Genomic DNA, 71854 nt, shown 5'->3' on the forward strand with positions numbered 1-71854 from the left:
GGGTGAAGTCGAGGACAAGGTGTTTGATGCAACTTTTTGAATTGCGAAATAAATATTGAAGTGACTGAATTGAAGGGTAAACTCAGTGACATGAAAAACATACTAACAAGCCATGAGAAGCAAATGTCAGATGAGATGACAAGCCTTCGTAAGTTAATCAGTGACGGCATGTTTGCAGGGGCAAACGTGAATGGAGAAAGCTCTAATCGAGTCTCTGAGCCAAGAGTTTATGCCGGTTCCATAAATGCTAGAGAAATTGAGAATTTATTGTATGACGTTGAGGCATACTTTGAGGCGAATGGAACTGGGGAAGGGCAAAAGGTAACTCTCACATGCAATTACCTTGGTGGTGATGCAAAGGTTTGGTGGAGAACTCTGCTGCAAGAAGATAAAGCTGCTGGTCATGCCAATCATATGTCATGGAATGACATGAAAGATGGACTGAGATGTCAGTTCTTTCCGAGCAATGGTTCTTGATACGCAAGACAGAGTTTTCGTAGGCTAAAGATGACGGGTACACCACAGGCCTATGTTGAAAACTTCCTTGCATTAGTGCAAGAAGTGCGTGGCATGAGTGAAGAAGATCATATGTTCCAATTTCTGGCTGGCGCGAGTTCGGGAGTCATTGCTGAACTCAAGAAGCGCAAAATCCATAGTATACATATGGCCATACAGGTGGTAAGAGAGCTTTCCAGTTGCACAACAACAGAAGATGTGCAAAGCTATGAAGGAAAGGCCAAAGGAAAGGAAAAATCTGTTGGCAGTAAGTGTAAGCATGAACCAAAGGAAGATGATTTATTCCCTTCAACCCGAAAGTATAGGGGATGTTTCATTTGCAAGGGTTTGCAATTCGCTAGAAGCTTTCCACTCAAGGTGCAACTCAATGCATCAGTTTGAGATGACAATGAAAGTCATTCCAGCAAGACTCATGAGGGCCGAAGTGAAGGTTCAAGGAATAGACATCGCAGCGAAATTATCGCTCACTTCGACAAGAGAAACTAAGCTAAGAACAAGACGTAGTGTTGTTGTCTCCATTGGCAACACTGAAAAAGCATGGGGTCTAACAACCACACCCAATATTTCGTTCGGCAATCTGAATGGACTAACTCCAATATACTTTCCAGAGAATCAACTAGACAGTCAGACTCAATCTTTAGAAAAGTATATCAAAGAGTAATCATCAAATCAAACAGATAGAAATCCGCGAGCCTGATTATTATAAGAAACAACTTGGACAGTATCACAAACCAATATCCAAGTGTCAATCAATTCAATCAACAACCCAAAGGACGGATCCAGGAACTGATTGAACTTAACGCACAACCTGTGATATTTCAGTTATATAAACAAATATAATACGGAAAAGAAATAGCACAAACACCTGAAATTTTGTTAACGAGGAAACCGCAAATGGAGAAAAACCCTGGGACCTAGTCCATCTTTGAATACCACACTATATTATGCCGCTACATACACTAGACTACTGCCAATGAACTTCAGAATGGAATGTATTTTGAGCCCTAACCAATCTAACACTAATCAAGGTACAGCTGCGCTCCTTATGTCACTGAACCCCAGCAGGATTCTACGCACTTGATTCCCATAGCTGATCCCGCCCACAACTAATAGTTTCTACGAACCAAAATCGAAGACTTGTTTGTCTCACACAGAAAAGTCTATTGATATAGATAAATCTGTCCCCCACAGAAATACCTATGAGTTTTGTTCTGACTTATGATAAATCAAGGTGCATGGGAACCAATTGATAAACCGGACTTATATTCCCGAAGAACAGCCTAGTATTATCAATCACCTCGTAATAATCTTAATCGTATGTGATATGTATGATCTCTATACCTTGGTAGCTATTACTATAAAGGCGGAATTCAGAATAATAATAGACGAGAAACTTAGAAAACAGAGCACAAGTAATGATTCGAATAAATATATCTTCTCTAGATTATGAACAAGAAAACGTTTTACAATTCTTTCTTTGTTACGCTCACAATCTCTCTAACAATAGTTAACCCTTAACTGTTTGCTAAGATTGCTTTTACAATAATCAATTGTCTCACAAACTTCTCTAGGTTTCTGTGTACACCTTTCTTCTCTAGGTGCGTATGTATCAAGAACACACTCACTCGATGTGTTTAGTTATGAGCTAAACATCCCTATTTACAGTCTTGGTTTGGTTTCCCAAACCTCTTAGGAATTTATTTCCTTTTGTAGGACTAATTCCTTTTCTAGGTATATTACCTAAACTAAGAATACTTCTCAAAACAATACTCATTCCTAAACTAGGAAGTTATCCTAAACAAGGAATCCTTCCTAATATAGTATTATATCCTCAATTCGTCTTGAGGATCACTAGTTCCCAGGGAAAGGAAGATACACATGTATCATGCGCCCCCCCCCCCCCCCCTCAAGAACTTGAACTCCTGTGGAAGTTATATTTGCAGGTTAGGGAACTCGTGAGTTCCTTTCACCCTGCTGAACCATTTCTCTTTGCTGGGAAAATTAGAAAAGTGTCCTTATCTTCTTGTCTTGTCTTAGTCACTCTTCGCTCCGTAATGCAATACTCCTCGAGTGGCTCTTCTCTATCAAACCACAAGTCTTCCACATGTGGCAAGATCATCTTGTCATCTCCATCATCATCTAGTAATGGTGGTTCAAACATACTTAAACTTCTTAGGTCTTCTTCTTGTTGTTTGGTAATGTATTCCAAACTAACTCTACTCGGTTTCTCGTCAAGATAACGGATCACAAGGAGAATGAATTTTGTACTACCATTCACCAACCGCTTAACCCGAGTAGCTGCAATCAAGCTTGCTCCCTCAAGAGGAGAGTTAATAGCTCGTATTAAAAAAGCTTTCCCATATTTGGTAAAGGTATAATTTTTCTCCCTTCTATGTAAAACCGCATATCGATCCCACAAGTAAGGACTATTAAGTACAACTTGACAAACATCCAATAGAACCACGTCGCATGTAACCTCGTCAATGTATGACTCATCAAAAGCAAACTTGAATGTGCACTGCTCTGCAACCTGTAGACCACCTTTCTTTTGAATCCACCCTAAAGGATAGGATTTCGGATTTTTGAAAGTTTTCAAACCCAACTTCTGTACCAAAGAATGTGAAAGCAAATTCTTCTGACTTCTCGGGTCAATAACAACATCTATAAGTGTTGACTTAACCTGCATCTTAACCTTGAAGAGTCGTTCCCTAGGATCGTCTTTTGTAAGTTCTTCTGCGCCACCTGCCATTAGAGAAAGATTTTGATTAGGTTCTGTTAGTCATTGGACTTCTTTTATAACTTGTGTGACTAGTGTTTCCCATCATGGCTTTTTTCTTCTATAACCCTTTTGGTTTTAGATTAGGATACTTCATCCAACACTTATCAACAACATGCTCTGTTTGTTTGCAATGATTACAAACTAAACCTTCTCGGTCGTTAGACTTCCCTTTCTGTTTTCTCCTTTCATCTCCTTTAGCGACGAAACTTCCAGACTTTCCCTTGACGTTTTCCTCAACATCAGTTTTCTTAAGCCTGCCTTCAATGGCATTAGCTTTTATACTTGCTTTGGATAGTATCCACCGAGAACATCTTAAACTTCTTCCGTATATATTCATGGAACCCGAAAATATATTTCATATAGATAACATAATCTCCCAAGTCTAAATCCAAAATCATAGCTTGATTCTGAAATTCCGAAGTATACTCTTGCACGGTTTGGTTGTAGGTCTTCTTCAAGTTGTACCACTTGAACCATCTCTCCTCAAGGTAGCCAACCGGATAAAATTGTTTCCTCACAACTGCCTTGAATATTTTCTACGACAATGCTCCCTTACCTAGGTTTTGTCTTTGATAAGCTTTCCACCAGGTTAGAGCATGCTTTTGTAGCATCAATGCCGTGAAAGAAATATTTTCTTTTGAACCATATTCAAAGAAAGAAAAATACGTCTCTAGACGTTCAATCCAATCATCCAATTTTTCTACATTGACACTTCCATCTTAAAGTGGAATATCAACACGAAAATCAATTTTTCAGATTCTTACCATGAGGTTTAATTGAAGTAGGACTTTTAAGAAACTCATTTTTCTTCTTTTGGTCATCCTCATCTTCTTCCTCTTCTTCTTCTTCTTTTGAATCGTCTTCTTCGGAATCATCTTTTTCTGAAGCTTCAGGTGAAGGTGTAATATTTTTCTTCATCTTCGTCTTGTGTGTATGAGAACGAATACATTCACTCAGCTCCTGAAGGGAAACTTGAATTGACTTCATGTCTGTTTGCAGCGTAGCCACCTTTTCTTCCATAGTTTGTGGTTCGCCTTCCTTAGGATCATCATCTGACTTTGTCATCCTTGATCCCCTTTTCATCTTAACGTCTTCTAGCTTCTCGAGTACCTCACCAAGATTTATGAAGAGAGATCTAGTGAAAACCATAAACCACAGGGATTTACCCTAAAAACTAACCTTGCTCGTGATGCCAACTTGATACGTATGATCTTTATACCTTGGTATCTATTACTATAAAGGAGGAATTCAGAATAATAATAGACGAGAAACTTAGAAAACAGAACACAAGTAATGATTTGAAGAAATATATCTTTTATAGATTATGAACAAGAAAACGTTTTACAATTCTCTCTTTGTTACGCTCACAATCTCTCTAAACAGTAGTTAACCCTAAACTGTTTGCTAAGCTTGCATTTACAATAATCAATTGTCTCATAAACTTCTCTAGGTTTCTGTGTAAACCTTTCTTCTCTAGGTGTGTCTGTATCAAGAACACACTCACTAGATGTGTTTAGTTATGAGCTAAACATCCCTATTTATAGGCTTGGTTTGGTTTCCCAAACCTCTTAGGAATTTATTTCCTTTTGTATTACTAATTCCTTTTCTAGGTAGAATACCTAACCTAAGAATACTGCTCAAAACAATACTCCTTCCTAATATAGGATTATATCCTCAATTCGTCTTGAGGATCACTAGTTCCCAGGGAAAGGAAGATACACATGTATCAGTATGGAAGCGAAACAGGATATTGTGGAATCACAAACGATGAGGCAAAGATATTTGTGACTATTTTTAATCTTACCTATCGGAGATAAATCTCAAGAAAATCTTAGAAAAGATAATACTCAATCACGATAGTAAAAGTAAGATAAGAACATGCAACTAAAAAGAAAATAGTTGGGTCTGGCTTCACAATCCCAAAGAAGTTTTGTCGTTAACCTACAGGGTTTTGGAATAAACCTAAGGTTAAAGGAGAATCAACTCTAGGCGCAACTGGTATCGCACAGGAGGTCTGTGGATCAGGTTTCCCAGTTGCTAGAGTTCTCTTTTATATAGTCTTCAAATCATGGTTTGCAATCAATGCTACATTGTAACAAAGCATTCAATATTCACCGTTAGATGAAAACCTGATTAGACTCAAGCTAATATCTTTCAAGCGTTAGATCGAACTTAGCTTGTTACACACAAATGAAATGTATCTTCATTTAGATATGGGTAACCGTACCTAAACGTGTACACTAGGTTGGCTCAACAATAGTTAACTGAAGTTAGCCACATGAACACTTTCATATCAACCTTATTCATCTTAATCACAACTAGTTCAAATGACTCAAATGAAACTAGTTATAGAGTTGTTCAATTGTTATATTCTCATAGAAATATACAAGAACACAATTGAAACAAAAAATCGGTTTGATTCACTCGAATCAATTCACGAACACTATAGCCACAGTTTGCAAAAGATTGCATTCCTTATTATATAAATATATTGGTTCATAACACAACCGATTCTTGAACATAACCCACTCAACTATGCAAACGGGTACGCATACTTAAGTATGTCGGACTTGGACTGTATTCGACAGTGTGCAAACGGGTACGCATACTATCACACATCCAAAACATCAGTTGAATTAGTATGCATACGGGTACGCATACATTAGTTCTCGGACTTCAACTGAGTTCGCTAGTACGCGTACGGGTACGCGCAAGGCTCCCGGACTTCACCTGACTTCGCCAGTACGCATACGGGTATGCATACTGAACCGGTCTTGGATCAACATATATGCAAGTACACATACTATGTCTACAATCCAATTATGGTTAAGTGTCCTAAACTCTATTTCAATCATTACAACATTCTTAGAGGATGATAATGGTTGTTTTAACAAAGTATTAGCATCAAAGCTATTTTCAAGTGATTTACATAATCAATACGAAACATTCCGACTCTACATCAAATGAGATGTTACAAGCAAATTTCCATATGATCATCTTTTGAATTTCGTCAAGAACATAAGATGAAATTTGTTAAAGCGAAAGCTTACCAACACATGTTTCGAGAAATATGTAAGCGAGTTAAACTCAGCTCAAAATATCAAATATGTATAGTCGAATACTATATAGCTATACGACTTTTGTCTCGATATAGGAGATAGAGTATAAATAGACTTTCCGAGTGATAGATGAGTTTCAGTCTCCATATACCTTTTATTGATGAAGTTCCACAAACTCTCCTTAGTAGTTCTCCGTCTTCAATTGATGAACGCCGTGAAGTCTAAATCTCAACTACACAATCTATCCTAGTCCGAGACATAGATATAAGTAGATTAGAAATCAAGAGTTATAGTTTTGATCACTAAACTTGACAAACAATCTTAAGATAGCAACGCTTTCGAGTTTGGCCGAGAAGTGCTCTAACAATCTCCCCCTTTGAAGAAGAAAACAAGAGTGTTTTCTGGCCTTGTTTTATGTAGCTTTAATTGTTGGTTGTTGCAAACTCTGTGTGTAGAGTTTGGTTGTAAAGACTTTTATTTTGAGTCTTCAAGTTTATATATACTTTGCTTTGGTGTAATCAAGTGACTTTGTTAATAAAGTTTTAGCTTTCCAAAATGATCAGCGGATCAATCATGTAATGGTACATGGTCTTGTTATGTAAGAGCAGTAATGAATGAAGGTGTTTTCGTTTATAAAGTCTTTCCTCTTTATTTACGATGTAAAACTAGTTCATGGGGAGATGTTGCAGTAGCATACTTAGCCTAACGTATGCAATGGCAATACGAGGTGAAAGCTAATGAGCAAAGCATAGAGGTCCTAGTTGATGCGAAAATGATATTGCCGTTTGGGAATTGCAATATGGCATGATGGCAGATGGGAAGCGATGGTGCAAGCAATGCAGCAAAATAGAAATCTTTTCATCAGCAAGCATGAGTTAGGTAGAACTCATGGCTAAGTGAAAGACACACACTTTCCAGGCGAGCAAGCAATGCAGTTCAAAGGAATAGTTGGAGACATATTGGTTTTGAAGGCATGACGTACGGACAACTAAAAGGTTAGTTATGTTATGTCTAAAAGATAGTTAGTCGTAGTTGCGTAGATGGGTTGTGTAACTCAATAATTTTGCTTTAGTGAGTTAGGAAAAGAAAACTTGCAATTTTGGTTCGAGTATGCAAATTGGCATAAGTATAAAGAGTTTATACTTGGTGGACACATTCAGAGAAATGAGTTCCTAAATTATGCTTGCATAACCAGAATTTGGTGAGGCATGAAGTGTTGAATTCGGGTGTTCTATGCAAAGGAAACCCCGTTACACTTTATGACATGCTTAACAGAGGGGATGGAGGACAACAGTCCAAGGCATGTGCCAATAAAATTGATTGAAGACGAGGCCAGGTCGTTTATAAGTCCTTGTCATGTTGAATTAGATGAAAAATGCAAAGTCGGGAGGAGAAAGGCTATGGAAATGATCGTAATGATCAGTTAGAGAAGAATCATTATGTGCGTACACTTAGGCGTAAATGATTCAAGGAGAAATTCAGCTATAAAGAAAATTGGATAAAAAGAATTTCAGGTTTGTATTTGGGTATTGATGCATGATTTGAGTAGCAGTTAAAGCATAGTGCACGACGCCGAGAAGTGGCTCAAGTAGATGAGATCAATGGCAAAGCAGTAAAGCTAAGTGATGCTGATGCTGATGCTATAGCATAGAAGTTGGCTAAAGTAGTTTTGCAAAGGCCAGCAATGGTTGCTGAATTTCAGAAAAAGTTATGAAAATGCATGCATCGAAGTTAAGAAAAGTATAGTGTTTATAACGGGTCGCGTTCAACGAGAGCTTTGAACGGATTAGGTGGGGGAAGTCTATGACTTTCCAGGAAAGTGGCGCACAATGATTGTGCGTTACAGAGTTTCAAGCCAAGTCAGTGTGCAGCCAGGATGGTACGACACTGCGAAGACTTTCAAGTGCTGAGATAGCAAAGACCCTACAAGAACAGTGACGCGCAAATTTAGTGCTACAATATAAAGACATTTTTCTAAGTAATGAAGCTTATTGGCCGACACAATGGTGTTTCATTGAGGGATTGTCAAGACATGGCCAAAGTTGTCAGATGCAACATGCGATGTTGATATTTTGGCGTATCCGTAGAATTGAGTTGGCCCAAACTCAAGCATGATGCAAGAAGGTATTATAGGACAATAGTGGGTCTATGTATTAGTTCAAGGCAGGGCCAAAACTTGAAGAGCGCAAACAAGCTAGTAATGCAAGAGTGGCATTGCTATTGTCAAGAAAATTGGTTAAATGAAGCATATGATGCATGAATAACTAGAATGAGCTTAAGGGGTTAGATTTGATGATTGAAGTACAAGGATTGTATGTGCATTATCTTAGAGAAATAAGCATGCAGTGCCAAGATGGATGAGTATTGGATCAAGGCAGAATTCAGTAAAGCACAACAGTTGTGCAATACGGCTCAATTGACGGTTAGGAGTTGGTTACGAGCTTCACAAGCATGCCAATGACGCGAGAAAAAATAGAACGGTTATTAAGGGAGTTTATAAGCCTGTGAGAAGGTTCTTAACTGCTAGAGAACAGGTGTTGGGCGATGGCGTCCGTTTAGAGAGAAACTGGCCAGTTAGCACAGTTAGTGGCGGTTACAGAACTGCTTCATGGGACAGATGGTTGTCCCTTGCGTGTGCAACGGTTGTGCACGGTTTTGGCCAAGAAAAGTTGTTGTATAAATGGTCCTAAGGCATGGGAAATTCGGCAGGCTTACATAGGAGAGTGTGAGACTCAAAAAAGAAGAGTTTTTGTAAGGCTAAGGCTTGGGTCAAGAGGAACAAGTCTGTGTAAGTCCCTAAGTGGGCAAGTTTTGTATTTCTTCCCTTTGATACAATAAAAAAGGTTGATTGTTTCATGTTATAAGTGTTCTTGGTTGGCTGATTGTTGTTAATAATGTATGGCAACGTTTGAATGCATTATGGGGTGTATTTGAGAAGGTAAGTGAAGAGAAAGAAGGCTAAAGACTTCCGCTGCATAACTCAGTGGAGTTGACTGTTTGCATTGGTGCAAACTTATAAGGCTGAAGTGCAGGTGGGTGAAGCTTGATTCACAGAACCATTGTGTTGCCGGGTTACACTTTCGCGGAAATTTGTCTGGGGCTTTTGAAGGTGTGACAATTACCATCATATAGTATACAAGGTTGTGCTTATACTTAAAATTTGGTTTTCGCTCAATGGGGTTTTAATAGAAGCCTAAGAACTCATTGTGGGAAATATTTGATTCATGTAAAGTGCTACTATTGTGATGTCTACCTTTACATGTGTTTCATTAGTCCCCTTCTATTACGGCAATTTGATGTGGAATTCCCCATTGTGCCTCAAACAAGGCACTTTCACCATCCAGAGTGCATTCATGGAAACATTTTTTTGGTTAATGGTAAAGTAAAAAAGAAAAAAAAAAGTTACAAAGAGAGTGGTCAAGTCAAGCATACTTGATTACATGAAAGATTAACTAAATCAGGTCACTAGACTTCCTAGTGAACCCTCAATGCATATCAGAAGTATCTCTGATATATTAGCACGATTGCTAAAGAGGGGGACCGGAATTAGCAGGGGTACCTTTTGAGTGATCCGACACCCCCCCCCCCCACCCCCCCGGTGCACTTTATGACATGTTTAACAGAGGGGATGGAGGACAACAGTCCAAGGCATGTGCCAATAAAATTGATTGAAGACGAGGCCAGGTCGTTTATAAGTCCTTGTCATGTCGAATTAGATGAAAAATGCAAAGTCGGGAGGCGAAAGTCTATGGAAATGATCGTAATGATCAGTTAGAGAAGAATCATTACGTGCGTACACTTAGGCGTAAATGATTGAAGGAGAAATTCAGCTATAAAGAAAATTGGCTAAGAAGAATTTCAGGTTTGCATTTAGGTATTGATGCATGATTTGAGTAGCAGTTAAAGCGTAGTGCACGACGCCGAGAAGTGGCTCAAGTAGATGAGATCAGTGTCAAAGCAGTAAAGCTAAGTGATGTTGATGCTATAGCATAGAAGTTGGCTAAAGTAGTTTTGCAAAGGCCAGCAATGGTTGCTGAATTTCGGAAAAGGTTCTGAAAATGCATGCGTCGAAGTTAAGAAAAGTATAGTGTTTATAATGGGTCGCGTTCAACGAGAGCGTTGAACGGATTAGGTGGGGGAAGTCTATGACTTTCCAGGAAAGTGGCGCACAATGATTGTGCGTTACAAAGTTTCAAGCTAAGTCAGTGTGCAGCCAGGATGGTGCGACACTGCGAAGACTTTCAAGTGCTGAGATAGCGAAGACCCTGCAAGAACAGTGACGCGTAAATTTAGTGATACAATGTAAATACATTTGGCTAAGTAATGAAGTTTATTGGCCGACACGATAGTGCTTCATTGAGGGATTGGCAAGACATGGCCAAAGTTGTCAGATGCAACATGCGATGTTGATATTTAGGTATATCCGTAGAATTGAGTTGGACCAAACTCAAGCATGATGAAAGAAGGTATAATAGGCCAAGAGTGGGTCTATGCATTAGTTCAAGGCAGGGACAAAGCTTGAAGAGCGCAAACAAGCTAGTAATGCAAGAGTGGCATTGCTATTGTCAAGCAAATTGGTTAAATGAAGCATATGACGCATGAATAACTAGAATGAGCTTAAGGGGTTAGATTTGATGATTGAAGTACAAGGATTGTCTGTGCATTATCTTAGAGCAATAAGCATGCAGTGCGAAGATGGATGAGTATTGGATCAAGGCAGAATTCAGTAAAGCACAACAGTTGTGCAATACGGCTCAATTGACGGTTAGGAGTTGGTTACGAGCTTCACAAGCATGCCAATAACGCGAGAAAAAATAGAACGGTTATTAAGGGAGTTTATAAGCCTGTGAGAAGGTTCTTAACTGCTAGAGAACAGGTGTTGGGCGATGGCGTCCGTTTAGAGAGAAACTGGCCAGTTAGCACAGTTAGTGGCGGTTACAGAACTGCTTCATCGGACAGATGGCTGTCCCTTGCGTGTGCAACGGTTGTGCACGGTTTTGGCCAAGAAAAGTTGTTGTATAAATGGTCCTAAGGCATGGGAAATTCGGCAGGCTTACATAGGAGAGTGTGAGACTCAAAAAAGAAGAGTTTTTGTAATGCTAAGGCTTGGTTCAAGAGGAACAAGTCTGTGTAAGTCCTTAGTGGGCAAGTTTTGTATTTCTTCCCTTTGATACAATAAAAAGGGTTGATTGTTTCATGTTATAAGTGTTCTTGGTTGGCTGATTGTTGTTAATAATGTATGGCAACGTTTGAATGCATTATGGGGTGCATTTGAGAAGGTAAGTGAAGAGAAAGAAGGCTAAAGACTTCCGCTGCATAACTCAGTGGAGTTGACTGTTTTCATTGGTGCAAACTTATAAGGCTGAAGTGCATGTGGGTGAATCTTGATTCACAGAACCATTGTGCTGCCGGGTTACACTTTCGCGGAAATTTGTCTGGGGCTTTCGAAGGTGTGACAATTACCATCTAGTATACAAGGTTGTGCTTATACTTAAAATTTGATTTTCGCTCAATGGGGTTTTAATAGAAGCCTAAGAACTAATTGTGGGAAATATTTGATTCATGTAAAGTGCTACTATTGTGATGTCTACCTTTACATGTGCTTCAGTCCCCTTCTATTACGGCAATTTGATGTGGAATTACCCATTGTGCCTCAAACAAGGCACTTTCACCATCCAGAGTGCATTCATGGAAACTTGTTTTCTATTAATAGTAAAATAAAAAAGAAAAAAAAAGTTACAAAGAGAGTGGTCAAGTCAAGCATACTTGATTACATGAAAGATTAACTAAATCAAGTCACTAGACTTCCTAGTGAACCCTCAATGCATATCAGAAGTATCTTTGATATATTAGCACGATTGCTAAAGAGGGGGACCGGAATTAGCAAGGGTACCTTTTGAGTGATCCGACACCCCCCCCCCCACCCCCCCACCCCCGGTACACTTTATAACATGCTTAACAGAGGGGATGGAGGACAATAGTCCAAGGCATGTGCCAATAAAATTGATTGAAGACGAGGCCAGGTCGTTTATTAGTCCTTGTCATGTAGAATTAGATGAAAAATGCAAAGTTGGGAGGCGAAAGGCTATGGAAATGATCGTAATGATCAGTTAGAGAAGAATCATTATGTGCGTACACTTAGGCGTAAATGATTGAAGGAGAAATTCAGCTATATAGAAAATTGGCTAAGAAGAATTTCAGGTTTGCATTTGGGTATTGATGCATGATTTGAGTAGAAGTTAAAGCGTAGTGCACGACGCCGAGAAGTGGCTCAAGTAGATGAGATCAATGGAAAAGCAGTAAAGCTAAGTGATGCTGATGCTGATGTTATAGCATAGAAGTTGGCTAAAGTATTTTTGCAAATGCCAGCAATGGTTGCTGAATTTCAGAAAAGGTTTTAAAATGCATGCGTCGAAGTTAAGAAAAGTATAGTGTTTATAATGGGTCGCGTTCAACGAGAGCGTTGAACGGATTAGGTGTGGGAAGTCTATGACTTTCTAGGAAAGTGGCGCACAATGATTGTGCGTTACAGAGTTTCAAGCCAAGTCAGTGTGCAGCCAGGATGGCGCGACACTGCGAAGACTTTCAAGTGCTGAAATAGCAAAGACCCTGCAAGAACAGTGACGCGCAAATTTAGTGCTACAATGTAAAGGAATTTGGCTAAGTAATGAAGCTTATTGGCCGACACAATGGTGCTTCATTGAGGGATTGGCAAGATATGGCCAAAGTTGTCAGATGCAACATGCGATGTTGATATTTAGGCATATCCGTAGAATTGAGTTGGCCCAAACTCAAGCATGATGCAAGAAGGTATAATAGGCCAAGAGTGGGTCTATGCATTAGTTCAAGGCAGGGCCAAAGCTTGAAGAGCGCAAACAAGCTAGTAATGCAAGAGTGGCATTGCTATTGTCAAGCAAATTGGTTAAATGAAGCATATGACGCATGAATAACTAGAATGAGCTTAAGGGGTTAGATTTGATGATTGAAGTACAATGATTGTCTGTGCATTATCTTATAGCAATAAGCATGTAGTGCCAAGATGGATGAGTATTGGATCAAGGCAGAATTCAGTAAAGCACAACAGTTGTGCAATACGGCTCAATTGACGGTTAGGAGTTGGTTACGAGCTTCACAAGCATGCCAATCACGCGAGAAAAAGTAGAACGGTTATAAAGGGAGTTTACAAGCGTGTGAGAAGGTTCTTAACTGCTTGAGAAGAGGTGTTGGGCGATGGCGTCCGTTTAGAGAGAAACTGGCCAGTTAGCACAGTTAGTGGCGGTTACAGAACTGCTTCATGGGACAGATGGTTGTCCCTTGCGTGTGCAATGGTTGTGCACGGTTTTGGCCAAGAAAAGTTGTTGTATAAATGGTCCTAAGGCATAGGAAATTCGGCAGGCTTACATAGGAGAGTGTGAGACTCAAAAAAGAAGAGTTTTTATAAGGCTAAGGCTTGGTTCAAGAGGAACAAGTCTGTGTAAGTCCCTAAGTGGGCAAGTTTTGTATTTCTTCCCTTTGATACAATAAAAAGGTTTGATTGTTTTATGTTCTAAGTGTTCTTGGTTGGCTGATTGTTGTTAATAATGTATGGCAACGTTTGAATGCATTATGGGGTGCATTTGAGAAGGTAAGTGAAGAGAAAGAAGGCTAAAGACTTCCGCTGCATAACTCAGTGGAGTTGACTGTTTGCATTGGTGCAAACTTATAAGGCTGAAGTGTAGGTGGGTGAAGCTTGATTCACGGAACCATTGTGCTGCCGGGTTACACTTTCGCGGAAATTTATCTGGGGCTTTTGAAGGTGTGACAATTACCATCATATAGTATACAAGGTTGTGCTTATACTTAAAATTTGGTTTTCGCTCAATGGGGTTTAATAGAAGCCTAAGAACTCATTGTGGGAAATATTTGATTCATGTAAAGTGCTACTATTGTGATGTCTACCTTTACATGTGCTTCATTAGTCCCCTTCTATTACGGCAATTTGATGTGGAATTCCCCATTGTGCCTCAAACAAGGCACTTTCACCATCCAGAGTGCATTCATGGAAACTTGTTTTTGGTTAATGGTAAAAGAAAAAAGAAAAAAAAAGTTACAAAGAGAGTGGTCAAGTCAAGCATACTTGATTACATGAAAGATTAACTAAATCAGCTCACTAGACTTCCTAGTGAACCCTCAATGCATATCAGAAGTATCTCTGATATATTAGCACGATTGCTAAAGATATATGCCCATAGTATCCCACCTAAGCCTAAAGAGAAAGATCTTATGTACACCTGAATTCACAAGAAAGCAAATTATCTGTTGAAACGGCCATAGAATTTCTTCAGTCTAATTGCTTGTTCGGACAGGGTACCGTTCTGTAGAAAAATTCTTACTCCAATTACAATACATCCTAGATATTGTGTACTTGAACAAGAACTAAAACAAGATAAATGTGCATTACCAGTATTAGCCGGCTGGTAAGGGCCATTTCTTTGGACAATTGACCATCCTGCAATACTAGAGAAACGGCAATCCTGCTAGGAAAATACCCAAACAATTCCAGCAGCAGAAACCACAAAAGGTCTCTTCTCCCGGATTTTATTTAGTGTAGTTAGTTCGTTTTCAATGTTAAAGCCTGCTCTGACATATTCACAAAGTATAAAGGTAGATACTAGAATTTGGGTCCTAGACTGATGATGCATTGCACCCAACACTAATGACTAATCCCACTAAAAATTAGCAATTACACATCTCCCTAATCTAATTCACATACAGGATACTTAACTGCAAAACTCTATTCTAATACAGTAAGGAAAAAAAGTACTGTCATAAAGAAAAGGACAATTCGTACCATGACAGAACATAACATTCTGATTTTGTTGTAAACAGGTTCTAGCATTATGTTGTAATTCACGGTATTTAACATATTGTGGCAGTCGTTATAGTTCATCGCTTACGCACGTTCTTTAAACTAACATGGGTGGGCAATCAAAATAACGAACCGTCCGTACATGAATTGCAAATAATGGGGTCAATCATGAGCAACTTACTTGAATTGTAGATTGTTTTCTTTTCTTTTTCCTTGACAATTCCACTACCTTGTGCACTTGGCATTCGCACCAGAAGCTGATACAAACGAATGCAGCGTGCAAATCATCACGTCAGGTATGCACTGTGGCATTGCCCAGTTAACAACAGTTATAATTGAACATGGCTTGTGCAAACAAAAGGGTAGGAGTAGGAATGGTAGTTACCCATCTATATGCCTAATGAGAAAGATTTCTTGTATGTCTGACAGATTATGAAATAGAAAAAGAAAAATAAGTTGTGTACGCCTAAACTCACAAGAAAGCAAGTTATCTGAAGATAACAGCCATTGAATTTCTTCAGTCTAGTTGCTTGATACTTTATACTTAAACGACAACTAAAAGAAGATAAATGTGCACTATCGGATAAGGGCCAATATTTCTTTAGAAAATTGAACATTCTGATCCTGCAAGAGAAACGCAATTCCTGCTAGGGAATTACCCAAGCAACTTCCAGCAGCAGAAACTACAAGTGGTCTCTTCTCCTAGACTGATGCCACCCACTTACCCAACAGTAACCCATTTCTTTGCCCACCAATTCTGCACTTAAGGGTTGTTTAAACCATGGAAAATTCAAAAGCTGATACTCTGATGTTCAATTTATAGGGTACATCAAAACCATTCAACTTGAACTACAAATGACTTTAAAGTTGACTTGCCTGATTTATTATTACAGCAAATTATGATGTCAGGAATAATATGAATGACAAGAAAGTGAGACAAAGTACTTAATAACACTTGATTAAAAGGAAATAAGGAAATATCATAGTACCAAAAGCAGTAAAAAATCAACTACTAGACTAAAATTTGGTTCTTCCAGATGCACATGGTTGAGCTCTTAATAATTATGCTTACAAGAAGAGAAAAGAAAAACAAGTGAATAGACAAACTAATACTATATCTTAAGTTTGGGTCTTCAAGAATCTGCCTGTTGTTGTTGTTGCTGCTGCTGTTGCGCAGGTGATTGTGGCCACATTGAGGAGGCATGTATGGATGAGGTTGTTGCCCATACAAAGTTGGATCTATTACTGGTTTACCCATCATCATCCCCGGGGATTCAACCTGTGATGGTAAGAAAGATCTTCAGAAGGCACATACAATTTCTAAAACAAGTAGATATGTAACAGTTCATACAGATTCACGGATTGCTAGAATTCATATATCAGGGTTAAATTTAAAAAGGAAAACTACCATACTAAAATTTGGCTCTTCAAGAAGCACAACTGTTATTTAAGTTTGAAGAACGAAAAAATAACTAAATAGACAAATTGTGCATTGCCCGATGTGCTTTCCCATGAAGGTGGTGGAAGTATTGTTGGCATCGCCTTTAAAAGAAATGGATCTTGGACATGATAGCGAGTTTCACAGTCATTATAGTTGTAACCTGTATGCATGTTGGCCACAAATGAAGGCTCAATGAGCTCTTTGTAGCTCTTGGTGTCAATGTTGTAAACCCAAACAATGAAATGATAACTGAACAAGATGATATTCGTATTCTCCGGACTGAAACCTAAAATCTTTACTTCATCAATAGCCTTACTTTCTGCTTCGTCAAAGCCTTCATTTTCTTCTCCGTAAAAGTCTTCATTTTCTTCTCCATCCGAATCTTCATGGGCATTCACATGGAATCTTCCAAACATTTTTGCAACGAGATCACGCAAATCAATATCCTTGTACAGAAAACTCCAGCCCTCCTCAAACATCCAACGTCTTTTGGATTGTCAAAAATCTAGCATAACATAGCAAACCATCTAAATCCCCAAGATAATAATTACCGCTTTCACCATTACAAACTTCCAATTCTGTGACAGGAAGTCAATCAACCGACATTGCTGGCCACCAGTTTCAATTTACTGTTGTTATTCAGATTATAGGCCAGTAATTTTCTACACTCTGCCCAATGAAATCCTTATGCCGTGAAACATTATGGACCTCCCATTTACCCGCATCAGAAGAAAATATTTCAATATTGAATTTGTTCTTCTTAATTGTATGGACTCTAACAACCTTGTAACTACAATCAATTGATGAATTGAATTCAAGGTAAAAACGGTATCAGCTTCTGCACCTGGCGTGGGAGTTGAAGGAAGTACAACCCATTGTCTGGTGAGCGGGTTACATACAAAGTATTCCGATATATTGGATGCACATAAGACCAGTCCATTACTAGAACCTAGGAGGTATGAAGTGTCTGGATTTGTTACTGGGTCTAAAAACCTAAACGAACGTCCATGTACATCACCCAACATAAATTGCGAAGCCGTCATTTCTTGTGAACTCATTAATGATTGTGGATAGCCAATTAAGAATTTCATCCTATAACGTGAATCATCATTATAACTATGGTATACTATGAGAGATTCATAAGAGCAATTAATTTGACTCCATTTTCGGATAAACAAAGAGTTCGTCAAAAGAGAGTACCATACCTTGGAAACGAGCCTTAGTTGAAAGATAGATACGATTGGAAGAAGGAGAAAAATTTCAATCAAAACATCTTCTGTTAACACTGAGTTTGAGGTTGCTGTCTTACTCTTTTTTTTGATCGGTGAGGTTGTCTTATTCTTAAGAGAAGAGGGATCAAAGGTCCTCTCTCGAGAACGTAAGATAAGATCATCATGTTGATCCTGGCTGCTGATCGAGAACTGAAAGTGGTAGGGTTTAGAAGTTAGAACTGCACAGTACGTGAGATATGGTGAATGAGAATGTGATTGCTTCCGTGCAAGGGGTGCCAGAACTATGACAATACACCGTTAGATGTACGTCATTAGGGTTAGTGTTAATAGTAAATGTGTAAACGTGTTAGTGTGCCTAATTTATAGGCATTTGAATTAGTATAACAATCCGTTGCTCTCTAGTCTAGTGTGTTATAGCATTTTCCTGTCAGCTCTGGACATCCGACAGGTATTGGGCTGCCTAGTAAAACCCAGCAACCTCCATCCAGCCCCAGGGTTATCTTCCTTACCCCCTCCTCCTCCTTCGCGGAATCTACAACAAAATCACCTACAATTCTGATGAAGTAGCAGAAACTTCATCAGAGAGAATAAAATTAGGGTTTCATTATTTGGTATCCATCGGAGTAGTATACAACTAAAAGAATGGTTTCTCTTGTGTCTTCAAACCCTAGGCTTCTCAGTTCATCATCTACCATCGGAACCACCAAACTGTGAATTCTCTATCCCTCTCTGTGCAAATTATCTCTGAATTTCTTGGTTTCTTTTCATTTTTGTTGCTAATTTGTTGAGTGCTTAAATACATGAATTCGAATTTGTTATTCTTTTTAATTCCCCCTTCTGTGTGGTAGGCGGAAGGTTGAGGTAAATTCGTCGAGAGTTTTCTTTATAAACAAGTCTCGGTCAAATGGGGCGGGTACAGGACGTATTAGATGTTCAATGGATGCAACAGTTGGAGGTAATTTTCATTGAAATTGGTTGTATTTGTTTGTTTGTTGTTTGAATTGAACTAAGGTTTTGGAGTTGTGAGGGTTTACTCCAGAAAATGACCTAGTAATTATGAGTTTGATAGTCTAGTTTGAAACTTAGGTCACTGGGAGTATGGAATCTTGGTGAAGGTTTTCGTTTGTATGATTGTTCATTTAGTAGATTGCACTTTGATAAATGGCTTAGTGGTGCTTGAATCAATGTGTTTGTACATATTCCATATCCTGGTTTGAATTTGAAATGTAGAGCAGAAGAAGGATACTTGGAAAGGCAGTCCATTTGTAACTGGTGTTTAGCTTTTAGAGGACTATTTAACGATTACATTGTGCCAATCTTATTGTGTGGTTCGTACATCTTTATGTTTGGGGATAGACATTTTGGGTTGCTGTATTCATGGATTACGGATTCATTAGTCTTTGAGTGGTTTTGTTTATTCTAGACTAGAGAGATTCATCAACTAATGCCTAAAACTAAACTTCATAAGAGTGATACAGGATCATAGTTTTATTAGATGAATGGATAAATTTATGAACAGAAATGACACCGGATAAGAGAAGCAGTGGATTCTTTCTTGCTTTCTTAAGTATTTTTGTTGTTCAGAAGTTCAGCAATATATGTCTACCAAAATTAAGTTTTCACATATCAAGATGTTTTATCACCATGTTGCTATAGTATCCCTTCCCATTGGGTCTTCTTGTAGTGGAAGTTTATACCTTTTTTAGGGATTTTGATGGACATGTATAATACTTCTAAAACATATTGATTTTCTTTAGGAAACCTGAAATTTCCACGGATGAACACATGGGATCCTTACAAGCGCCTCGGTATACCTCCCGACGCCTCTACAGAAGAAATCTGGGGTTCACGTAATTTTCTTCTGGAACAATATGCCGGGCATGAGAGAAGTGCAGAATCTATTGAATCTGCTTTTGAGAAATTACTAATGACTAGCTTCAATGAAAGGAAGAAAACCAAGTTCAACATGAAAACCAGATTGAAGAAGAAAGTGGAGGAGTCACCATCTTGGTTGAAGAACTTGTTCAGTTTCATAGAAGTTCCTCCAACAGAAGTGATCCTTCGAAGACTGTTTTTATTCGTTTTCATGGCAGGTTGGAGCATAATGAATGCCACTGAAACTGGCCCTGCTTTTCAGGTTTGTTCATTGTCTCCTCATCTACATTCTTTTTCTTCTTCCATTTTTTCATATGGTAATGATGTGGCTTTGTGCAAGTGATCTACTGCTGAATTGTTAACTATAAGTTCTCTTATTTGAACAGCAAAAGAAAATTATGGAATGTGTAATGTGATGGTAGCATGTACTGAAATTCAACGACAAAATATGATTTCTAATTTTCAATTGGATCGTTTTTACACAGGTGGCACTGTCATTAGGGTCTTGCATTTACTTCCTGAACGACAAGACCAAGAGCGTAGCTAGAGCTTCTGTCTTAGGGTATTTTTTCAACTTAAAATCAAGAAACAAATTATTGTAAACAACTGCAACTGTGTATTGCCTTATGTACATGTGATTTGCTCATTAACTATTTGTGTCTGCCTTGTTACAGACTTGGAGCTCTTGTAGTAGGATGGGTATGTGGATCCATCCTAGTGCCAATGATTCCAGCAGCCATACTGCAGCCAACCTGGACACTTGAATTACTCACATCTCTTGTAGCTTATGTCTTTCTGTTTCTTGCGTGTACTTTCCTCAAGTGAGAAGTTGCACCAGTTTGTAGTAGTTTTGTCAGAGGTGAGAACCTAATGATATTTTACTTATATAAATAGAAGAGGATGAAGTCAAGAGATGAAATATTTGTTTCTTATTCTTATTTTTTTTACTGCAATAGATTGTTCTCCAGTTTTTCCTTTATACTGTATAGAATTGCCACCGCTTTGTTTTCTCTTTCTTACCATGGAAGAATAGGAATTTACTTTGACAAGTTGGACATTTCAGTTGGGATATATAGTTCTTAACTGAGTATAGGCCTTTGCTTCCAAAAAAAAAGGAAAAAAGGGATTTATATTTCTTTCCCTTAAAGAGGATATCACAAAGCAACTGACAGAATAAGATGGATATATGGCATCAGTATGGATTGTTTGCCCACACATACATGCAAAATAATCAATCTGGAAACTGTACCCTAGGAAGGGATGACCCAATTTTGAATGTCCTCAGTATCTCTTCAATTTCCACATGGGATGATAATATTCACTCTACTACATCACTCCTACACGTCTTTTTTTTTTTTTTGCATTTGCACCAAATGCTAGGACTTGATGGTAACATCACTTCTACTGACAACTTCATCTCATCCCTCTTGGCTGAGGCCTCAAACCAGAAACAATCCAGTTTCCACTTTTGTTTCAAAACTGCACTTTCTGGTTCCCATTAGAGTAACTACTTGCTCTGTTAGATCAAAGTATAGTACTCCTTGATTATTTTTCTATGCTCTTTTATGCAAATTTTGGTCTACATTTATATGCTTCCTGTTGGTTAGCTTATAGAGTTTTATATTGTAACGGTTGGTAATAAAAAAGATAACAGTGAAGTCTAAAAATGGACATAGAAGTTGGAAAATCTAATGTAAATGAACAAAGAAAGTAACAACAGGAAATAACGTTTCAGAACAGTGAGGCATTAGCAGCGAATTTTTTTCTTTAATGAAAGGTTGTAGTAGCAGAAGTACATGCCGTAAGTAACGATTCTCTAAATTGCCATAAGCTATAAAAACCTTATGCAACTAGAGGAACGTTAGCCAGTGATGCTTGCGCTCTCTCGTCAGAAAAAGATAAATCGACCATGGTTCCCTGTAAATATTTCTCATACGCGGGAAGATCAAAATGACCATGACCGCACATAGCTAAGAGTATAACTTTTGATTCTCCAGTTTCTTTACAGTGGAGAGCTTCCCTGACTGCAGCAGCTATTGCATGAGTTGGTTCTGGTGCCGGTATTAAACCTTCTGTCCTGGCAAATTGTATTGCACCTGGAGCAACCACAGCAGCAGAGTTAATACTGAAAATTATGGCAAACTTCAAATGCAGAAGTAAAATTCTATTAAGAAGAAGAAATAAAACCATTCACCTTTAAAACATTCAATTTGAGGAATTGCTACTGCTTCCATGAAACCTAATTCATATATATGTGAAATAAGTGGTGCCATACCATGGTAACGTAGACCTCCTGCACCAACAAAACAATTGCTCCTTGAAGTGGGAAATGAAATTGCAGAAAGCAGAAAAGTAAGTTATAGACTCTGAGACATATTATTACCGGAATGAATGGGATCAGGGATGAAGTCATGCCCAAGTGTGTGCATCTTCATCAATGGTGTCATACCCGCAGTGTCACCATAGTCATAAGCATATACACCTTTGGTTAGTGAAGGACAGGCAGTAGGCTCAACTGCCCTGATAAGAGGGTTAATTTTTCCCTTAAGTTTCTCTCGAATAAATGGAAATGCAAGACCTGCAAAATTTGACCCTCCACCAGTACAACCAATGATCACATCAGGAGTCTCTCCTATAGCTTCCATTTGCTTTATACACTCCTCACCAATGACAGTCTGGTGCAGTAAAACATGGTTCAGGACACTTCCTAAACAATACTTGGTATCTTCGTTGGCAGCCGCAATTTCTACAGCCTCTGAAATTGCTATTCCTAAACTGCCAGGACTTAGTGGATCCATTGCAAGGATGTTACGACCTGTATTGGTAATGTTTGAAGGAGATGGGTGTACTTTAGCACCCCATGTCTGCATCATCAACTTACGGTAAGGTTTTTGATCATATGAAGCACGAACTTGCCAGACCTAGAGCGAGAGAGGGAAACAAAATGTCAGCAAAATATTTCATTACAACCATCCAACTTTTAACCACAGAATTCCGTGTTCTTACTTCACAATCGATATCAAATAAACCGCAAGCAAAGGCTAATGAGCTCCCCCACTGACCAGCACCGGTTTCTGTCACAATCTTCTTGACACCTTGTTGTGCATTATACCAAACTTGTGGAACTGCAGTGTTAGGTTTGTGTGAACCAGCAGGGCTAACACCTTCATATTTGTAGTATATCCTTGCAGGTGTGCCAAGAAGTTTCTCCAACCTCTTCGCTCTATCGAACACGAAGCACAAAAAGAACATAAATTATGACCAACCCATTTTTCTACTACTAATCTACGGTTTTGATTTGTATGCAGTATGTAATGTAGTTGTAGTGCTCCTGGAAAACTCAAACTGTAATTACTTGAATTGAAATACCTCTAAATCAAAATTTGTTGGGAAGAACAAACCTGATCAGAGGAGTTGGTCGCCAAAGACTATAGATATCGACAACTTCATCCGGGATCTCAATGAACCTCTCAGTACTAGCCTCTTGCTTAATCAATTCATCAGGAAAGAGAGGAGAGAAATCTTGAGGCTGAACAGGCTGAAGTGTCTTGGGATGCAAAGGTGGTGGTGGTTTAATTTGAAGATCTGCAACTAGATTATACCATTGGCGAGGAATTTCTACTGATCTAGAGTTATTCATAGAAGACATTGTTACTCTTGCCTTAAAATACTTCAAATGATTCAACTTTTTGTTTGGTGAAAATCTTCCCATCCATTGCTGCTCACCACCTACCAAATGAGAGATCACCAATAATAAAAACTGAGTTTTCGACCATTGGGGTTATGCACAATACTTTGAAAACAAATTTGGACTGATTCTTATACTGAACATGGCACTAAGAAGCTCAAATTTCAGTGAGGAACTAAATGAAACAACAAGATTAATATAGCTGCAATCATTTTAAAAAAATGAAAGTTGAAACCAACTTCAAAAGAAAAAGAAAAAAAATTTACTTGACTTTTGTTTCAGCTGTGGCTGCTGAGAAGTGTGAATCGAAGCTGCTGCTGGTACAAGTGATGCCGCCATTAAAATTCCTTGCTTCACTGTTTTTAGTAATGCAACAGTACTTCAAGAGCGAGTTTAATAAGTCAGACACACACAGCGTGTACTTGAGAAACAAAGAAGGGCAACCAATGGGTTTAATGACCAAAATAGCCAACCGTTTATTTAATGCCAGTCAGCTATACAGATCCGTACTTATAACTCTTGTTTTTTGGTGCATCATTTTGGCATCATTCGCATTTCATTTCATAGTACTCCTGTGACCGCCGTGGAGCACCACATGTCTGCGCGTATTTTCCAAGTGTCACCCAACAACCCATTAAGAGAGAAATAGGACCCGAACCGACAGGAGAAAGTGAACTGAGTTCCATTATTCTTTGGAGAGTCAAACAATGGGTCGACAAGATTGATTGTACTTGGATCGAGAAAGATCACAATCGTGGATTCTTGTGGGTTACTATGTAATTCTTCCAAAATTCATTTTAAAATTCCAGATTTCTAATAATGACATGCCTAGGGAAATGGTCTTGACTAGGACCAAGGTTAGTCAGTAACCGTTATTCATACAAAAGAAATGAAAGAAAAATTTGTTCACGCTCTGCGAGTTTGTGAGCCAATGAGCCATATCATTAGCATCTCATTTGTTATTACTTGAAAACTAGCGGATGCACTTGCCATGACTGCTGCACTAGAATGAAAGTCAACAGCAGTCGCAATTAATTTTTGCACCATCTTCAGCGGGTGTGAGCTGAGATCATTAATATGCCCATCAGAATTAACGTGGGCATATTTACAATGTTTCCAGTGGGATTTGAACCCAGACCTCTTGCTATAACTACCAAGTGTCTTGAATCTTGCCTGAACTCTATTCTCGGACACTTAAAAACAAAACTTGACTCTGAAGAAGAACTAGGTTTTTCCACTTCATATCACTTCGATTAACTGAAATACAGGCTCCCTTGAAAACTGGAACCAGCTTTGTAATAGAGTAACACACACAATATACAAAAGAATTTTATTCCTGAAGTTGCTATAAATAAAACTCATTTTAAATTCCAAATCTCTAATAATGACATGCCTAGGGAAATGGGCCAAGGTTAGTCAGTAATCGTTATCCATACCGACGAAAGAAAAAATTGTTCACGCACTGCGAGTTTGTGAACCAGATCACTAGAAATGAAAGAAAAAACTAGCTGATGCATTTGCCATAACTGCTGCACTAGAATGAAAATTACCACTGGCCCCATCAAAATTAATTTTCGCAACATCTTCAGAAGGGACAAGCACTGTGAGCTGATCTCATTAATATGCCCATCATTGGGCACATTTATTATGTTTCCATACACTACAGTGCTAAAACAAGCATTTACTTTTTTGAAAAAAGACTTGGCTTGCTGCCTGGAAAGCCCAAATAGCGATTACCAGAAAGTGGGATTTGGACCCAGACAGCTTGCTATAACTACCAAGTGTCTTGAATCTTGGCTTAACTCTATTATCAGACGCTTGCTAAAAAACTAAACTTGACTCTGAAGAAGAACTAGGTTTTCCCTCCTCATATCACTTGGATTAACTGAAATACAGGCTCCCTTGAAAACTGGAAACCAGCTTTGTAATAAAGTAAATCACACAATATACAAAAGAATTCTAATCCTGAAGTTGCTATAAATAAAGGGGGGAATTGACAAAATTCACCCTGCACGAAGGGGTGAAAGGCCTTTTAAATTTACAAACTCAAACAACATTGGGTGTGCTGCTATCGGAGGAAAGATCATCTTTTACACCTCACCAAAAGGTTCCACATATAGTGGTCAAGCTCTAGCTCGATTATGTACAGCTTGAATTGCCTTCTGCTGAGCATGTGTGAGGCCCTGTAATTTCATTTGAACAACAAATATGGGTTCAGTTTAAGCTATCTAGGAACACAAGCATTTGATAACATGAAAATTTATGTGTGCATACCCGGAAAAGATGTTCAAATAGAATCCCTTCAGTTTCAATAAACTTCAATACGAAATCCGAGATGTAACCAGCCAAATTTATCTGTAACAAGCAACATCACAATTTTAAGAAAACTTAAACATGCAGTGATAACATAATCTAGATAAAGTTGCAGCAAAGTACCTCATTAAGAGGGTCCGATCGGATCAGAACATCGTCTTCATAACCATCATCATCGGCGTTCTTACAATTGATATTTGAAACAAGAAAGACAATGTTAACTTTAGAAACTCCAAAAAACAGGAGAGGTGACTCCTCTCCACTTTGCACGTGTTCTTAAGGAAACAAAATCAGCTTAGAATTGATCTTCACAAACCTCGTTAAATGCCTTTGACATTGCATCAAGTTGCTCATTAGTGGGCTTGCCACCAACAGTTGTGCCGACTGAGTACAACTGATCTTGATCTGCCTGGCCATCCTGATCTTGAACTTCTTCCCAGTCACTATCCTGCAATGATAAGTTAGATAAAAGGGCAGTTAGTGAAGTTATACGACACACCAGATAAATAAGCAGGAAATTAGACACAATAACTACCTCATCGTTGCCAGACAAAGCCTGCTCTTGAATTTCAATCAGCATATCTGCCAGCAAAGAAACAATCTGTTCCCAAGAAATTATTTATACCATTAAGAACTCAACCACAAGCTAATTTGGAACTTGGCTTTTGAATTCTGAGAGCCATATTCAAAATGGTACATAACATAATACAAAACCATGTTCATCTAACTGAAAGCACTAGAGAACAAACGAAATTCAGAGCAGTTATTCAAAAAGGTTGGGCTATGTTTCATCAACTTTTGTAAGTGGAGTAACACCAACCCCTGATCCAACTAACTCAGATCTTATGAGTAAGAAGATGCTCTCATTTTTCAAAGTTTGAATACTTTATGACCTTGAAAGTCTTGAAAGCTTTCTGAAATTGCCAGAGTTCACCAGCAAGAGAAACAGATTGGTTTCCATCATAAGATTGGAAGTCTTGTCCTGGGATCAAGTAGGTATGGACTGTGGCCAACATACCTTTGCTGGAAGTGACATCACTGTCCATTGATCTGGAGCCACTTTAGCTTTTGAACGGGTGGTTATTCCTGCAGTCTGATCATTAGAAGCATAAGTTTTTGTTTTATTCAAAGTATAATGTGATCCGTTGTTAACACGTACAAACCTTAATGAGATAGCCTTGAACTTGTATTTTTGCCAACTCAGCATGTCTTGTGGAGAGCAGTAGAGCCAAGGCAGTCATCGTAACTTTAATCTGGTAAGACCCCTGAATTTCCCCTGCACCCAATTTAAGGAATATTAGATGAAATATACAACTGATTTCATAGTAGAACAAAAATTAAGATCTATTGAATGTTTGAAAGTAAAAGGAGAAGTCTCTGAACCCTTTATAATCAAAGTTACATGTTTGAAAAGTCCAAATATTGGTTAAATGTTTGAAACGATTCTTAGAATGCATGCATATATTGCATCCTGTAATGTAAGAAAAGGACATCTAGTTATCTACTCTGAAACTGAGTAGGTGGTTTGTAGGCGCCTTGCCGCAACCTGCTCTCTCTTTAGGGAAGAGGATGTTAATAACTAAATATTGATTTTCCATGCTATTTGCACAATTATCTGGTTAAACCATGTATTATATTCTGGATGTCACTGCAAATAACGAGGAGAATTGCATTGTGTATCTTCACCTTGAAGCTTAGTCCATTCTGACATCACATAAGCAAGGCAGTGGTCATGGCCTTCAGCTGGCAATGTAATCAATAAATCAATGAACTGCTCAACGTTCGGGGCACTCAAATGAACCTGCAAAAAGACAGGAGTAGAATTATCAATAAAAGTTATTCAAGTGCTGCTTCCCTAGTAGTGTAATAAGAAAGCAAAAGATCAGGCTATTCTTAGCACAAAAGGAAGAAAAGAATAAGAATTACCAGTCTCGCGAAAATAAGTAGAAGTGAGCTTCTCAATCCTGATATTTGACAAGTTTTCATACGCCTAACAAGAGCGGCTATGAGGTCTCTAATGTGTTGAGCCATATGTGAAGGCAAATGCAATATAAGCTGTAAAATGTAGCTACCGACAAAAAGTGATCCAGAACTTTCCATATCAGGGTCCAGAAGCCTGTGTTCATGTTGTCCAACAATCAGCATCCATACGGATATAGTAGGTGGGGGACCACCCAGGCATAAACAGATAATTGCTAATAAAACACTTAACACACACAGAATACCCGCATAATATATCAATTGCTTAATATTAAATACACAACTTAAAGTATATTGCTAATTTACCTAGAAGCTGCATCAAGCAGACTTTTCATAGTAGATCCTGGATCACCACCCCAAGCAAGCATTTCTTGTCTACCCCCAGACACAAAAGCAGCCAAACATTCGGTTGCATTCTGGGATTGATAGAAGAAAACATGCCAAACAAAAGATTATGCTAAATTGTAGAGGCTGAAGCATTTTGACAACTGAGACTCAAAAAAGCACAATCAAGAAAAAGGAGGATAATCTTGATATAACAAGTCCACCTGCATCTCACTGTTATCATCACTTTGAAGAATTATCCTTATAACATGTCTGAAACAAACATCATACACGGCTTTCACAACATCAATAGGAGCATTCTGCAACATAGGGTAAACCATCATTAATACAGCATATAGAATCAAACACTTGACAAGATTCATCATTCAAGGCAACTCTAGGGAGATTCCCCCATTCATATTGTGGTTAAAGACCCGCTAGTCCTGACTAGTTGAGGGCTAGGCCGCCCGAAATTTTTGAGCGCCCAAACTCTAGGGAGATTCCCCCATTCATACTGCGGTTAAAGGCCCGCTAGTCCTGACTAGTTGAGGGCTAGGCCGCCCGAAATTTTTGAGCGCCCAGCGACTAATGGGCGGGGCTGACTAAGCCCGAGCCAGAAGGCGACAGTAGAAAACAGCTTTGAAGTTAATTAGTAACGGCCTAACCCAAACAACTAAACATTAGGGGTTTATCTGTTTTATCAAAACACTCCTTCTGGAATGGGGTGAGAAGGAAGAGGTGACATATATTGATGCGATGAAGAAGCAAATATTGAGGCAACATAAAGGTATTGCTTAGGAAAAACCAAATGAAGACATTTTAGCTTCAAGTATATAAATATTTGAACTCCTAATTGTGATTACTAGTCCCTCGACTCATCCTTCTAGGTGCTAGTCCCCCTTGGCCACCTGGTGACCGCCTTATGACGTAAATACATAGCATGCATGCAGTAGCATACAAGAGTAGCGCATAATCCTGGAGTTTAGTAGTGCTTTGAGAGGCTGGGACACTCTGGTATCAACAATATATAAGGATCCTTGGTCCCAAAGGTTGAGAAACTTGCCTTCAATAGCATAGTTATAAGATCCAAGGAACCAGCTACTAATCCATCAGGTTGCTGCTGGGACTGATACATGTGATCAAGATTTATCAGAATCATACACATGTCATGAGATGAAATGATTAACAATTGCAAATGCATAAACAGAACCCAAATCTCTTACAAGCATTACCTTTTCAAGAATAGGTCCGATGGAAGGTAGAACTCGAGAAACAAGAGGTCGCATACATCCAGGAGCACTTTTTACTGACTGGAAAGAAAAGGAAGAAAAAATAAGACAACCTTTACTGCAATATCCATTAGTTAAGGCTTGAATCTTGATTGTGTGTACACTTCCCACTACTCGGCACTTGACAGAATCAATATTTGCACAATATTGGCTCTTCTATGCGTATAAACTATAAAGTATCACAGAGATCCAGTAGAAACATTCAACAGAATGGTGCCTGCATATTAATTATAAACATACTAACAATTTACAACACTTAAAATCCGTACCTCCAAAACCTCAACAGCGTCAATACTTATGAATGGATCCGAAACGTGCAAAGCCCACATGTTAAGAATCATGGGAGATATAATGGGCTCTATTGACACCAATTTTTCATGACCTACCACATTGGAAAAGTAAAACAGGGAATTCTTTTAGCATAAAGCCAGAAAAAGAAAAATGTAAAAGGTACATACTCTAAAGAACAGATCTTCAAGGATACGACAAGCATAAAACTCAGAAGACGCATACCTGCTGTCACTGCTGCTTGCAGTGTTTCAAGTACTAAGTGTAATGTTTCATCGGAAGCCTGAGAAACACAATTAAATCTAATTGTTCAGCTTCATATTGAGGCAGCAAACTGTAAAAGAAAAGTTTAAAGAAAGATACGTACATGCTTAAGTAGCTCCATCAATGATGAAAATAAATTCATCATGTGAGGCTCAAGTACACTTTTTTCTGCTTCTGGTAAGAGCTGGGAAAGTGCACGACAAGCACCTATCTTCACGGGTGGGGGGCTGCCAAATCAAAACTTTCGGATAAATATTGGTTTCATAGTTAGATCAGAAAAGGTTGACATGATGAGATTCAAAGCTTACACATCTAAACCAACTGTCGTAATAGCAGCACAAAGGAACTGTTCACTGACCCTCGGGGTGATCTGCAGAGTGAATAAGAATGTTACTTGCAGAATTTGCAACAACGCAATGTATATACAGAATAAAGAAGAAAACATTTCGTATATACCGCAGAAGAGAACTTAGCAGCAGCTGAAAATGCGCGTGCGTGAAGGAAGGGATATTCATGTACTCCTGCAAATAACAAAAAAAAATATGAAACCACACAGTTAAATCCAAAAGAGCAGTCACACACTAAATTACTAGATCTCAAACCATCTAACAGCACCTGTTCCCATATCTTCAGTGAGCATCTGAACCAAGAGACTTTCCAAGCCTAATCTGTTTGACACGGAATCCTGTAAAAGAGATTATTAATCAACATTAAGAAGGTCCGAACTGAAGTACCAGAAAACGCAAGTCATGCAATTGCAGACTGATTTGGAATACAGGGACAAAAAAGAGGCATAACCTGGACTTCAAGCAAAGGTTCTGAAAGACAAGCTAAAGCAAAAATGGTTGCTTCCCGCTTCTGCACAAAACAGAACATTTATATTTGTGGTCCAACGAGATTAAGGTAGTCAGGCATACTTAGTTCATAAAATCCAAAATAGAAACACGCGCTGCGTTATTCATTCCAAAGTTTCTTACAGAATTTTAAAAGAACATGAAAGACGTGTTGCGTTAGTTATTCCTGAAATTTCTTATAAATTTTTTACAGAATTTTCAGTTTTCACTCACTCGCCACCAGACTGCAGAACCAGCTGCTTTCTCTTGTTGAGACTCGCTAAATCGTTCCTTAGCAGCAATCACCATAACTTCGAGTCCTTCTCCAGAAGAACCAACTATCTCATCCAGCAAAAGAGTTCCTAGAAGATCAAAGCAACGTATTATAATGATGCAAAGGATGAGGTACGCCTTTGTGGCTTCATTGAATTAACGATAACTGCGAATTATATATCAGAAACAAGGCATAGTTGGAAGTTCCACACAAGACCAGGCATAAGGATGCATAGCATTCACAGGTACGTTGCAAAAATATTGGTACCCTCATCAAAATTTGTTTTTACAGAATAAACAATGAACTGCCAGTGTCAGTACATGCGCAGGTGGGTAGATCTACAGAGTACTATCAAAAATCTATAGCCTCGAACCAACGATAAAAGCTTCAAATTACCTGAAACACGGCAACTGTATGTAGAATCTTCCTCGTCAGCAACATACTGGTTCGCATCGTAAGTCCAAGTATCAACCTGCGGACCATTACAAGTGAGCAAAACAAACAAGAAAAATATGGTTAGGATCTTGGAAGGTGCTACAATACTGAATATTGAAAACAAAGATTCTGAAAATTAAATTCAAGCGAGGTTCGAGACAAGCTACGGTCAGCAGCGGATCACTTAAATAGTAGAATCTCGATCTTTAGACTAAAACTACAGGCAAGACCCCTAACTGTAGCAGGGGGAATCTGGTCACACAATTAAGAGGTGAACTAGCTCTCAGGCTCGGTTACTTATGGAGAAAATATAATTATTTGTGTAATGAGCCTATCCTCTCCTCTCAGTTGAAAACATGATAGTTGATCATAGACATGATTTCATACAACCTGGAAGTGAGAAAAGTTTGAGATTCCAAGATTTTCAGGAACTGTATCTTCAATTAAAATATAAATACATGGCATATTTCATGAAATCACCTGTTGATCTGTCATCTGTAAAAAGGCAATGGTATAATAGACCAACTCTTTGACATTCCACGTTATGACCTACATGAATAATTAACTTTCAACAAGTTCAGTAAAAGCTTCTGAGTGAGTCAATCAAACATAGCAAGAATGAAGAAAGGAAGAATCTTACTTTTGCCAGTCTGGAGCTACCCATGATAGTCAACAAAAACTCAAATAACTGTGAAAACAGAACATAAGAAATGGAGATGAGATCTCTTGGACGTAAGCCTGACCAGAATGCTGAGAACATGAAAATAGTTTTTTACAAACACCTCAAGAGTTGAGCAACCAATTTCATATAACTCATGACATGATAGAGAACCAAATATACTTGCATAAAACTAATTCTCAAAAAAATAGAGGTTATGCATGATTGACTACCGTTCAATGCTACTATGCGCAATGGATGGTAAGATGGTAGAGGACAGAACACGTCAAATATCTAAGAAAAAGTTTCTATCTATATTTTCTGAAATAAAAGGAAGTCATGAATTCATGATGATCTAACAGTAAGAGTTGCGAGACAAATTCTCTTCTAATAATCTCCCCAAATAGACGACTTGAGCGACGACCCAATACTAACAACCAGAAGTACAAGATTAAAACAAAAGGCTTATGGTTCTTAAAGAAGGTTAACGCCTCTCATATCTGAAGTCTTATGAATATCAATCCGCAATAGACTAATGTCAACCAGCAAAGTTAATATGCCACATTGGGTTACTAATTCTACAGGAAATACTTGGTGTCCGCAAAAGAACTTCTCAATTTAGTGAAAACATGTGAAATTGTAGTTTGTACCTGAATGACAAATGACTCGAGACTTTTATCTTCACCATCTGAATCATATAATCCCTCGTAAGAATCATGTGTGGCTTGAATGAAAGATATCTCATATACTTTAAGAGATGATACAAATGTCTGCCACAAAGGCCCTGCAATAACTGCAATAATACACAATCCAAAGAACATTATAAAAACAGTTAAACCGGAAAAACAAAAACTAAACTGAGTACTTCAATACTACCTCCATCAAAATATTCAGACAGCAGAAATACCTGCAAATTCTGCCTCCATGGTTGGGAAATTCTGAACGAATTGGCTCAAACACTTCAATGCCTGACAAGAGAAAACCCTGAATCTCAGATGATTTACTAAAAAAATGGCATTCGTTAAACAAAATGTAATTTAACGTAACTACACAATAAGAACAGAAGATCTACCTCTGTCCTGATGCTCCAATCATCAGGATCTTCGAACTGCACTGGAGCCTGTAAGATGATGCAGAACTGATCTATCCATGGTTTGATCATAGACATCACCAGTTCGCTGGTTTCTGTCTGAAGAATAATATAAGTTTAGTTTATGTGAACTGGCACATAACAGGTAACCACGAACACATGTCAACAACTATACCTTATATAGACCGCTCATTGATCCAAGCACAGAAATGCAGGAGTAAACAATTGAAAGAGCTCTAACGCGCAAAACTTTGTCATAGATCTACAGGACAAGTGAATAAATTATATTAAAAAAAAAAACAATAGGAGAGAAGAGGCATCTGTAGAATAATCTCGATTGACATTGGGAAAAGAGTTGGTTTTCAAATTTGTTGCTCTAAATGTAAGAAATGTCATATTTGGTAATACTATTCAACAAAGTTGTTTATAGACGATATCATGATATCTGGGCACGAAAACCTCAGAATTTCCCACGGATAAAGATTCTGGACGAGTAGGTTGGCTTGACGGGAAAGGGGAGAGGGGCAAAGTGCCCCGACAAGCAGCACTTGGTTTTCCATGAAGTACTCCATATGTTTATATTTCACGAAAACAGTTTGAGTAGTTAAAATGTTTTTATATGCGAACCTGTGAAGAGGATATGATCGTGTACAGACAAGGAAATAAAACAGGCACCAGAGATGGCACTGTTGTATCATCCAAGTCGCCAGCAACAAGTGCCAAGCACCTCAAAGCTCCACGTACTGCACAAACAGATCAATTCGATTACTGTATTCACATTTTAGTGTGTGGGAACCTCAGCCACTCATTAGCAGAAATGCACTCTCCACATGAGACAGCAAGCGTAAATCAGTTACAAAGTTGTTGTCATACAAGCGCCGGAATTGGCCCTCCCATTATTTAGCCTTCTAGCTCACCAAGTACAGCATAATCAGCTAGCCTAGGTCCTCTTAAAGCCATTAAGAAAAAAATGTAGCGCAACTCATAAACCACGTCAAAAAGAACTTACCACCACTAATATTTGTTTGGTCATTCATCAGCTTCAACAAAACTGGCAATAGATCGGGCCAATCTTCAGGCCAATCGTACTGTGCAATGGAGGCTACAGCCATGCCAACTGCTGTGCATACCTTCCCATGAGGATCGTCCAATGAGGGTAGAAGAAGATTGCGTATAACTGCCTGGCATCATAACGTTATCAGAATCCATATAAAATAATAGTCAAAAGGTGAGTTCCGAAATGAAATATATACATCCACTTGGAAGTTGGAATATCAACTTCAGATATTCAAAGTAAATGACGGCCATATAATGCCAATACCTACAATGCTTTACACAAACAGGAAATTAAACTAAATAAGCTTTCAAAAGCACAGATAAAAACCTTTTCTTCGCGTTGAACCACAGGATGTTCGAAATTCTCATCATCTTCTTGCCAATGCTTTTTAATAAATTGCTTTAATAAGACTGCAGCTAGGTAAAAACATGTTAAGTTTTACAAAAAAAACAAAACTTCTTCTAAATATGACAAACCTAATTAGAACCAATTCTGATCCTTTGTCTTTCTTCATTTTAGAAAATAAAAATAACACAAACAAATGAATAAACATTAACTTCGACAAAAGGATATCTGACGCATTCCCCATGGCAGCTCCCGATTTATTGCCACTTTCGATAATGCACTTCCAAAACCTTCACAAAGACGCAAGCATTTCCACATTAGTCAGTTCCAAATCCAGTGTCACAAAAGAGAAAAAAGAAAAACGTAACCAAACATACACCAGCTACGATAATAACCTCGATCAAAACTCAGTAAGACCTAGTTAGGATTGTCAACAAAAAAAACTTTTATTTGGGATTTATTCAAGCAATCAAAGATACATATAATGGGAAAGTTCAGCAAAGTGAACCTGGTTGTGAAGATGCTTGATTCAAAGAAGTTTCAGCAAATGATCGGACTTCATGATTTGTATCAAGTGTTGCAGTTAAGCAATTAAGTAGCCACTGCTGATCTTGATCAACGGTGTACGCCATGAATGAACAACAAAAATTAAACCCTAGAAATTTCAATAATTCAAATACAAATAGTTTCTGTTTTGTTTAATCTGCAGACAGCTTTGGATATTAGGGTTTAGACAGAGAGCCGAAAATGAAGCTCATTTGGCGCTCCTTCGATAATGGAAGAGGAGTTTTGAAAGGGGGTTTTAGGGTTTTATCAGTGTCCGAGGGGACGGGAGTGGGTTAGAGAGGTCCAGTTGACGCTCTGTAAACATGCCCCAGTACCCCCACAATGTCGAGTCCACACACACTTATACTACTTGGTCACGGCGGACAAGATCTTCCTTGTGTCTCTCTTTTAATAATTTTTGTTTTAGTTTATCTTTATTTTTAAAAGGAAACCGATTATTGGGGCGTCACATTTCAATAGAGTGGCTCACTTGGATTTCTAGTAATCAAAAATTGGTTATGGGGTATTCTTGATTCAATACCAAATGTCTAATATAACCTTCAACTAAAATCAAAACCTAAAAACTAAAATTAAAATCAAAACTTAATTCTCATTCAAAGGTCTGCTCCTCCTCCTCCTCTTCTGCTTCTTAACTTCCTCTCCTTCATCAACCATAAATCATTCCTTCCTCTCTTTTTTTTCAATCAAATTATTTCACCATCTTCGATCAATCGACGGTTCGAAAATCTTATGATAGTCGATTGAATTCTCTATTAAAGGTGTGGAAGAAGCATATTGATAGAAGTGATGGTAATCAACAAACCATTGCATCTGAAATGGTTAGATTGATTGAAACAGTAGAAAAAAATAGGTTTCAGAACCAGCTACGGTTGGGTTTTCCTCAAAAAAAAACAACTGTAACTGTCTTACAATTGGGTTCGACCAAAAAAAAACTAATTGTAACTGATTTACAGTTAGATTCGATTACAGAAAACCCAACCGTTTATTTTACAGTTGGGTTCGATAAAAAAAAACAGCCGTAACTGATTTACAGGTGGGTTTCGACCAAAAAAACCCAGCCGTAACTGGTTTAAAATCAGGTTTTCCTGATTTTACCTAGTTACGGTTAGGAGTTCATCATCACCTAACCGTAACTTTGTCTTACGGTTGGCTACGAAGGAAAAACCCAACCGTAAACCGCTCTGAAAAGCTAAAAAAATCACTTTTTTTTACTTACTTTCATCAATTTTGAGAAATAAAAAGAACATTGCTTGGTGATTTAGAATCTAGGGTTTTAGTAGGAAAAAATCTCCAAAATTTCTCATTTTTTTCAACTTTTTCTTCCCATCAAAATCACTTGATATGACTTTTTATCACTAATTATATAAAAAAATCTTATCAATATAATTATTAGTTAATTAGATTATTAGTACTAACCACATAAGGGGGTTGTTTAGTCATTGTAAAATTATTTTAGATAAGGAGTTTTTGAAATTACTTATGGATGACCCGTTTTTCTCCTATTAGGTGAAGCTCCTCTATTGGAATGTGACGCTCCAATAATAGCTTTCTTCAAAAGAGGAAATGCGTGATTACTAAAGGCGAGTATGAGCTTTGCTAGAGTTGTTACTAATCCAGAACCCACCCTAGTAAAATTGGTACCCGCGTTTAGTAATCGTGAGGAAGTGCCTCTTTTATTTAAGAGTATATTGTTAAAAAATATATTGAAAAAAGTCTCACTTCTTTGTTCCGGTTCACAAATATGTCAGAGCCACTAGACCACTAACTGGGGAGTTATGTCATCGGCCAGAGTTAAATTAAATCACGAAAGTAGCTAATTGTCCCTTGATAAAGTGGGATAAAGGTGTTAGTGTTGGTGGTGGCGGTGTTGTTGTTGTTGTTGTTGTTACCTGTGATGAAGCGGTGGTGATGTTGTTGCTGCTAGCGGTGGATAGAACGCGTTCAGGATCGTTACATGGCACAAGAACTTCAACCTACTTTCAGGATCGTATCACATTCTCTATAAGGGTTCGCCATTTTCTTTCTTAGGTATAACCGCCACCACCACCTCATCACCACCATCTCAACAACTGAAAAGGAGTATTTAGGACAAAAAATGACTGTTTTTTTTTCCAAAACAGTTAACTCGGAGGAGAAATACCTTTTTGCAAATACTAACTAAAGGTGTGATGATTTTGTGAAACCAATTAGGGGAGAGTGACCTTTATGTAACAAAAATTTAACACTTGCTTGTATCCTTTATTCGCATATCAACTAGGACAAAAGATATTAAGTACAAAGGTTATCCCGTTCAATCAATTAATATAAACCCCTTTGTCCCAGATCAACTGAGACAAAAACTATTGAAATAATCAATTTTAGTTTACAAACTTTTAATGTAGACCTCAAATAGAAATAACGAGATGGATTGTCGATCTACACAACAAGCTTTAAAGTCTATTCAAGATAAATAGCTTATCATATCCCGATCAATCAAGTGTACATGAAGTATCAAAAAGATCAAAATACCAAAAAAAAAGAATCTTCTGGTATTCAATCTTTAATCTTCAAAGTACATGCACAAACAACTTAATTCCCACTAATTATTGATCATAGAACGGAGTCTGTTAATAATGGATGATCATTAGTCATATCTTCAGATCTTAAGTAAATAAAGCAGATCTGAAATTATCGATAGTTGAACTAGTTTGAGTTCACTTATATCATAAGAGAAGGATTACGGAATAAACAAACTAGATCTATCAAGGTTCAACTCCATCGTTAGTCAATCAATCAACGATAAAAAACTAAAATGACAATATGATTTTGTTTCACAACAACGGTATTACTAAAATCATCTTGATCCCACAAAAGACTTTAAACGAAGGCCATGTAAGAGATATCACATAATTAGGATACCCTCCTATCTCAATGAGTATTGTAAACAATACTACTAGTAGGTTTCCCACATAAACAGTTAGGTAGTGTGTTCTGGGATGAGTTTGTAAGAATACAAGATCTATTATTTATAGTGTCAAGGCTTGTTTGGACAATAGAGAATTACCAAATCCGAAAATCCTAAAGATGTGCAGTGATGATACATTTTCGGTTTTGTTATTTTTCAACTGTTATTTGATTTATATATATACCTAAATCTCTTTTGGGTGACGACTCATATTAGCCAACATACAACATATACTTTACTAATATAGCTAAAATAGCGTGTTTTCTAATATAACTACAATAGCGTGTTTGTTTCAGGGGTATGAAATGCTATTCCCAGGTAACTGATTCCATACCTATGTTTAGGGAAGAAAAATAACCGCAGGATCATGATTCCCCTAGGATTTAGGTTCCCACAAAATGAAGGAATATAAAACCCCTGTTGTAGGTAGGTTTATGATTCCCATTATGAGGGAATTGAAACTTTTTATTAAAATGACAATTTTACCTATTGTATGAATTTATTATTTACGGATATTTCAACCATAAATTCGGTTATTTTCCAAATTTACGTACTTAAATCAAATTTTCAACATATATTGTGTTACTAATCTTAATTTTAAGGTGAGTGTTCACTTATCTTAACTTCTTCCCAACAATTTTACTGGATATACTAGGTTTATTAATTATTATGGAATCTTGTTACCATATAAATTGATTTATAATAAATATTTTATATTTTGGACGAGATAAATTATTATATTTATTTTAAAAAGGATATTATAGACAAAATACGGTTGGTTTTAATATAATTAGGTTTTGTCCCATTCCTAATCATGTTGCAACCAAACATGAAGTGAGGGAATGACATCCCTTGCGAATCACATTCCAGGAATTACAATCGCTTCCTGTTAAACAAACACGCCACAAGAGATATGCTTATCCTTTGGGATATGAAAAGCATATGATTCTAAATATCTAAAAGATACTAGAATATTTCGGTTTTGGGATATCGCCATGATATCAAGGAAAATATTTGAACATTAAGTAATAAGAGTTTATCACATGTTCAAGACACTGTGTCTATATTTTGTGAACTTTCCTTTTTAACCAAATACATTTTCGGTAGCTATGCAAACCCTATAGTAATAGACAAACGGAAAATGTAATACTGGTTAACTAAGGTAGGTTCTACTAGAGATCCAAAGGATTGGTCCTAGTAGAGATGTTTGGGCCGGTCCTTGCAGAGATCCTTGGTAAGGGGTCGGATCAACAATGAAACAAATTTCGCAAGTCTACTTCCTTAAACCATGAAAACATAATTTTCTAGGTATGGAATCATCCCGAGAGCTCAACATACTAAATAATAACGAATTACCAAATAATGTTATGTCGAATCTACGAAGTCCAATAAATTACTATACTTCGTAACTACATGTATAAAAGTTGCATAAAACAACTAGTATACATTTCCTTGACACTTTGGTCATAATGAATGATCAAGTCACCAATACTAGAGACACATAAACAAACTTTGTATGTTATGTATTCAATATAAACCGACTTGAAAGAAACGTAGATAGAAATGGAATAAGTCAAGTTTGTGATATTAACCTCGAACTGAAGGATGATGTGTTTGCTAATGTCGGTCGCTACGTCTTCGGGTTCTTCAGAGCAACAAGATCAAGTCTAGACATTTATGTGCTCCTAGTCTAACCTAATGAAGTTCACTCCAGTAATCATATCATGCAACTTCGAGTTTTGGAACCAAAATATGACAACTAAACTGTGACGGCCAAAAGATAATATCACTAATTAATCCAAAAATACTAACAATATAGTTTAGAGGAATAGTTTATAAGTCAGACAAGCCATTGGCACAATTGAATCGGGCTCCAATAAGAAAATAAAATATGTATATATGTCATGAGCATTAATCGAACGACGGGTGAAAATGACATCACACTGTATAATAGTAATTGTGCGAGTAGAAATTTGACTTGAGCTTAGCCGTTTACCTATTTTCTGAGATCGTGAATAGATTTTAAAAATGAGCAAGTGGTAAACCAGTGGGTCAAATATTGATAAACAAGTAGATCATTTCTTGTTTTACTTTTAACTGATGGGTGGGATTAATATAAATTAAACTGTAATTTTAAGATACATTGTACACTTGTCTTGAGAATAAGATGACTATGTATGCATGTCATCAAAAGATTAATCTTAATTATTAAGTTTGTAGTACATGTGAGTCAAATTTTATATTTTACCTTGTTAATAACCAGAATAAAAATAAGAATCAAAAAAATACATATATGGTAAGCTAAAAGGTTTTATTGAGAGATAATGAATAAATATTTCGAATAATTATAAATTGCGACAAGATAGATAGATAGAAAGATATTCAAATAAGTTGATGGCGTGAGCCTTGACGGAGTTATGTTGGAGTGATGAATTTCATAAGCATGTAGTGTTGATTGAGATGATAAGGTAAACCTTGTATATAAATTTCATTTTTATTTTACCCAATTAGTGATCAAAGTATTCTATAAAGTATTGTAGATGGTGAAATTTGGATAAGGGGCAAAAAAATTATTTCAAGACTATAGACAAAATTTAACTCCCACAAGAGAGATTAAGCCCTTGCCCTCAAAGCATTTTTAGACACGATTTCTAGTATACGTCCCCACGAGACACTGCTGGTCGTGATGTCGTGACTCCTAGTGCACATCCTCGACGAGATACTGTTGGTCATGTAGGTTTTGTAGAGCGTAAAACGTCCCCAGTAGACTTATGAACCAGAACAGACACAATTCCAGCATGTCTTCAGTAGACGGAGCTGATTGTGATGCCATGATTCCTCAACGAGATACTGCTGGTCATGTGGGCTCTGTAGATGTGTAAAAGTGTCCCCGACGTACTTATGACCCAGAACGGAGATATGCATATCTCCTGTAAGCACGACTCACCCTATTTGAGACAATGACTGATTCCTAGTATTTAATCGCGAGATACACTAGTCATGTCTGCTCTAGGCTCTGACTCGACTTACTGAGGTTTCCGAATAATTCATAGAACATCCCCGCGAGATACGCTGATTATTCTGCCTTTAGTCCCTTTCTACAGACTCATAGAACATCCTTTTCGAGATATACTGGTCTTGTTGGCCCCATTATATGGACACACAGTTGATTCCTAGCACATCTCTGCAAGATACGCTGGTCATAAACAAGTGAGCCAAAGTCTCGCAGAGGCATTAATCGGGAGTACAAAGCCTATTTTCTCTCCAAGACGAGTCCCGGATGACCACAACGAGATTCAGATCCGTTAATAAAATCTTCGGAGAGATTTTGATCCGTCTGCAAAATTTCGGAGATATTCAAATCTTGGAGAGATTCAAATCTCTCTTCAAAATCTCAGAGAGATTCAAATCTCTCTGCAAAATCTCGGAGAGATTCGTATTTCTCTGCAAAATCTCAGACAGATTCAAATCTCTCTTCAAAATCTCGGAGAGATTCAAATCTCTCTGGAAATCTCAGACAAGGTTGAATATTCCCCATGGTAGGAACGAGCCCCATGTAAGAATCAAATCTTTTTTTTCAGACTCTCCACACGAACTCTGAGGTATCTCATGCCTTTTTACGTGACCCATCCTAGTCATTCTTACAAATCAGAGAATATCTCTCTATTTTGGCCAACTCGGCTAAAGAGAATATTTCTCTCTCTCAACACGTCATCACAAAGGCTGACTCAGCTTCACACAAATGGGGGGATAACAATTAGGGTTTTTGTTGGACCATTGCTCGGTCGAACACGCATGCGTTGCGATCTCAAGCATGTTTGTCAATGTTAGTGATCAAAACTATAAGTCTTGATTTCTAGTCTACTATAGCTAAGTCTCGGACTAGGATAGAAAGTGTAGTTGAGCTCAAGGACTTCATGGCGATTCATCATACAAGAAGAAGAACTACTCGAGGAACCAGTGGAACTTCTCGACAAAAAAGGTATGTGAAGACTTGAACTTATCTGTCACTCAAAAGTCTATCCACTCCATCTCCTACTTCTTGAGACAAAAAGTCGTATGTTATATATATAGACTTGGATTATACACATTTGGTATTTCGAGCCAAGTATACCTCGCCTATCTATATCTCTAAATATGTGTTGGTAAGCGTTTCGCTTCGACCATGTTTATCTTTACCTAGTGACGAAAGTCATGATATTTTTCAATCACTTTGAAAATTGCTTCGACGAGAAATGGTGTACCAACTATATAACGTCCTCTAAGAATGTTTCAATGGTTGGAATGAGAGTTTAGATTACATAACCAATGATGGACATAAGTATTGTTGTGGAAACACATATGTGCATAAGTCCTATTCCTTGAACCAAAGTTTGAGAACTTTGTTGATCAAGAGAAACCGGAAGAATGGCTTGTTGCCAAGTCCGCGAACTGCCGAACTTCTCATCCCGAGAAATTCTACTGGAGTTGACAAACTTGTTACATGAGTACCAGTCCGTGAACCTGCGGAAAGTCTTTGCCGAGATTTTTTGCTGGAGTTTGTAAACTCTGCCCGGTTGCTTAAGTCCGCGAACCTAGTGTGCGAACTTAAGAAGGTTATATATTTGAAGATGATTTATGAACTTAAGCTTATAAAGATTAAGGAATGCAAATTGCAAATCGTGGATATAAAGTTCGTGAACCGGTATTATCTTTGCTTCAATTGTGTCTTGTGTAGTAAATAAGATTTCCTTGCAATTGAACAACTCTCTAACTAGTTCATTCGAGTCACTTGAACTAGTTATGATGAAGAATAATATGGTTGGTATGAAATGCCCATATGGCTAACCTTTTGGTTAACTATTGTTGAACCAACAATGTACACGTTTGGGTACGGTTAACAAACCTAGAAGCGTACATTTCATTTGTGTATAACAAGCTAAGTTTTCGATCTAACGGTTAAGAAATATTAGTTTGAATCTAAATCAGGTTTTCATCTAACGGTGGATATTTTTTGCTTTGTGACCCAAGGCGAAACCCTGATTTGAAAGACTATATAAGGGGACATCTAACAACTCTGCAAAACTAATCCCCACACCTCACGCGTGATACTAGTTTGCATGCTAGAGTCGTTTCTCCTTTAACCTTTGATTTTCTCATTCTAAAACCAGGTTAACGACTTAAAGACTTCATTGGGATTGTGAAGCCAGAACGATACTACTTTTATCGTAGTTGTGTGATATGATCTTGCATCTTCTATCGTACGAGTGCAATCAGATTGATTGGATTGAGATTAATATCTCCGATAGGCAAGATATAAAAAGTAGTCACAAACATTTTCGTCTCATTGTTTGTGATTCCGCAACATCTTGTTTCGCTACCATACAATTAAGATTTTTGTGAGATGATTGATTTATCTAGGCTGTTCTTCGGGAATATAAGACCGTATTATCAATTGGTTCCTGTTCATCTTGATTATTATCAAAAGACAGAACAAAAACTTTAGGGTTTTTCTGTGGGAGACAGATTGATTCTTTGATAGACTTGTCTGTGTGAGACAGATTTGTTTATTGTTAAAGCCTACGATTTTGGGTCATAGCAACTCTTAGTTGTGGGTGAGATCAGCTAGGGGAATCAAGTGCGCAGTATCCTGCTGGGATCAGAGGTGTAGGGAGTACAACTGTACCTTGGATCAGTGGGGGACTGATTGGGGTTCAACTACAGTCAAGTCCGAAGTTAGCTTGGAGTAGGCTAGTGTCTGTAGCGGCTTAATACAGTGTGTGTTCAATATGGACTAGGTCCCGGGGGTTTTCTGTATTTGCGGTTTCCTCGTTAACAAAATTTCTGGTGTCTGTGTTATTTCAGTTTCCGCATTATATTGTTTTATCTTTATAATTGAAATACTAGAGGTTGTGCGTTAGATCATCAATTAGAGCAATCCAACCTTTGGTTGTTGATTGTCATTGATTGATCCTTGGATATTGGTCTTTGTTACCATCCAAGTTATTCCTTGTATTTGATTAGTACTCACAGTTTCTGTTTGAGGAAATCAAATCAAGAGAGAGAGATAAACTCGTTAATATACTTTTAATTGATTGAGTCTTCTTGATTCTCTTAAAAGTATATTCGAGTTTGTCCATATAGATTTCTAAGCGAAATATTGGGTGGTGTTGTTAGACCCCCGCTTTTTCAATTGGTATCAGAGCAGGCAAACACGTTCAAGACCTCAAAAGTCGGTGTTTGTAGCGATATGCCTCTATGGATAAGAGTGCCATCTCTGATAAACACGTCACCAGAAATAAAGTTCTATCTCGTCTAACTCTATTAAAGAGAAAGGTTCCTCAATATCGAATATAGATGAATCTTATGTGCTGACGAGACAGACAAACACTGACATGTGTGATCCTGATTACCCTTCAAAAGAGAGCTTCTCTATTAATGAACGGGATTCAGCTGAAGAGAGTGAATTGATTCTAAATCTTGTTAGAATCCAAGATGATAGATTCAATCGGTTGAAGCACCATGTCAATTTTATACTCGATGTCATAAGAGATTGCAAATCCAAAGGTAATTCTGAAGCTCATTCTTCGTGTACGTCTCTTGAAGCTAGCCTCAGAAGAGATGCCTTGGAAATTTACCATCGCTTGAGTAAGCTCTCTATTCAAGGATGCTCAAAGCAATCTAATATGCCAATTAATTCTGACACATCTAAAGATAATTCATGCTCAGAAGTAAAAACGGAAGCCCCCTTCTAGTAAAACGGATGTGCCTGAAGTCACCAACACTCAAGGATGTTGCACATCAAATGGAGGGGAGAAATCTTCTAACGATGATATTAAGACCGTGCTATCTAATCATTCTGATGTCAGAAAGTATGTCTTGTATGTGAGACAAAGAGTTATGTTAAACGAAAGGTAACCTCTAGCTTGAAGAAAAACTCCTTGGTTCAACTTCAACACACCTTATATTTAATTCTTAAAGGTGTAACTGACATTCGTATGACTAAACCAATTGGTTTGCGTACCTACCCTGTGTATGTTACCAGGAAAGTCAGTTCAAAGAGTTCCTCGAACACACAAGTAAAAAACAGACGTCTTAATAAACATTATCTAAAGGAAAATTGTGTCATTGTCTCTGGAAATAACGTTGCTCCTGTTGAGAAATGATGTTCAGAAGAAAGAAGAAAAATTGATGAAGTGAAAGATAATTTGAAAAAGATAATTGAAGGGTATAAAGAATTCGTCAACAGGTTGTACTTCTCCTCAAACCAAAATTCTTCTGGTAAGAACTCAAACTATGTCTCATATTTTTATGACAGTACGTTTTCTGATAATTTCTCACATAAAAGGGAGTCCCTCTCTAGATTCAGGAGGAAAAAGAGACTTGACCATAGACACAAATCTCTTGATGAGATTGTGGCTCATACTTGTGCTAATTAATCACAAGGGTTGAAGAGCTTACTCATAAAAACCCTGTTGAGTAAGATGTGTTAATATTCAGGTATACTTTTGGCATTTGCATCTGTTAAGTTGAGCTATCTTCTTATCGTACATAGCTAAGCTTTTTGTTTGCAGACTCTATGTGCTTAAAGTGTTGGTTGTAAATTGTCATTAGGAAGTCTTCTTTTAATCTTGTTTCTTGCTACAACTATGCTCAAAAGTGCTTTTCTGTGCTATGGAGTTTTTCAAACTTTTTTTTGTAGCAAAAGTTTTGTTTGTGGGCCTTTCTTTTCTGGGTAATGTTGCACTCGAACGGTTATCCATGTTCTGGCACGAGTCAACTGTTTAAACCCTCAAAAAATCCCTTCCTCAGGAAACCCTTATATACTTACCTATTGAGTTGCAAAATTCACGTACGCATACTCTAGGATGGTTTCTGGGATGTCAAGAATGTCTTATTCTTCATCTTGCTATGGTGGTTTTGCAAGAGGATTCCTTGACAAAGGTGTTTTTGTTGAGTCCAAGAAGAAGAGAACCCTTGTAGATGAAAATCATCTGAATGCTTTATGTTATTTTGCCTATGTTCATGAGGATGCTGAAAAATATGATATGATTTCTGCTTAAGTTGTTCATGACTTTCTGTAGATGGTGGATTTTCGACAAGGGTTAAAATCGTAAAACCATAATTATACATGCTCCTGATCCGGCAATCAGATGAGTGTTGAGGCTCATGTCTCTCATTGAAGCATGAAAGCTCATGCCATAAAATCTCTGACTGAGAATGTTGTCTCTCAGAGTATACGAAGATGTGTAGTCTCTCAGCTGAGGCAACAACACATCTCATGAATACTGAGCAATTTCAGTAATTATTTCTATATAGAATCGAAAGATTGGACGGCTCCTAGACAGCTTGCCTGCTAGTATAGAGCAATAACGTCTTCAGGATGCAACAAGGTTTTCCCTGACTATATAAGAGAAATATGACATTTCAACAAGCTCATATCTCTTGATTCTCAGATAATTAATGCTCCTAGACAACGTGCCTGCTAGTATAGAGCCATTAATTAATTATCTCTAATCGTTAACTGAATATTCAAAAATATTCTACGATTCCTCATAATAATCTGTCACTTCAATTCGTGGTTCTCCCCAGCAGAATTCCACGGATTGGTGATAAATAATCAATGTACGGGAATCTGAGCAACTATCGAGTAAGCCCCGACTAAAATGATGCAAGTGTATTTAGCAACAATGCACAAACGAGCACCTGAATGCACGAACAAGCATTCCAAAACACGAAAAAACAATGAACCTATGCAAAATAGGAAGAAAATGATAAATAATAAAATATTAATCAATGCGCTAAGGGGCTGGGCCCATCGGCCGGCCGGTTGTGCCGTGGCCAGCCCATGCCCAATTTTAGAATTTATCATATTTTATTATTTTATTGATCTCATGAAAATCTCTTCGTTTGAGCAAATATCCTTCGTTCCATGAAAAACCTCCTTGAATTCATGAAATTCCCCTCAAAAAATAATAAAAATTAGGGAAACTCGTGGGACTGGGCCCTAGCCGGCCGGTCATGCTCTAGCCGGTCCCACACGCCCTTTATTTTATTATTATTATTATTTTTATTATTTTCTCATCCCATGAAGACTTCCTGATTTCATGATATTTCTCTCAACTCATGAAAAATAATATAAAATTAAAGAAAAACTCACGGGATCGGGTTCATTAGCCGGACGGTCATGCCCTAGTCGTGGCCGGGTCCCACACGCCCGTATCTTATTATTTTAATATTATTTGTTTCCTCATCTCATGAAAACTCCTTGATTTCAACAAAGTTCCTTGGTTTCAACAAACTCTTTGATTTCATGATATTTTCATAAAATCATGAAAAATATTATAAAATTAGGAAAAGTGTTTTGGGATGGGCTCTTTGGCCGGACGGCCATGCCTTGTCCATAGACGGTCCCAGACTTCATGATTCCTTCATTTTTTTATTATTTTCCTGCATCTCATGAGGTTTTCACGGTTTCAGAAAAATCTCTGATTTCTTCATATTTTCTCAAAATGTTGCTCAAACGCACACCAAAAAATATCAAAATTCTCAGGATTGAGACTCTCTTTCATCATGAAAGAGAGTGAGTCGTAGAAGTCCCAAAAAAACCCCATAATTCATCCGTCAAAACCGCTCTTCTTTGGTCAAAACCACTAAATCTCTTAAAATACCACCGTTAATCTTCTGAACCATTCTTATCAGATTTATCTTTTCTCTTGATTCCTCATCTATTTTTCTTCTCTCTTTCATTCTTCTCTCTACTTTATCATAGTTTTGTGTCTTTGTAAGGTTTATCATCTTTATCTCAGTGAAAAGTTTCTGTTTTCGTAATCTCTTGTTCTTTTATCATCTTTATCTCAGTGAAAACCCCTTGATTTCTCATGGAGGAAGAGTCGATGTGCCAGTTGCTTAATCAATTGGAGCAAAATCTTAGTTCTCGAGAACCCTTTGTCAATCAGCTTCTTAAGATCAATGCTCTTTGTGATCACGTAGAAGGATTTGCTGCCTCAAGTAAACTGATTCACGAGTTAGATAACCTTGCCGATGATAGTCTTGTTTCTCTTTCTACTTGTGTTGTTGAAGATTCATATTCAGAGTGTTGTAGCACTTTTCCGGTGACTGAAATCAATCATACCTACAATCTACATCAAACGTACCCGATTAATCTTATTTCTGTTGGTGAGAAGAATTAAGTCAAGTATTGGGCTAGAAAGGTGAAGGGCTGGGTCAAGGGAATCTACCTATTTCTCCAAGCTTTTTTCCTCTTCTATTTCATGGAGGTAGAGTTTTTTTCTCATATGCTGGAAGACTCAGAGAGTTATAATAATCTTACAGGCTCTGAAAGTAATCTCTTCGATGACCTACATCAAGTTCCAGGAGATAGAAAGCAGTTTATCTCCGACAAGACTATCTTCTCTGGCGGCTCTTCTAAACCGGCGGTCTATAACAGTTTTCAGGCAGATGTGGATGGTTTTTCAAGTGACCCTGTCATGAGTCAAGTCTCCGCTTTTGACTATAAATGTATCGGTCAAGTCAACTTTTGGGTTGTTTCGGTCAAGGATTGGGTCAAGTCAACAGCTGGATTAGCTAACGGTCTCTGGTGTGCCCTAACTGAACTCTATCGGTACTTACCCCCTATCTTTTACTATGGAATATGTATACTTTCTCATTTGTATACAATGCTGCTTTATTTCCATTTAATCCTGAGACAAGCTCAAGATTACTACCCTTATGAGATTGATGAAAAAGATTTTTGTTGTGATTGGTTCATGACTTCTCCGAGGCTTAGTGAATTAGTATATTCTCGAGGTGATGATATGATAAGTTATCTGGATGATATGGATTATGATTTTCTAGGAGAAAACCTTAAGGATGGTTATTTTCATAAGGATAACTTTAGAGCTTATCTGGATCTTGTTGTTGGGATAACTACTTCCTCTAGACAAATAAGACTGGATGCTTACATGTTCTCTCATGATTGGAATTGTTCCTATATTTTGGTCCTTAAAAAGAATGATATGACTTGTATGCATACTTTGGATATAGAGTTTGAGGATGGCACCTGAGTCTTTACTTTAAAATGGACGATCTTCTATGGCTAGTACTTGTTCTGAAAATTGGTTTTTTACTCCACTCCTGTGGGGTTGAGAAGAAAACAAAGTTGAATGATGAGATTTGTCGAGGAGTTGATTCTAATAATAAAGATGGTCTTGTTCATGATTGGACCTATAGAATCTTCTATAATTTTTTAACCATCAGAATTATTGCTTCTCGACAGATAGAACTAGATCTCTATTCATTCTCTCGTGCGTGGATTGGTCTAGTTTCCATGACCCTTCGTCAGTATGATATGAGCCTAATGTTTATTTTGGAGGATGAGGTGGTTTGGGATGAGGTTGTTGGGTTGTCTTCTTATAACAATGGATGTCTATGAGTTTGTTCAGACTCTGCTGGTATTTCCTTGAATTTTCAGGATGATTTTTTGATTTTCAATCTACTCTTACATCGTGCATATTTTGTTGTCATACCGTTAAGCCAGTTATCACCTTCGGGGGATTGGGATGTTAGTTCGTATAATTGGTACAAGTGTAAGGAGAATATGGGCAATGATCATGAGTGGTTTGTTCGGATTTTTCAGTGGTTTGGATCTTCTTATTGGAAAATTTATGAGGAGTTTTTCATCTTGTTCTTTTTTTCCATTCAGTCTAATACAATTATTCGGTTTGGAGGGAACATGTCTTGGTTCACCTTTGTTAGTCATTTTTCTCTTTGGAGAAGTGATGCACCTTTGTATGTCACTCGTGGCTCATTTATGAGAATTAAACGTCAACATACTCACGTCTTGAAAGAGGCTCCAGTAGTGGTTTATTGTAATCATGGTCGAAGTGGCGCTGATAAAGTATTAGCGAATTTGAAGATTTTTTCATTAGAACTGGACCGATTAAGGATGTATACTTTACTTCCTGGATGCAACAACTCTTGTCTCGACACATATCTGGATTTTCCTTTGTTTCATTTTCTTCTCTGTTTTGTAGCTTACTTTTCTTGTCTTGTGTTATCTCTTGTAATGGTTCGGCCTCCAGTTTAGTGTCTACTATCTGTGATGGCTAATTTTGTAATCATTTGCTTATAAAAAAACAAACAAACTTGGAACTTCATAAAAATGATCAACAGACGATCCCATTACCAACCAAGGACGATTTCATGATTCCTTGGTCGGTCTCTCATCTCTTCATAGTTAGGTTTTAACACCTAATGCTGAAATAAGCATTATTTTTCAGCAACAAATGATTAAACCAACATTTAATCATCATTTAACTAACTGGTCTTAAAGAGACTTTAATATTTTGCTCACCTCAGCATCTGGTCGCTACATAGTCGATTCATCATCCCATGTAGTCGGTCCCTCCTTCATTTTATAAATTATTTTCAATAAATCATCAAGTCAGCAATTGATCAAAATTAGGGTTTTGGGTTCAAGGTTCATAATTCCAGATTCAAACACTAAATTTTATGTTGATCCCATGATCAGCGTTCTAATTAATTGTACTTGGTTTGGTCGCCAGTATTTTAATTTAATATTTATTTGGTCATGCTACCAATACTTCATCAAATGAGCAACATTTGCTCAGACGAGCATTATTTGCTCAGACTAAGGAATATTGGTTCAACTATAAATATTCAACAATTCATCGAATGAGCAACATTTGCTCAGATGAACAATATTTGTTCGCACTGAAGAATATTGGTTCAACTATCAATATTCAACAAATGAGTAACATTTGCTCAGACGAGCGATATTTGCTCAGTCCATGAATATTGGTTCAACTATCAATATTCAATAATTCATCAAATGAGCAACATTTGCTCTGACTAAGGAATATTGGTTCAACTATCAATATTCAACAATTCATCAAATGAGCAACATTTGCTCAGATGAACAATATTTGTTCGCACTGATGAATATTGGTTCAACTATCAATATTCAATAATTCATCAAATGAACAACATTTGTTCAGATGAACAATATTTGTTCAAGAATATTGGTTCAACTATCAATATTCAACAAATGAGCAGCATTTGCTCAGACGAGCAGTATTTGCTCAGTCCATGAATATTGGTTCAACTATCAATATTCAATATTTGTTCATTCCATGAATATTGGTTATCAAAATTCAACAATTTATCAAACGAGCAATATTTGCTCACTTTAACAACCAGCATAATTATACCTCTGTCTCAACAGACATGTTCAATTCATGAGTCTCAGAACATTTGCAAAATCACGTTCAACTCAGCAACACAAGAACTCATCGTCTCATAAAGTCAGCAACTGACTCCACAATCACGAGATGTCAATCGTGTCACATGGGGGATATTACCTAGGGTTTTGGTCTGGCGGTCGACGAAACGTGTGTTCATACACACGATGAGAATGTGGAAAAGTCATGCAATCAGTTGGAGGAGTTGATGTGATTTGTAGATAGTGGTAAAAGTGGTTCGATTCTCAGACTTGTGAAGGATATTAATTAGACTTAAATTCTAATATTAAAACAGAAAACTCACTAAAAATTATGGAAAACTCAATCAAAGATGATATCAATACTAAAAGAAACATTGGGGCTAAGATTCCACTATTTTCCAAGTTCAAAGTGATTAAACCAATACTTATATTTATGCAATTTTCTTGTTTAATTTGATTCTAAAATATTGCAGCAAGTAGATTTTCAAAAGTAATAATTGTAGATACCAAGTAAGAAGCATCAAAAGTCTTAAAACTAAGTATACTCCATCAAAATAGATCACAATCACTCAAATAAAAATCATATTCAATAATAGTTCAAGGCAAATAATCATATAATTATTGCAAATAAAAAGATAAAATAGAATATACCATTTTTTGTTGAAAAATAGCTTCCTCTATTGCCTCAACAATGGGGTTTAGCTCCTCATATTAATCATGATCTCAAAATATGTGTTTGTTGCTCAAAAGATGATTAAAAGAGTGAAAAGTAATAACACAGACTGTTTGCAACAGTGTATTGGTGTTGCAAAACAGCTGTTACAATGGAACTGTTACAGAAAAACTGTTGCTTTGTCGCTGATTTTAAGACCCTAGAATAAGACTGCCCTGAACAGCTTAATGTTCTTCAGCTGTTAAACAACGACACTGTTCTGCGAATGTTTACCGAGCGTCAATGTTCTTCGCGTTCTTCTTCTTCAGCAGCAGTAGAAACAGAGTTTGATAAAGCTCCGATTTCTTCTTCTCTGGCTCTCCTTAGGTTCCCAAACTCTCGACACCTCTTCTATATGACCCAAGACATCTATTTATATCAAAAATACCGATTAAATCTCTCCCAAATCTTCCAAAATCTTTTTCCTTCTCTTCACGGCCAAGTTGCGGCAATTTCTAGTTTTAGGATTTCTACGCGTTTCTGAGCTTTCCCTTTTATTCTAAACTCTTCCTTCGATAGATACAAATATTTGGGAAGGTTTACAGCGTTTTAATCTCTCTAAAATTCCCTAAAACAGGTCACACACGTGACTTTCCATATTTTCTGTTGTGAGAAAAATCTGTCGATTGAGCCCAGTCTAATCGATTTAAACACCCATATCAGATTCCTAGACCCATAAGGAGTCTATCCTATGAAAATCAGAGGTTTAATCGACCTCAAACTCCTCCAAATCACGATTGCCAAAACTGTTCTTTACTGCACTTTTTCCCGCCAAAACCTGGTTTTTGAATGTTGAAGATGGTTGCCCCTTATCCAGAGTAGGGGTGCGATTAGCAACTGCCTGGAAATGGGATGCCCCTTAGTAATTAGGTTACCCCTTATCCAAAGTGAGAGTCCGAATAGCAAATGTCCTCCGGGTGCTTTCCGACAACTTTTCGAGCCAATTTTTTCCAAAAATGTTTATTAGCCAAAACCTACAAATAAATAAAACACCATAATAAGTACAAAAATGAGCCCTAACAATATATAGAATCGAGACAAATCGGACACAAAAATGTGTCTATCAAATACCCCCAAACCTATTATTTGCTAGTCCTCGAGCAAAAATAAAATAGAAATAAAATCCTAACTCACTGTCGCAGGCATCGTCGATTGCATTTAGCGTATGCAATAAGCCTTTAAACCCCTAGGTGTCCCTAGTGGCGGAGTGTTGTCTCCGGAGGGCTTACCAGAGGTATACCCACAAAACCTTTTACTCCAGACCCTAGCTATCTACACAGAACCTTGGAAGGCACTAAAGAATCTCCTTGGTTGGCATACTTATTGACTACAGGAGGAAGTACCCTGATGCGAAATTCCAATTGTTGTACACGAGTTTGCACTCAAGCATACTAAAATTCATATGAAGTGACAGAGCTCTACTCAGATAGTCGCACTATGGACATCAATATCCGGAGTCAAAACTAATCACATGGATAGATCAAGAAGATGGATATAGAAAAACATAGATGGTTTTGATGTTTACTAGGTGAACGGTGTTTCTCATATCTGTCTGAAGGCCTCCGCCAAAATGAACCTATCCTAATGGACTGAGATACTAGTCTGACTAATATCAACACACTGGCATATACAAGGGAACCAGTGATTGATAATCCTAACTCTAGGTCAACACAACTGGCATATACAAGGGTTCCAGTGGTCGACTTTATTGAATTTATTCCAGTTGGTCTGATGGTCTGGTCTTTTTTTTTTTTTTTTTTTTTTGTATCTCAATCACTCTAATTCACCCTAGCATTGGTAACAACTTGAATCGTGAGCCCCACCTAATCACTTAGAGAAACATAGTTTAAAAACAAAACAAAATAAAAACAGAAGTGAAAAGGACTCAACGAGATATGGTGAAACTATCATGTTATTTCTAACACCTGAGCTCTGTGCTTTTATGAATATACTCTTTAGATGTTGCCATCTAGTCAGATTGGTTCCTCAACTCCTACAACCAAAATGCTTCCATCCACTTAGATTGGTTAGTGCCATCCTTAATAGGGATAAATTTCTAGGCTCTGGAGTTTATTTATTGCAACGAAAAGGTAACAAAAAGTTCTACCACACCCCCAAACTTAAATTTAACATTGTCCTCAATGTTTCTAATCAAAGACAAAAATAAGTAACATGAGAAAATAGTAAAGAGAGAAGTCTGAAAGATAGTACCTGGGTGAAGTGTAACCAACAACCTACAAAAATATTATACAACATACAAAATCGCCTCGATGGTCAATCAAGGTAAACAGGGTCCTCCAGAGGGACCTCCTCAACATCACCTGTAGGAAAAGGCTCTAAAAAGGGCTTCAATCGCTGACCGTTAACCTTCGAAGAACTACTACCATCTGGTGTCTCAATCTCAACAGCGCCATGAGGAAAAACAGTACGGACCACAAAAGGACCGGTCCACCGAGAGCGCAACTTCCCGGGGAATAGATGCAAACGAGTGTCATACAGAAGAACTTTTTGACCTGGAGAAAATGACTTTCGTAAAATATTCCTATCATGCACAAGTTTCATTTTGTTCTTATACTCCTTAGCACTATCGTATGCATCTCTACGAATCTCGTCCAACTCATTGAGCTGGAGCTTTCTTTGAGCTCCTGCCTTGTCAAGTGAAAAGTTTAAGTTCTTAATAGCCCAATAGGCTCGATGCTCTAACTCAACAGGCAGGTGACATGCCTTGCCAAACACTAAACGATAAGGTGACATTCCAATGGGTGTCTTAAACGCAGTACGGTAAGCCCATAAGGCATCAGTAAGCCTCGACGACCAGTCTTTCCTATTTGGATTAACTGTTTTCTCTAGAATACGTTTAATTTCCCTATTGGAAACCTCTACCTGACCACTAGTCTGAGGGTGATATGGGGTTGCTACTTTATGGGTAATACCGTATTGTTTCATTAAAAGAGAAACGGTCTATTACAAAAGTGTGAACCTCCATCACTAATTATAGCTCGCGGCGTACCAAAACGTGTAAGTATATTCTCTTTCAAAAACTGGACTACGACCCTGTGGTCATTCGTTCTACACGGAACCGCCTCAACCCACTTAGACACATAGTCTACAGCGACAAGTATGTAAAGATAACCAAACGAAATAGGAAATGGACCCATAAAATCAATGCCCCACACATCAAAGACCTCAATCACTAAAATAGGGTTCAAAGGCATCATATTTCTACGGGAAATGGTTCCTAACTTCTGGCAACGCTCACAAGAAACACAATGACTATGGGAATCTTTAAACAACGAAGGCCAGTAAAATCCACACTGCAAAATCTTAGCAGCAGTCTTCTTAGCACTAAAATGACCCCCACATGCATGTTCATGACAAAAGGAGATAATACTAGACTGGTCACTCTCAGATACACATCTCCTAATAATCTGGTCCGGACAATACTTAAACAGATAAGGATCGTCCCAAAAGAAATGCTTAACCTCGGCTAAAAACCTAGAACGATCTTGCTTACCCCAATGTTGAGGGGTTCGACCAGTAACAAGATAATTCACTATATTTGCATACCAAGGTGATTGGGAAACAGAGAACAATTGTTCATCAGGAAAGCTATCCCTTATAGGAAGGGAATCACTAGGGGAACTAACAACTAGCCTAGACAAGTGATCTGCTACTACATTTTCTGCACCCTTTTTGTCTCTAATGTCTGGGGAAAATTCCTGTAACAATAGGATCCATCTAATCAATCTAGGTTTGGTATCCTTCTTAGATAAAAGGTATTTCAAAGCAGCATGATCTGTATAGATTATGATCTTAGAACCTAATAGGTAGGACCTAAACTTATCCAAGGCAAACACGATGGCTAAAAGTTCCTTCTCGGTAGTTGTGTAGTTCATTTGGGCATCATTCAGAGTTTTGCTAGCATAATAAATCACATGAAGTAATTTGTTTTCTCGTTGTCCTAAAACGACGCCTATAGCATAATCTGAAGAATCACACATAATCTCAAAGGGTAGGTTCCAGTTAGGTGCCTGGACTATCGGGGCTATCGAGTAAGTAGTGAGTAAAGTTTTAAGCTTCTCAAAAGCCTCTAAACAAGCATCATCAAAGACAAACTTAACATCTTTTGCAAGCAAATTGCAAAGAGGTCTAGAAATCAAGCTAAAATCCTTAATGAATCGACAAAAACCTGCATGCCCTAGGAATGACCTAATATCTTTTACGGTTTTTGGGACCTGTAAAGTCTTAATAAGGTCAACTTTGGCTTTGTCTACCTCTATACCCTTTGAAGAGACGATGTGCCCTAATACAATTCCTGATTTAACCATGAAATGGCATTTTTCCCAATTAAGCACTAAATTTTTTTCCTTACACCTAGTCAACACTAATGTCAAATGATGCAAGCACTCATCGAAAGATGAACCAAACACTGAAAAATCATCCATAAAGACCTCTAAGAACCGTTCTACCATATCAGAAAATATGCTCATCATACAACGCTGAAAAGTTGCAGGGGCATTACATAGCCCGAAAGGCATGCGTCTATACGCAAAGGTACCAAAGGGACAGGTAAAAGTGGTTTTCTCTTGGTCTTCTGGGGCAATAACGATCTGATTATAACCGGAGTAGCCATCTAAGAAGCAATAGTGACTATGTCCAGCTAATCGCTCTAGCATTTGGTCGATAAAAGGAAGGGGAAAGTGATCCTTCCTTGTGACCTTGTTCAATTTCCTATAGTCAATACACACACGCCATCCCGTGGTCACTCGGGTTGGGATTAATTCATTATTATCATTCTGGACTACAGTGATACCTGATTTCTTGGGGACAACCTGAACAGGGCTGACCCACTTACTGTCTGAAATTGGGTAAATAATACCCGCATCTAACAACTTAAGCACCTCTTTTCGAACTACCTCTTTCATGTTAGGGTTCAGTCGACGTTGCATCTCCCTAGAAGGTTTGGAGTCTTCCTCTAAATGAATCTGATGCATACACACAGTAGGACTTATACCCTTAATGTCTGCTATAGTCCACCCTAAAGCTTCCTTATTGTCTTGAAGTACATTTACTAGCCTACTTTCCTGATCACTATCCAAATTGGAAGCTACAATCACAGGTAAAGTCTCAGATGGGCCTAAAAACACATACTTTAGAGTATCGGGTAGTGGTTTAAGGTCCAACTTTGGGGGCTCTTCTAAAGAAGGAATTAGGGTAGTCTCAGAAACTGGTAACGGTTCGAACCTAGCTTTCCATCTATCAGTGTCTAACACAGGGGTAGAATCTAATAGAGCATTCACCTGTTCAATAGTGCTATCGTCGTCAAAATCTAAACCAAAATGGGATAGACAACTTTCTAATGGGTCTTCAGACAAGATGTTTGGTAATGACTCCTGAACTAAGGCTTCTATCATGTTCACCTCCTCAACACATGTCATCTAGCTCATGAGGTTGCTTACTGACATTAAAAATGTTCATCTCCATAGTCATATTGCCAAAAGATAAACTCATCACACCATTTCGACAGTTAATGATCGCATTAGACGTAGCTAAAAATGGGCGACCTAAAATCACAGGTATCTGGTTCTCTGGGTCAGGGACAGGTTGGGTATCTAGGACCACGAAATCCACTGGATAAATAAACTTGTCGACCTCAATAAGAACATCCTCGATAACACCTCGAGGGATTTTAACAGACCTATCAGCTAACTGCAGTGTCATCTGAGTAGGTTTCATTTCACCAAGTCCTAGCTGTAAGTATACATGGAATGGCAGTAAGTTCACACTGGCTCCTAAGTCAAGTAAAGCTTTTTCTACCCGGAAGTTACCTATTGTGCAAGCAAGGTGGAGAACCTGGGTCTTTGTACTTTGGAGTTGTGGTGTTCTGAATGATTGAACTTACGTGACTAGCTAAAAAGGCTTTCTTATGGACGCTAAGTTTTCGCTTTCGCGTACACATATCCTTAAGGAACTTGGCATAAGCAGGAATTTGCCTAATTGCATCTAATAAGGGAAGGTTTATGGTAACTTGCTTAAAAACCTCCACTATGTCATTAAAGTTCGATTCCTTCTTTGTTGGTACTAATAGCTGAGGAAATGGGGCTCTAGGCCTAAAATCAGACCTTTCAGGAACCGAATTCACATCATCAGAAACTTTATCAGTCTCTTCAGCTACTGGTCCTGAGAGGTGAGATCCTGAGGGGTGAACTACAGTATGTTCACTATCGGGCATGGTTACCTTATTGTCTACAACTCTACCACTTCTAAGGGTTCTAACAGCATTCAATTGATTCGATGGTTTTGCACCTAATTCATGAACTCCTCTAGGGTTGGGTTGTGTTTGACTAGGAAACTTACCTTTTTCTCTCAAAGAATCACTTATCAGACCAACCTGGGTTTTTAACTCGGAAATAGCCTGACTATTTTCTTGTCCTATCCTGTTACTAGCTTGTTCTACGGATAACTGGAATTTTGCAGTTTGCTGAGTTAACAAGGCGAGAGATTCCTCTAAACTTAGGATTTTCTTATCTGACTGATTCTGAAACTGAGCTAGTCCTGAAGGATTCTTAGTATAGCCAAAACCTGGGGGAGCATTAGAATTACTAAACTGACCTTGACTTTGGCCCTTAGACCACGAAAGGTTCGGATGGTTTCTCCAACCAGGATTATAGGTTTCTGAATATGGGTCAATCTTTTGACGGTTATCAAATCTAGTGTTATTATAAAGAGCATTGGCCTGCTCTTCAATATTCTGGCCTTCCCAAAAAGGCTCCACTCTACCACTAGTCTGGCCCACTTCTAAGGCTTCTAACCTTTTTGCTATAGCACAATTTTGGCATCTGATTCATAGCCTCCTTCTACCCTATTAACGTTTCCTCTACTTAAAAGAATTGTTTTCTGGGGTGCCCTACTATTTTCCCATTGCTGGGTTTTTTCGGCGATTTCATTAAAAAATTCCATCGCCGCATCAACAGTTTGGTTTTCAAATCCACCAGTGCATAGAGACTCAACCATGGTCGTTGTGGAATAATCTAAACCCTCATAAAGGATCTGAACTAGCCTAACCTTTTCTAAACCATGATGAGGACACTGGGATAATAAATCATTGAACCTTTCCAAATACCTATATAAAGATTCTCCCTCTTGTTGTGAAAATGTGCATATTTGCGTCCTAATAGACGATGTTTTGTGCCTAGGGAAAAACTTATTGAAAAAGGCAGATGTAAGTTGTTCATATGTCTCAATTGACTCGGAGTCCAAACTATACAGCCACGACTTGGCCTTATCTTTCAGGGAAAATGGGAATAACCTAAGTTTCAAAGCATCATCATCTAAGCCTCTAATTCTTAGAGTACTACAAATTTCCTCAAAATCCCTAACATGGTAATAAGGGTTTTCATTTTCTTTCCCTAAAAAGATTGGGAGCATCTGTAAGGTCCCAGGTTTCAGTTCATAGGGTGCCTCCGTTTCAGCTAACTTAATACACGAAGGACGGGTAGTCCTAGTTGGATTCAACAAAGCTTTCAAAGTTGCCATTTCTGGCGCTATCGGAGCAACATGGATTCTCTCCTCAGTCAAAGAACGTTCAAAAACAGACTCTTCAAAAGCCGGACTTTCTAGATTAAGGTAATCGAGACGCTTCGAACTACTAGGTTTCTCTTTAACAAATCTACCTAGTGCGTCTCTTTTACGTTCAGGCATACAATAGAATTTTCTAAATTGGAAGGGTAAGCAAACACAGATCAAGGCCGACTCAACCAAATCAAACCTATTGATTTCTAGCAAACAAAAAGCATGATGGCTCCACTTAGATTGTTTTAGACCAGCTTCTAATCCTTCGAACGGGAATTCGTTACAATTTAAGCAAACCCTCTGGAATCAATCCGAGTTAACGTAAGTTGAATAGAGGAGGGAAGCTCGGTGGAGCTTTGATACCCAAGGCCTCACCGGTATTACAAGGCGGCGCAGTCACGCGCAACTTACAGAAACCGTCAAGAACTTCGAAGTATGCTTAAAAGAGTAACCAATATTTTTCGAATGAATTTCCTGTTAAGCTCGTTACCCTATCGGTCTCGTTCTAGTCAAAATTTTAGGCTTAGGTTCGCGTAGGTTACGTGTTCCTAAGCGGGCAAGAAGAGAACGGTGATGAAATCCGAACCCTTATCTTGTATGGCCAGGCCTTGCCCTTTACTAGAAAAATAAATTCGTATTCAGTCCTCAACATATATGCATACGAAGGAGTCCAGTAACTCGGGGGAGGTGGTGTTTAGAATCCACCTCCGTTCCATCGGGGATGAATCGGTTGTAGTCGACTCGGGCCACTGACTCCGATGTCTAGTGTACGAACCCAAGGTGCAGAGACAATATCGTAATTGTCCTCCTTCTCTGCAAACAATTTATATTTAAAGTACCCTTCCGTAGGGTAATAAAAAAAAATAATGTCCCAAAGTCCAAAAGTCCAAAAAAATAAAGAAAAATTACAAAAATAATAAACCCTAATACAGTTTTTTTTTTAAATAAAATAAACAAACCCTAAACTAAAATTGTCTAAAATAAAATTGTCTTCTTTTCTGTTCTTTTTGCTTTAATCTTTAGCTCCAAGTCTTTATGAAATCACCAAACTCCTTGGCTCAATTTTCTTTATGATCCAGAACCTGTAGACACAAGATAAATACCCAAAAACATAAAAAAGACAAAAATAAAAAAAATAAAAAATAAAAAATAAAAAAAATAAAAATCTAAAACCCTAAAAACAAGTCCGCGTCGCGGCGCCAAAAATTGATGTGATTTGTAGATAGTGGTAAAAGTGGTTCGATTCTCAGACTTGTGAAGGATATTAATTAGACTTAAATTCTAATATTAAAATAAAAACTCACTAAAAATTATAGCAAACTCAATCAAAGATGATATCAATACTAAAAGAAACACTGAGGCTAAGATTCCACTATTTTCCAAGTTCAAAGTGATTAAACCAATACTTATATTTATGCAATTTTTGTTTAATTTGATTCTAAAATATTGCAACAAGTAGATTTTCAAAAGTAATAATTGTAAATACCAAGTATGAAGCATCAAAAGTCTTAAAACTAAGCATACTCCATCAAAATAGATCACAATCACTCAAATAAAAATCATATTCAATAATAGTTCAAGGCAAATAATCATATAATTATTGCAAATAAAAAGATAAAATAGAATATACCACTTTTTGTTGGAAAAATAGCTTCCTCTATCGCCTCAGCAATGGGGTTTAGCTCCTCATATTAATCATGATCTCAAAATATGTGTTTGTTGCTCAAAAGATGATTAAAAGAGTGAAAAGTAATAACACAGACTGTTTGCAACAGTGTATTGGTGTTGCAAAACAGCTGTTACAATGGAACTGTTACAGAAAAACTGTTGCTTTGTCGCTGATTTTAAGACCCTAGAATAAGACTGCCCTGAAGCTTAATGTTCTTCAGCTGTTAAACAACGACACTGTTCTGCGACTGTTTACCGAGCGTCAATGTTCTTCGCGTTCTTCTTCTTCACAGCACAGCAGCAGAGAAACAGAGTTTGGTAAAGCTCTGATTTCTTCTTCTCTGGCTCTTAGGTTCCCAAACTCTCGACACCTCTTTTATATGACCCAAGACATCTATTTATATCAAAAATACCGATTAAATCTCTCCCAAATCTTCAAAAATCTCTTTCCTTCTCTTCATGGCCAAGTTGCGGCAATTTCTTGTTTTAGGATTTCTACGCGTTTCTGAGCTTTCCTTTTTATTCTAAACTCTTCCTTAGATAGATACAAATCTTTCGGAAGGTTTACATCGTTTTAATCTCTCTAAAATTCCCTAAAACAGGTCACACACGTGACTTTCCATATTTTTTGTTGTGAAAAAAATCCGTCGATTGATCCCAGTCTAATCGATTTAAACACCCATATCAGATTCCTAGACCCATAAGGAGTCTATCCTATGAAAATCAGAGGTTTAATCGACCTCAAACTCCTCCAAATCACGATTGCCAAAACTGTTCTTTAACTGCACCTTTTTCCCGCCAAAATCCTGGTTTTTGAATGTTGAAGATGGTTGCCCCTTATCCAGAGTAGGGGTGCGATTAGAAACTGCCTGGAAATGGGATGCCCCTTAGTAATTAGGTTACTCCTTATCGAAAGTGAGAGTCCGAATAGCAAATGTCCTCCGGGTGCTTTCCGACAACTTTTCGAGCCAATTTTTTCCACAAATGTTTATTAGCCAAAGATACCTACAAATAAATAAAACACCATAATAAGTACAAAAATGAGCCCTAACAATATATAGAATCGAGACAAATCGGACACAAAAATGTGTCTATCAGGAGTTAGCAAAGTAACAGGTGGAAAGTTAACCAAGTCTCCGCACGATGAGCAACTGGTTTCAACACGATTTTCACTTCCCCACTCTTGGACTCCAACAACTGTCACACTTCATGGGATCATGGTGTTTTAAATTCAGCAATATAAAAGGCCTCTGAATCATGATTGAAAGCGACAACATTCGTTTACACAAGATTTCTCGACAAGTTCACACAGACAACCTTTTGTCTACACGAACTCATAGTCTGAGCAATCACTCTCAACTGAGTAAATTCAATCATTCAGAGCCTTCTTACGCAGAATACACAACACAGCTACAATCTCGATCACCATTAATCTCACATATTTCTCAGCTTCCCTCCTACAGATCAGCCCATCCTCTCTTGTGACCGAATTGACTTTGGAACGACCATTTTCTTGGTTTAGGCCGGAGTCCTACAGATTGATCTCTCGAACTTAAAGCACTCCCTTCCTGCAGTGCATCTGTGTGAGGTTGAGCATTTTATCGGTTCAAGGAGTCTCCACACGGTCATCTCCCCAATTCCGTAAAAACCAGCAAATCGTTTTTCCCTATCTACACTTTCTTAAGTACTTTGGGAAAGCAAAACATGAGCTCATTTCTACTCTGAAAGATCTTGATGCGTTGAAAACTGAGTATGAAAAGGTTACTGTTGACCTTGGTCTCATAAAGTCTTACATCAATGATCTTCGCGAAGAGAATCACCTCTCCGACGTTGCAATGAATGTTGTTAATCACAAGCTCAAAGACCCCTTGTCTCGTGAGGATTCAGAACCGTCCATATGATCTTAGTTCCTGTTCGGGATAGCACCGGAGTCAGTTTCTCTTTAGCTTATTTTATTTATGTTGCCTAGTATGTCTTCTTTTTGGTTTAGTTGGAAGAATAACTAATGCTTTGAATATCAATGATTGTGACTACACATAGCTATTATTTTTCATCTTCTTGTTCTTTTTTTTTTAGGTTTATTGATATTAAATTCTAAAAATATTTGGAGGATGATGGTTTGCAGTATTTAATCTTTATGATTTGTTATATTGCAATTTGTTATGGGATATTGGTGTTTACGTCCGTGAACTATGTTGTCCCATATTTTGTCAAAAGTAAAGTCGTTCATGATCGGTATTCATGTATTGATTTAAGGATGAATAGACTTTTGACAAATACAAAAGTTAAGCCTATATTTTCAATTCTTTGATGGAAGATAGGTTAAAATCTTTTGTGTTCAAGGATTATGTCTATTAAAAATCGTTACGCAAATAGTGATGGAAGATAAAATGAATCCTTGTGTATTCCACAGTATTGATCTTCACTGATCCATATTTTATGTAATACTGTGAGGCTCCGTAATGTGTCTTATGTTGAGCACGATACAACCAAGTTGATTATTTTTTTATTAGCTTTATTGGTTGTTCCGTAAGGTACTTTATGTTGAGCATTCTTGAACTATATTAATCATCTTGTTTGGTTATTTAGTTATTGCTCCATAAGTCTTTTTATGTCGAGCAAAACAAATGACAATTAAATTGATTACTTTTGTAATTAGTTTGATTGTGTATTCCAATTAGATTAATTATGGGTTCTCTTGTAATTAATCTAGTTGAGTTTTTTCATATTCCGTAAGATTCCTCTTATGTTGAGTATATGAATGACTATACTATTCATTTTTTGATGGGTATGTTAGTCTATGCTCCGCAAGTTCTCTTATGTCGAGCATAATCAATTAAGTTGATCACTTTTGTGTTTAATTTGATTGTGTATTCCGATTAAATTAATCATGGGTTTACTTGTGATTAATTTGATTGAGTTTTTGGATATAGAAAATCATTCTCATGGTTTTTGGTGTCCAATAAAAATCCTTCTTTTCTTTTGAAATTAAGGTCGCTCTTGTTGTTCCCTTGGGAATGACATCAAATGGGGGAGAGTTCTTTTGAACTTGTGCTTAATGGTCATATTTTGAGGGGTGTGCGGCTGTGGAATTTTAAAGGGGTTATCTTGTAGCTTTTAAACTCCTTGATGAATGTTATTAGCTTCGGTTATATGATTGCATCTAAATTAGAAGGTATGTATTTTTTCTTTTAGTCATGAAATGTCTCTTACGGAAATTTCATTATGATCCCGTTCTTGTACCTTTGCCAAATTTATTGACAAAAAGGGGGAGAATTAATATGTAGTTCACACTACAAATACATATGGTGTTCGGATCATTGTGTAAGGGGGAGTGGTTTCCATGTGAGATGGAGTATTGACTAAAGGGGAGTGATACATATCACCATAGTATTATTGTTGAAGTTATGATACAATTGGACTTTGACACTGTGTAATAATACTATGGCACTGTATAACAATGATCGAGACCGATTCATTCTCATTGTTATAACTACAGATATTCAACAACGGTGATGCTAAACTTACAACCTTTGGGATCATTGGAGTACTTGGAACTGACGAAGATTTCGAGGAATGTTGAAGATTAGACATGTGGAATAGGATACTAAAGTTTCTTTTTCTTTTTTTTATTCCATATGTATTGATAATTTTGTCACTAAAATTCACAAAGGGGGAGATTGTTAGAGCATTGCTCGGTCGAACTCGCACCCGTTGCCCTCTCAAGCATGTTTGTCAATGTTAGCGATCAAAACTATAAGTCTTGATTTCTAGTCTACTATAGCTAAGTCTCGGACTAGGATAGAAAGTGTTGAGCTCAAGGACTTCATGGCGATTCATCATACAAGAAGACGAACTACACAAGGAACCGGTGGAACTTCTCGACAAAAAAGGTATGTGAAGACTCGAACTTATCTGTCACTCAAAAATCTATCTACTCTATCTCCTACTTCTTGAGACAAAAAGTCGTGTGTCATATATATAGACTTGGATTATACACATTTGGTATTTCGAGCCGAGTATCCTCGCCTATCTATATATCGAAATATGTGTTGATAAGCGTTTCGCTTCGACCATGTTTATCTTTACCTAGTGAGGAAAGTCATGATATGTTTCAATCACTTTGAAAATTTCTTTGACGAGAAATGGTGTAACAACTACATAACGTCCTCTAAGAATGTTTCAATGGTTGGAATGAGAGTTTAGATTACATAACCAATGATGGACATAAGTATTGTTGTGGAAACACATATGTGCATAAGTCCTATTCCTTGAACCAAAGTTTGTGAACTTTGTTGATCAAGAGAAACCGGAAGAATGACTTGTTTCCAAGTCCGCGAACTCAGTCCGCGAACTGTCGAACTTCTCATCCCGAGAAATTCTTCTGGAGTTGACAAACTTGTTACGTGAGTACTAGTCCGCGAACCCAGTCTGCGAACCGGCGGAAAGTCTTTGCCGAGATTTTCTGATGGAGTTTGTAAACTCTGCCCGGTTGCTTAAGTCTGCGAACCTAGTGTGCGAACTTAAGAAGGTTATATATCTGAAGATGATTTCTGAACTTAAACTTATAAAGATTAAGGAATGCAAATTACAAACCGTGGATATAAAGTTCATGAACCGATTCAAGTGAATCAAATCATCTTTGCTTCAATTGTGTCTTGTGTAGTACATAAGATTTCCTTGCAATTGAACAACTCTCTAACTAGTTCATTCGAGTCAGTTGAACTAGTTATGGTGAAGAAGAATATGGTTGGTATGAAATGCCCATATGGCTAACCTTTTGGTTAACTATTGTTGAACCAACAATGTACACGTTTGGGTACGGTTAACAAACCTAGAAGCGTACATTTCATTTGTGTATAACAAGCTAAGTTTTCGATCTAACGGTTGAGAAATATTAGTTTGAATCTAAATCAGGTTTTCATCTAACGGTGGATATTTTTTGCTTTGTGACCAAGGCGAAACCATGATTTGAAAGACTATATAAGGGGACATCTAGCAACTCTGTAAAACTAATCCCCACACCTCATGTGTGATACTAGTTTGCGTGCTAGAGTCGTTTCTCCTTTAACCTTTGGTTTTCTTATTCTAAAACCAGGTTAACGACTTAAAGACTTCATTGGGATTGTGAAGCCAGAACGATACTACTTTTATCGTAGTTGTGTGATATGATCTTGCATCTTCTATCATACGAGTACAATCAAATTGATTGAATTGAGATTGATATCTCCGATAGGCAAGATATAAAAAGTAGTCACAAACATCTTTATCTCGTTGTTTGTGATTCCGCAACATCTTGTTTCGCTACCATACGATTAAGATTGTTGTGAGATGATTGATTTATCTAGGCTGTTCTTCGGGAATTTAAGACCGGATTATCAATTGGTTTCTGTTCACCTTGATTATTATCAAAAGACGGAACAAAAACTTTAGGGTTTCTCTGTGGGAGACAGATTGATCTTTTGATAGACTTGTCTGTGCGAGATAGATTTGTTTATTGTTAAAGCCTGAGATTTTGGGTCGTAACAACTCTTAGTTGTGGGTGAGATCAGCTAAGGGAATCAAGTGCGCAGTATCCTGCTGGTATCAGAGGCGTAGGGAGTACAACTGTACCTTGGATCAGTAGGAGACTGATTGGGGTTCAACTACAGTCCAGTCCGAAGTTATCTTGGAGTAGGCTAGTGTCTGTAGCGGCTTAATACAGTGTGTTCAATCTGGACTAGGTCCCGGGGTTTTTCTGCATTTGCGGTTTCCTCGTTAACAAAATTTCTGGTGTCTGTGTTATTTCAGTTTCCGCATTATATTGTTTTATCTTTATAATTGAAATAATACAGGTTGTGCGTTAGATCATCAATTAAAGTAATCCAACCTTTGGTTGTTGATTGTCATTGATTGATCCTTGGATATTGGTCTTTGGTACCATCCAAGTTATTCCTTGTATTTGATCAGTACTCGCAGTTTCTTTTTGAGGAAATCAAATCAAGAGAGAGATATAAACTCGTTGATATACTTTTAATTGATTGAGTCTTGTTGATTCTCTTAAAAGTATATTCGAGTTTGTCCATACAGATTGCTAAGAGAAATATTGGGTGGTGTTGTTAGACCCCCGCTTTTTCAGTTTTGGCCTGGCGGTCTACGATACGTGTGAGAAATACCCGGCTTATTTCTCACTGCAGAAGAGAGTAAAGGCGGTGGAATAATGAGATAAACTCAACCTAGTTTATCTCTATTCATGAAGAGACGAGAGAATTTCTCCGCATGGCATGAAAAGCAATCCTTATCTTCACCGACTTGAGATTAGAGAATTCAGCTATAAATAGGTCATCTATTTCTCCAAGCTGCGATCATCTTTCTCATAACCTCTCAAAGTAATTCTTCTTCAAACCCTATAATTCTCTGATCTCTCTCTTTATCTGCTTCCCCCCTAAGACCATCCCTAAATCTCTTCCTTGTGACTGAAGCAGCCTTTGAACGACCACTGTGCGTGGTTTAGGCGAAGATTGTTCGTGCTCAACCTCCCGTAACTCACTTTCAGAAACCCTAGAATCCCACTTCTAACCTCCATCAGATTTTAGGTAACTACAAGTATAAGATTTTAAGATTGGAATATTATTAACAGTAGGTTAATTAATTAGTTACTTATTGTGAAAAAAAGGTGCATGCATGTGTTAAAAATGAGTATGCAGCTTATAGATTCTCTACTGGATTGTAAGCATAAGTAATTGAATAATTACTTATGGAAAAAGAATGGTTTAAATGTATGATGACCTAGAATTGATAATACTATAATGATAATTAAGTAATTTATGAATTGATATTAATTGAGAATGTGCTCATTGTGGTTGTTGTGCGGGTTGTCTAATTGTATTTGCCATCTTGAATCTGGTTTAGAAGTCGTACTGATCATCTCTAGGATAAAGATATTTGTATAATATCCTTAATACAATACCTAATACCATTTGATCACTTATAATGTGAATACCAATATTCTGTGGAGCACGTGTCATGATCTTAGTGGTCACATACAAATCCAACTATGTAGCCTTCGCTAGACAGAGGAACCTGAGTAGAAAAGGATACCTCCGCATATCTACTTTATCTCGCCCTAAGAAAGGAGACCTCGACGGTTGAGATGAGAAGAGTAAAAGCCTAGTCTACAAAGAGGTAGCTGGCGAAGGGACAGAGTTAGATGACGCATCTACTCAGCATTAAATGCACAAATCTCTTATCTACACACATGAATCAAGGCACGTGGAGAGAGAAGGCGCGACAGAACCCGATTAGCAGAAGCTGGCGGTGAACAAAGGTACAACCTATACTAATGTTGGGTAGTTACCGAAGGAACGTGGGTCAGCTGAGGTGGCGGAATGCGACTGGAGAAAGCATGCGGTGGACGAAGGTACCATTGGTACGAAAGGTATATCAGCAAACGATGGACCCAGAGGCAGCAAAGATATACTTGGAGCAGAAGGGGCTATTAATACCAAGCCTCACCAACAAACTAGAGGCATTCAAGATCTAGGAAAGAAGATCTAGTCTTAAGCTTATACCTCTTTAATGTTTAGAACTTAAGTATTTACTTAAACTTGAGTTCTCTCTATTACTTTGGGAAGCATTTAAGATCTTTTGTAACCACCAAAACTTAATACAAAACAATCACTCATTACCCCGTGGACGTAGACAAATGTCGAACCACGTAATCTCTTGTGTCTCATAATAACTTAGAAGCTTTTACATTATATTTATGTTCTTCGTTATTATTGTGATCTTGAATATCCTTTATAACTTAGCATTGTCAGTTCAACAGAGGTATTGATACTGCTTAGCATCAGATCTTCTGAGTTGTATGCATTACGTAGACTACGGGAAAATGAGTAGTCACAGTTTGGCGCCCACCGTGTTTGGCTCACGAGCTTGAGTTTAGACATAGTTTTACCTTTAACTTACGTATCTTCTGTAATGAAGGGGTCTGTTCTTTTTAACGATGAATCTCACTCTTTAACGATTTGTTCATCCGTTATGTGTGTATGTTTTTTGAGTTCATAGCCTCTAAAGACGTATCTTGTTACATATCTACAAAAATTTCATAGAAAAGCGTGCTCACAAAACGCCAAAATCTTTGTTTTATACTAAAACAACCATTTTTTAACAGAGCATATTTCAGATCTGAGAACCTTTGAATGACAGAGGAATCTCAGTGAGATTTTAAGGTAGAAAGTTCTTCTAAAGCATTTAATAACCTTGTTTTTCACGAGATCTGACACCCTTCTTTATTGGTTTTCAACGTTTAAGGTTGTCTTTTCCAAGGGTGTCATAAACATTTAATACCTGTCTTTCAAAGACATTATTTCAGTCATTTTTCTGAAAAAGCTCCTTAGCCGTCTTCTGTGTCAGAGCATTAATTACTACTTTTAACGAAGGTACCCAAGTAGCAGATTTATTCGCTTTTCTGTGACCGCAGGATAACAAAATTCGAAGGCATGCATAAAGCAAATGATGCACCAACAAGCTCACGACCATAAATCGCCAGAGGAAGATCCCAAAAGCCGTCTCAAGCAAATCAAAGGATTGAAGCAAAGGACGGGCAAAGCGAAATAGCAAGACGAACAACTGCTAACAAATCACCTATTACTGCTGAAGGGATGAGACAAACATCGGGAGCTCAACCAATCTACGGCATGCCGCTATCGGAGCATCCTACCACTACAAAGCCACCTGCGGCCATCGCAGGGTTACCCAGAACCTTATCTCCTACGGGACGAGGGTTGGGAAACCTAACCCCAATACAGATAGATCCAGACGCACCAATTATAGATGAAGAAGCGGAAAACTCTGAAATACAGCCGACAACACTCCTCAGGGAGGTGGATCCCAAAACGAAGATCAAATGGCGGCACAAATAGCAGCCTTACTACACCGTAACAAGGAAAACGAGGATGTCATGCACGAGATGTCCCAAGAGAACCAGAACCTCAAAGGTATGATGGACATACATATTGAAGGTTTCCAAACTCACCCTCCACCAAAGAGGCGTGAAAACGGAGCTATCTCAGGAAGACGAAGGATGGATCTCAACCCACCAAAGGCTAATCATCTTAAGGGATCCAGGAAAGTGCACCACGATCCGGAAGAAACGGACTTAACATACAAGACATCTCAATCCTACTACGACAAAGCATTTTCCAAAGATGCTCACAATGTGAACATGGTTATGGAGAAAATGGAGAAAATGCAGAAGGAGATACTCCGTAAGAAAGGATACTCCGCATATCTACTTTATCTCTCCCCAAGAAAGGAGACCTTGACGGTTGAGATGAGAAGAGTAAAAGCCTAGTCTACAAAGAGGTAGCTGGCGAAGGGACAAAGGTAGATGACGCATCTAATCAACATTAAATGCACAAATCTCTTATCTACACACATGAATCAAGGCACGTGGAGAGAGAAGGCGCGACAGAACCCGATTGGAAGAAGCTGGCGGTGAACGAAGGTACAACCTATACTAAGGTTGGGTAGTTCCCGAAGGAACGTGGGTCAGCTGAGGTGGCGGAATGCGACTGGAGAGAGCATGCGGTGGACGAAGGTACCATTGGTACGAAAGGTATATCAGCAAACGATGGACCCAGAGGCAGCAAAGATATACTTGGAGAAGAAGGGGCTATTAATACCAAGCCTCACCAACAAACTAGAGGCATTCAAGATCTAGGAGAGAAGATCTAGTCTTAAGTTTATACCTCTTTAATGTTTAGAACTTAAGTACTTACTTAAACTTGAGTTCTCTCTATCACTTTGGGAAGCATTTAAGATCTTTTGTAACCACCAAAACTTAATAAAAAACAATCACTCATTACCCCGTGGACGTAGAAAAATGTCGAACCACGTAATCTCTTGTGTCTCATGATAACTTAGAAGCTTTTACATTATATTTATGTTCTTCGTTATTATTGTGATCTTGAATATCCTTTATAACTTAGCATTGTCAGTTCAACAGAGGTATTGATACTGCTTAGCATCAGATCCTCTGAGCTGTATGCATTACGTAGACTACGGGAAAATGAGTAGTCACAGTTTGGCGCCCACCGTGTTTGGCTCACGAGCTTGAGTTTAGACATAGTTTTACCTTTAACTTACATATCTTCTGTAATGAAGGGGTATGTTCTTTTTAACGATGAATCTCACTCTTTAGCGATTTGTTCATCCGTTATGTGTGTATGTTTTTTGAGTTCATAGCCTCTAAAGACATATCTTGTTACAGATCTACAAAAATTTCATAGAAAAGCGTGCTCACAAAACGCCAAAATCTTTGTTTTATACTAAAATAACCATTTTTTAACAGAGCATATTTCAGATGTGAGAACCTTTGAATGACAGAGGAATCTCAGTGAGATTTTAAGGTAGAAAGTTCTTCTAAAGCATTTAATAACCTTGTTTTTCACGAGATCTGACACCCTTCTTTATTGGTTTTCAACGTTTAAGGTTGTCTTTTCCAAGGGTGTCATAAACATTTAATACATGTCTTTCAAAGACATTATTTCAGTCATTTTTCTGAAAAAGCTGCTTAGCCGGCTTCTGTGTCAGAGCATT

General features: G+C 37.8%; 4 protein-coding genes and 1 pseudogene across 7 annotated transcripts; 2 read left to right on the forward strand and 3 right to left on the reverse strand.

Moving 5' to 3' along the window:
- Positions 1-16141: 16141 nt before the first annotated feature.
- Positions 16142-17836, reverse strand: LOC113275679. Of its 4 annotated transcripts, none has more exons than XR_003323719.1 (2): positions 16616-17836; positions 16142-16481 (listed from the first exon to the last, which is right to left on the reverse strand). XR_003323719.1 is itself a non-coding variant. In XM_026525219.1 (2 exons), the coding sequence occupies exons 1-2, from the start codon at positions 17120-17122 to the stop codon at positions 16477-16479; spliced, it is 324 nt and encodes a 107-aa protein (XP_026381004.1). In that variant the 5' UTR covers positions 17123-17823; the 3' UTR covers positions 16142-16476. The 4 variants fall into 4 exon arrangements, 1 of the variants encoding a protein (XP_026381004.1); XR_003323720.1 differs by having other exon boundaries at positions 16611-17836; XR_003323721.1 differs by having other exon boundaries at positions 16960-17816.
- A 454-nt stretch (positions 17837-18290) lies between these two features.
- LOC113275678 (protein CHAPERONE-LIKE PROTEIN OF POR1, chloroplastic-like) lies at positions 18291-20729 on the forward strand. The gene is made up of 5 exons (XM_026525218.1): positions 18291-18585; positions 18724-18830; positions 19633-20012; positions 20236-20312; positions 20425-20729. The coding sequence occupies exons 1-5, from the start codon at positions 18518-18520 to the stop codon at positions 20573-20575; spliced, it is 783 nt and encodes a 260-aa protein (XP_026381003.1). The 5' UTR covers positions 18291-18517; the 3' UTR covers positions 20576-20729.
- Positions 20730-21404: 675 nt separating this feature from the next.
- LOC113273926 (tryptophan synthase beta chain 2-like) lies at positions 21405-23885 on the reverse strand. Its single transcript, XM_026523492.1, has 6 exons — positions 23705-23885; positions 23152-23479; positions 22757-22973; positions 22134-22671; positions 21945-22043; positions 21405-21846 (listed from the first exon to the last, which is right to left on the reverse strand). The coding sequence occupies exons 1-6, from the start codon at positions 23775-23777 to the stop codon at positions 21593-21595; spliced, it is 1509 nt and encodes a 502-aa protein (XP_026379277.1). The 5' UTR covers positions 23778-23885; the 3' UTR covers positions 21405-21592.
- Positions 23886-25276: 1391 nt separating this feature from the next.
- LOC113275681 (importin-9-like) lies at positions 25277-35453 on the reverse strand. The gene is made up of 33 exons (XM_026525220.1): positions 35097-35453; positions 34817-34878; positions 34571-34663; positions 34196-34367; positions 33814-33929; positions 33362-33448; positions 33169-33285; positions 33004-33064; positions 32747-32889; positions 32079-32126; positions 31919-31987; positions 31400-31475; positions 30964-31091; positions 30695-30754; positions 30512-30581; positions 30353-30417; positions 30205-30266; positions 30000-30123; positions 29858-29915; positions 29614-29726; positions 29288-29365; positions 29119-29181; positions 28280-28375; positions 28038-28147; positions 27678-27867; positions 27438-27552; positions 26915-27027; positions 26770-26844; positions 26287-26352; positions 26068-26199; positions 25875-25934; positions 25713-25793; positions 25277-25621 (listed from the first exon to the last, which is right to left on the reverse strand). The coding sequence occupies exons 1-33, from the start codon at positions 35218-35220 to the stop codon at positions 25562-25564; spliced, it is 3087 nt and encodes a 1028-aa protein (XP_026381005.1). The 5' UTR covers positions 35221-35453; the 3' UTR covers positions 25277-25561.
- A 23652-nt stretch (positions 35454-59105) lies between these two features.
- On the forward strand, positions 59106-59205 carry LOC113276744 (annotated as a pseudogene).
- The last annotated feature ends 12649 nt before the right edge of the window (positions 59206-71854 follow it).

Source organism: Papaver somniferum, chromosome 4 (genome assembly GCF_003573695.1).
Source record: "Papaver somniferum cultivar HN1 chromosome 4, ASM357369v1, whole genome shotgun sequence".
Lineage (NCBI taxonomy): Eukaryota > Viridiplantae > Streptophyta > Magnoliopsida > Ranunculales > Papaveraceae > Papaver > Papaver somniferum.

What these genes read in the sequence shown, in the direction of transcription:
- LOC113275679 (XM_026525219.1), bottom strand. Translation starts at nt 17,122, where the DNA reads ATGTTTGAGGAGGGCTGGAGTTTTCTGTACAAGGATATTGATTTGCGT.
- LOC113275678 (XM_026525218.1), top strand. Translation starts at nt 18,518, where the DNA reads ATGGTTTCTCTTGTGTCTTCAAACCCTAGGCTTCTCAGTTCATCATCT. An exon ending in AATGGATGCAACAGTTGGAG is followed by an intron (nt 18,831 to 19,632) that starts GTAATTTTCATT and finishes GATTTTCTTTAG; the next exon opens with GAAACCTGAAATTTCCACGG. An exon ending in AAACTGGCCCTGCTTTTCAG is followed by an intron (nt 20,013 to 20,235) that starts GTTTGTTCATTG and finishes GTTTTTACACAG; the next exon opens with GTGGCACTGTCATTAGGGTC.
- LOC113273926 (XM_026523492.1), bottom strand. Translation starts at nt 23,777, where the DNA reads ATGGCGGCATCACTTGTACCAGCAGCAGCTTCGATTCACACTTCTCAG. An exon ending in CGACCAACTCCTCTGATCAG is followed by an intron (nt 22,974 to 23,151) that starts GTTTGTTCTTCC and finishes CGTGTTCGATAG; the next exon opens with AGCGAAGAGGTTGGAGAAAC. An exon ending in TCAAATTGAATGTTTTAAAG is followed by an intron (nt 21,847 to 21,944) that starts GTGAATGGTTTT and finishes TGGTTGCTCCAG; the next exon opens with GTGCAATACAATTTGCCAGG.
- LOC113275681 (XM_026525220.1), bottom strand. Translation starts at nt 35,220, where the DNA reads ATGGCGTACACCGTTGATCAAGATCAGCAGTGGCTACTTAATTGCTTA. An exon ending in CTGCTAAGTTCTCTTCTGCG is followed by an intron (nt 30,267 to 30,352) that starts GTATATACGAAA and finishes TTCACTCTGCAG; the next exon opens with ATCACCCCGAGGGTCAGTGA. An exon ending in TTCAAGGCTATCTCATTAAG is followed by an intron (nt 26,845 to 26,914) that starts GTTTGTACGTGT and finishes TCTAATGATCAG; the next exon opens with ACTGCAGGAATAACCACCCG.